Source organism: Macaca nemestrina, chromosome 20 (genome assembly GCF_043159975.1).
Source record: "Macaca nemestrina isolate mMacNem1 chromosome 20, mMacNem.hap1, whole genome shotgun sequence".
NCBI lineage: Eukaryota > Metazoa > Chordata > Mammalia > Primates > Cercopithecidae > Macaca > Macaca nemestrina.
In genome coordinates this window covers 51,953,645-52,025,733 of record NC_092144.1, presented here as the reverse complement: position 1 = coordinate 52,025,733, position 72,089 = coordinate 51,953,645, and the positions used below count along the sequence as shown (strand labels likewise).

At 41.8% G+C, this 72,089-nt stretch overlaps 1 protein-coding gene across 1 annotated transcript; it reads left to right on the top strand.

Moving 5' to 3' along the window:
- The first annotated feature begins 14,066 nt into the window (after positions 1 to 14,066).
- On the top strand, positions 14,067 to 71,335 carry LOC139360196 (pregnancy-specific beta-1-glycoprotein 5-like). The gene is given in 6 exon segments (XM_071086196.1): positions 14,067 to 14,260; positions 15,488 to 15,847; positions 24,502 to 24,780; positions 25,181 to 25,435; positions 70,997 to 71,063; positions 71,161 to 71,335. Coding segments are annotated over 6 exon segments (1,218 nt in total). The 5' UTR covers positions 14,067 to 14,178.
- Positions 71,336 to 72,089: the final 754 nt, after the last annotated feature.

Below are 72,089 nucleotides of genomic sequence, written 5' to 3'. Positions count from 1 at the left end.
ACGCCACAGAAATACAAAAGATCATTCAAAGGTACTATGAACACATTTATGTGCATAAACTAGAAAACCTAGAGGGGATGAATACATTCCTGGAAACATAAAACCCTCCTCGATTAAATCAGAAAGAATTAGAAACCCTGAACAGACCAACAAAAAGCAGCAAGATGGAAAAGACAATTTAAAAATTTACAACAAAACAAATTCCAGGACCAGAAAGATTCACAGCTGAATTCTACCAGACATTCAAAGAAGAGTTGGTACCAATTCATTTGACACTATTCCACATGCTAGAAAAAGATGGAATTCTCCCTAAGTCATTCTATGAAGCCAGTATCACCCTAATAACAAAACCAGAAAAGGAAATAACAAAGAAAACTACAAACCAATATCCCTGATGCACACAGATGCAGAAATTCTTTACAAAATACTAGCTAACTGAATCCAACAGCACATCAAAAACATAATCCACCATGATCAAGTAGGCTTCATATTAGGGATGCAGGAACGGTTCTACATACACAAGTCAATAAATGTGGTACAACACATAAACAGAATTTAAAAATCACATGATCCTCTCAATAGACACTGAAAAGGCACTTGACAACATGCAGCATCACTTTATGATTAAAACTCTCAGCAAAATTGGCACACAAACCCACAGCCAACATAATACTGAATGAGAAAAAGTTGAAAGCATTCACTCTCAGCAGGGGAACAACACAAGGATGGCCGCTCTCACCACTTTCATTCAACAGAGTACTGAAAGTCCTAGCCAAATCAATCAAACAAGGGAAATAAATAAAGGGCATCCAAATTGGTAAAGAGGAAGTAAAACAGTCGCTGTTTGCTGATAATATAATCGTATACCTAGAAGACGCTAAAGACCCCTCCAAGTGACCAAGCAGAGAATCAAATCAAGAACTGAACCCCTTTTACAACAGCAGTTTTAAAGAAATAATAACTAGGAATATATCTAAACAAGGAGGTGAAAGACCTCAAGAAAAACTACAACACACTGCTGAAAGAAATGATACATGATGCAAAATATGAAAATGCACCCCTTGCTCATCGATGAATAGAATCATTGTTGTGATGATGACCACACTGACAAAAGCAATCTACAAACTCAATTCAATTCCCATTAAAATGCCACCATCATTCTTCACAGAGCTAGAAAAAACAATTCAAAAATTCGTATGGAACCAAACAAGAGCCAACATACCCAAAGCAAGACTAAGCAAAAGAACAAATCTGATGGTGTCACATCACCTGACTTCAAACAATACTCTAAGTCCATAGTCACCAAAACAGCATGGTGCTGGTATAAAAATAGGCACATAGACCAATGGAACAGAATACAGATCCCAGAAATAAACCTAAATACTTACAGCCAACTTATCTTTGACAAAGCAAACAAACACATAAAATGGGTAAAGGACACCTTATCCAACAAACGGTGCTGAAATAATTGGCAAGCCGAATGTAGAATAAAACTGGATCCCCATCTCTCACTGTAGATAAAAATCAACTCAAGATAAATCAAGGACTTAAATCTAAGACCTGAAACTATAAAAATTCTAGAAAATGACATTGGAAAAACCATTCTGGATATTCGCTTAGGCAAAAAGTTCATGACCAAGAACCCAAAAGCAAATGCAACAAAAGCAAAAATAAATAGGTGAGACTAATTAAACTGAAGACCTTCTGCACAGCAAAGCAACAGTCAGCAGACTAAACATATAACCCACAGAGTGAAAGAAAATCTTCACAATCTATATATCTGAAAGATAACCATATCAAGAAACTCAAAACAAATTGGCAAACAATCCCATTAAAAAGTGGGCTAAGTACATGAATAAACAATTCTCAAAACAAGATAAACAAATGGCTAACAAACATATGAAAAAATGCTCAGTTTCACTAATGATCAGGGAAATGCAAACGAAAACCACAATGTGATACCATCTTACTCCTGCAAGAATGTTCATAATCAAAAAACGAAAAAATAATAGTTGTTGGCCAGGCATGATGGCTTACACCTGTAATCCCAACACTTTGGGAGGCCAAGTTGGGCAGATCACTAAGGTCCGGGGTTTGACACCAGCATGTACAACATGGTGAAACCCTATCTCTACTAAAAATGCAAAAAAATTGCCTAGGTGAGGTGGCACATGCCTGTAATCCCAGCTACTCCAGTGGCTGAGGCAGAAGAATGGCTTGAACCCGGGAGGCAGAAGTTACAGTGAGCCAAGATCATGCCACTGCACTCCAACCTGGGTGAAAGAGCAAGACTCCATCCATCTCAAAAATAAATAAATAAAAACAATAGATGTTGATATGGAAGCGGTGAAAAGGGAATATGTCTACACTGCTGGTGGGAATGTAAACTATAAATGAGTGGATAAAGAAATTGTGGTATATATATGATTGAATACTACTCAGCCATAAAAGGAAGGAATTAATGGCATTCGCAACAACCTGGAAGAAACTGGAGACTATTATTCTAAGTGAAGTAACTCAGGAATGAAAACCAAACACTGGATGTTCTCACTCATAAGTGGGAGCTAAGCTATGAGGATGCAAAGGCATAACAATGATACAATAGACTTAGGGAAAAGGGTGGCAAAGGGGTGAGGGATAAAAGACTACAAATTGAGTTCATTGTATACTGCTCGGGTGATGGGTGCACCAAAATCTCACAAATCACCACTAGAGAACTTACGTAATTAAATACCAAATCCACAAAAACCTATGAAAATAAAAGATTTTAAAATAAAATAAAATTATAAACATTTAAAAACATAGTTCCTAAAAAATTCTTCTAAAATGGAAAAAAAAAAAAAAAAGTTCCTGAAGGTCATGTATCAGAAACTCTATTATGTTACCTCTTAATGCATATATATGAGCCGACTTGCTCAACTTCTGAGAACTTATCGGGAAGCTGCTGATCACCTGTTGCAGGTGTTTTCTATCTATTGTAAGACTGTATTTCCCTGGCACTACCTGCAACCAATTACTACTTTAGAGAGAGACAGTTAACAACCACCTGACTTGACCATCACCTGGTGATGTTCACTTGACATCTCTAGTGTGGGGGAGTGGAAGGATCTCTCCTGCCCTGCACACATCTGACCAGCTACCTACTCTAACACTTTCAGATTTTCTTTCTTTTTATTTTATTTATTTTTTAAGACGGAGTCTCGCTCTATCACCCAGGCCAGAGTGCAGTGGTGCAAACTCAGCTCACTGCAGGCTCTGCCTCCCGAGTTCACACCATTCTCCTGCCTCAGCCTCCGGAGTAGCTGGGACTACAGGCGCCCGCCACCAAGCCCAGCTAATTGTTTGTATTTTTAGTAGAGAAGGGGTTTCACCATGTTACCCAGGATGGTTTCGATCTCCTGACCTCGTGATTCGCCCACCTCAGCCTCCCAAAGTGCTGGGATTACAGGCGTGAGCCATGTGCCCGGCTTCAGATTTCTTATTGTCAGATTTCAGGTAGGACAAACAGCTGATGTTTCTGGCTTTTGATTTTTTTTGATTTTTTTTTTTTTAACCAAAAGTCTCCCCCCAAATGAAACTAATAAGCCTTAACCAACATTATGGCTTAGCCAAGCATGTATGAGACATCTCCAAAGATGTGAAGGAGCAATTCAAAAACTCAAAAATCACACAAACACCAAAACAAATAAGGCTGGTCCCCTCATCAGAAATTAAATCCAGGATGCAGCAGTAAAAGCATAAAATTTTTAACTATTCGATGACAAGGTAAAGTGGCTTTTATTCTTATTTTCTCAGAGGATCTAAGGCAAGCAGTTTGAGCTTACAAAAAAAGCTTAACTTTGTTTTAGGTCAGATTTTTGCTCTGCAATTTACTCAAAAGAAATTTTAAAGCTAGCCATAACACTATTAGGTGTCTTTATTTGAAATTCAATCCTCTAATCAACCACTTGGAATAAGAGAGCTCTAAAATATTTTTTAACTTAGGGGTCTCAATTTAAAGAATCCATCTTCTGGCCATTGACTATTAGAATTTCCAGTGATGTATTGATTCTCAGTGACTCAATCCAACAGACTCTTCAGTGAAAAACCAATCCCAGTGATCTTTTCCCCCACCCCAACAAAATAAAATATGTACTCTCAGGAACAGCTTAGGATAGCAAAAGACTCTTCTTGCCACAGTCCTATCGAACCAACAAGACTTGGGGTGGCAAAAGTCCATGATGGATGGGACTTCTTATGACAAGCCCTTCTGGGAGCTTAACACATTTGGAAAACAAAAGAAAAAATAAAAAACCTCAGGCACTCAGGGGTGGTAAATCTCCTTCCCCTTTTTAGGCTCTTCTGTGTATAATAGGACCAGAATCGCCCTCACTAAAGCCCATAGCATTAAAGATTATACTGGGACCTGTTGCTCTTGCATATGAGGTCAGGAGATTGAGATCATCCTGGCTAACATGGTGAAACCCCGTCTCTACCAAAAATACAAAAAAAATTAGCCAGGCATGGTGGCGGGTGCTTGTAGTCCCAGCGACTCAGGGGGCTGAGGGAAGAGAATGGCGTGATCCCAGGAGACGGAGCTTGCAGTGAGCCGAGATCGCGCCACTGCACTCCAGCCTGGGTGACAGAGTGAAACTCTGTCTCAAAAAAAAAAAAAAAAAATTCCTCCCAATTCTTCCCAAACCTCTACGTCTATGTTACCTTCTTTCGGGAATCATGGGTTAAGTGATACAATTTGCATTAGGTCCCTTAATTGAGCCTGCAAAACCGAGGCTCCAGTGGCTTTAAGCAGCTGTTTGAATGCTTTTAGATACTGCTTCTGTTATGCTGATAACTGTTGTCCCGAGATAAAACCCTACCCTGAACAATTCCCTCGAACTTGGAGATCCCAAGTGGGCACCGATGACGTACTGACCTACTGACTGATTGGCTTACTGGCTTACCAACTGCACAGTCTTCACCTTCGTTTTCAAGGGTTCTGTCGCAATTATTTGCAGCTATACCTCAGACCTGCACACCAACATGCCAGGTCCTCACAAGGGGCACCTACTGACTGGGCCCGACCAGCAGACCCTGACCAAGCAATGGATGAACAAATACACTCATACACAAATATCCAGTGAAAGAGCAGGCTAGGTGGCCCTGTCACTCACTGGTACCAAGAAGGGTCCTGTAAAGAGTTAACAGCAGAGGCCCTGATCAGCCAGGGAAGTTCGCATTTATTTAGTACAGATTAAATGACAAAGGTCTTGAGTAAACACCACTACAAGGTAATTGACATTGCCAACCTCCTGGAGAGTAGTTCCCCCAGCATGTTAGGCCGGGCACGGTGGCTCAACCCTGTAATCCCAGCACTTTGGGAGGCCGAGATGGGTGGATCACGAGGTCAGGAGATCGAGACCATCCTGGCTAACACGGTGAAACCCCGTCTCTACTAAAAAATACAAAAAACTAGCTGGGCGCGGTGGCGGGCGACTGTAGTCCCAACTACTCGGGAGGCTGAGGCAGGAGAATGGAGTGAACTCAGGAGGCGGAGCTTGCAGTGAGCTGAGATCCCGCCACTGCACTCCAGCCTGGGCGGCAGAGCGAGACTCCGTCTCAAAAAAAAAAAAGATTAAATGTTGGTTTTAGGACCACCTGAGTAAACAAGATATTTAGATAAACTCCTCTACATTCCTGTGTATTTATGCCCTAAGCTTTTAAAATTATTCAGCTGCCTTCAGCCAAACCTTTTACTGAAGCTATGCAAACCCCCAGACTTCCAAGAAGGTTTGTGACTATTTCCTATAACTATCTTTATAATTTTTCTTCTAAAATATTTCCCACTACCTTGACTAAAGTCCCACAGTTGAGAAGACAGGGAAGGGCATCATATAAGAAAAAATTAGAACAAGTTTGGCCATAAGAAAGAAAAATGTTGGTCAGGTCTTTCAACACAGATTTTAAAAAAAAAAAGGAGATTAGGGCCATGCTATGAGGACACTGAATGGCAGACTATGTAATGGGAACTTCATCCCACAGATAAGAGAAGTCACTGGAAAGCTTTGAGAAGGTCACAAACATGACAAACAGGATTTCCAGGAAGATTACTCTGATCAGTATTAGGCAAGATAAGTTGGGAAATGATCTTCAACTTTGGACACTTAATAGAAATATCTAAAAGATCTATATTTCTTTTCTTTTCATGTTTAATTTTGAAATAATTTCAGACTTTCAAAATGTTCCAAAATTAGGCAAAGTCCTCATATGCTTTTCATTCAACTTCCCCAAATATTAACATTAAAGATAAGCACCTAATAATCAAAATCAATAAATGATTATTAACATTGTAAAATGAATGCCTGTAGAGACCTTATCCAAATACCCTTTATCTTCTGACTAATGTCCTTTTACTGGATCAGGATCCAATCTAATATCATGTATGGCTCTTCATTGTACTGTTCTCTCAGTCTGCTTTAATCTGGGAGAGTTAGGATTTACCTTTAAGAGCTTCACATTTTTGAAGAGTATTGGTTACTTATTTTGTAGAATGACTCTCAGTTTGGACTTTTCTAATATTTTCTCATGATTAAACTCAGGTTATACACTTTGTACAAGAATACCACAGGGATGATGCTGCACCTTCTCCATCCATTATATTACAAGGCCCTAAGATGTCATTATCTCTGATTACTGGGGATGTCAACTTTAATCACTGGGCTAAAGTTCCTCCACTGCAAAATGACCCTTTTCCTTGAAAGCATCTTTAAACAACCAATACCCGGACCACAGCACACATCAGCCAAATCAGATACACTAGCGGGATGGTACAGGCATTGGTAGGCTTTAAATGACCTACAAGTGACTCTAATCAGTATCCGGAATTGGAAACCTATGACTTACACAGTGAAGATTAGAATCCTGAAAATCAGCTAGGAGAATATTCCTAAGGCTTCTCTTTTAAGAAAAAAAATCTAATTCTAAACAAAAGCAAATACATCTGGATTTTGGCATGGACATATGGTAGAGAAATTGAGGAAAAATAGAAATCACCTGATGGGGAAACAGATAAGTGAGTAGACTCCAGTCCAATTAAAAAAAAAAAAAAAGCAGAATCAAGTGTGATGACACTTGCTTGTAATTCCAGCATTTTGGGAGTGAAAGTGGGCAGATCACTTGAGCCCAAAAGTTTCAGACCAGCCTGGGATTTCACCAGCCTGGGTGAAACCCCATCTCTACAGAAACAAACACAAAAAATGAGCTAGGCAGGCTGGCATGTGCTTGTGATTCCAGCTACTCAGGAGACTGAGACAGGAGGATCAATTGAGCTCAGAGGTTGAGGCTGCAGTCAATTAGGATCTTGCCACTGCACTTCAGCCTGGGTATGAGAGTGAGACCCTCTCTCTTTAAATTAAAAAAAAAAAAAAGTAAAGTAATGTTCTAAGGTCAGATGTAGTACAAAAACTGCATCTTATTCTGTGATGTTTAGATGCTATAATTAAAACAGAACATGGAGGTGTTTCTGTATGAATAGCTGAAAGAGTCTATACTTTTTATGCAGCTGCATCATATTCTGTTGTGTAGATATAAGGTAGCCTGTTTAATTAGCATTGTGCCGGTGAAAGTCTAGGTTGTTCCCAATATTTTGCTGTTAAACAAACAATACAGTGAATAACCCTGGTTACGTGTCATTTTTTATGACTGGGACTGTAATAAATTTTTCCCAGTAAAGTTTGGGAGGCAAAAATATATATTTTTTAAATTTTCACATGCATTAAGAAATTTTACTCTACAAGGTTTGTACAAATTTTTATGTTCCCAGAAAAGTAGGGGAGGGTAATATCACCTCAGCTGCTCTCACACAAAGGTCCTGAGTGACAGGACCTTCAGGGACACAGGCACAGGGCCATATCCCTGGTGCCCACACAAGGCAGGGGCATCTGGATCCTGAGAAGCTACAGGAAAGGTGAGGGTGCCCTCTAGAGGACAACCTGCTAAGGATCAGAAAGGGGCCAAGGAAGTCAAGAGATTACTTGACTTAAACTAAGGGCAAGTTCAAGTGGAGGGAATTAAGGTCCAAGGAGCAAGCTGAGGTGAGTAAGTGGTAGAGATTGATGGAAGGAGAAGGTAAAAAGCCATCTTGGCTATCTATGAATGGTAGCATAGGGATTTTTGTATATTTTCAAAATTGTATACTGTTGGATCATTTTTAAAATATAAATAAATCCCAAACTGGACCAAGTAACGACACTGCTGGAGTCTCACTTTTGGCCAGGAGAGCTGACAACATCCTGCTCCCCCTGGCCTGGACACTGTCTGACTCAGGGGCCTAAACCCTCTCTTATTATGGAGAAGAAGATGTTTTGAACATTCTCAACATTCACCCATTCACCTCACACACCCGTCATCCTCTCAAACCTCTTGCCCACTCCAGGATTTCATTATTAATTTACTGAGCTCTATTTCTGTCCCTCATCCATTCCAATATGTGGTGGGTCCAGGTGGTGGCTTCTGCCCATGATTTGTTAAAAAAAAAAAAAAAAAAAAAAAAAAAAAAAAGACTCTCAAAATTACTTTCCCTGACATCTCCTTAAACTGACCTCTACCTGCAGCCCCATGATCATTACCAGCAGCATTTGGACACTTTTTCTGGTAGTCAGATGCTTTCCATCTCTTATGAGGGTTCATTAGGAAATGTTACCCTCTCCACCCTGCATAAAGATTTCCCAGTAGAAATGAACACAGAGATACTGCCTGTGTGTTCCCAAAGGAAATGGTTTCTATAAGAATGAGTGAAAGCTGCAATTACACAAAAGACCAACTAAAACATACTTTACGTAGATGATTCTCACCATTCCTTTAAGAGATACATTGTAAAACATGACATTAATAATTATTCTAGAAGAATAAAGCATGCATACTGTTTTCTTAAATTAATTTTAATAAGGTGGCTCCTCCCATGTGCCCAGGCTGGGTCTCTGAACAAAATTCTCCATCTTCAGTGGCAATGCCTGAGAGGATGACATGGACTTAGGCCTGATATGCAGCCATTCCTGTCTACCTTGCCCCTGCTGCACGACAGTACCAGCCCAGGACCCAAGTCTCCTGCTGAAGAGCTGAGAGAGAAAATGGAATATCCAAAGCCTCTAACCTTTTTCCAGTCCACTGCAATGGGTACCAGTGCAGTCCATTTGCACCTGAGGACACCCACCTGCTGGTCTTTGGCTTCTAAGAGTCAGACCTCCCTGGCTTCTCTGGGTCCCAGCTGCTTTCACTCTGCTGAGCCCTGCTCTTTCCCATGGGGGTCACTCCCCTGCCACGCATGTCCTCCAGCTCCAGTTGACAGGTCAGCCAACCCAGAACCAAGAGAAAGAACAAAGATTTCAATATCTAGTATGTCCAGCAGAGATGCAACCTGTACAAAAAAATAAAGAAGTAGAGATGCACACACCATCCCTGACAACATTGAGTCCCAAAACAATGTCTTCTGTGCCCCTCATTAAGGAGCTCACTGTCCCTCACCACATGGGTAAGCGCTTCCAGGATCTCTCAATTCCTCAACGGGAGGCAACACACATTTTAACAGAGTACCTCAGCAAAGGAAGTGGTGACAATTTACCTACTTTGATAAAGTTCCTGAAAACATCCCTACACTGCAAAATTTCCCTACGAAGGAAGACAGAAAAGACTTTCCAATTTCAAAACATGGGCCTCCTACTTTTCAAAAAAGTACCCTTGAAATAGCCAAAACAATTTTGCCAAAATAAATTGCAGAACTTGAACTTTCTTATTTGAACTCTCACAAGACATTACAACTGTTAAAAACAGTGGCTGCTGGCATAAGAATACAAATAGTGACCAAAGGGATAGAATCGAGAGTCCAGAAATAAACCCTCACCCTTATAGCTCATTGCTCTCACATAAGGGTGTCAAGATAATTTAATGGAGCAACAATCATCCTCTCAAATAACGGTGCACAAACAACTAGATAACCACGTGCAAAACAATAAACTTAAAGAACTATGCTTCCAACCATATCAAACAATTATCTAAAAATGGATCAGTGAGTTAATTATAAGATCTATAACCATAAAAACATCTTAGAAAAAGACATAGGGGTAAAACTTAATGACCTCAAATGTGCAATGGATTCTCAGGTATGACCCAAATGCATGAGAAACAAAAAGGAAAAATAGATAAATTGGGCTAAAGATGCAAGCCTTTTGTGCATCAAAGGACATTATCAAGAAAATAAAAAGACCAAACACAGAATGAGACATAACAGTTGCAAATCACATAGACAATGGTTTCATGCCCAGAATATATAAAGAACTGCTACAACTCAACAACAAAAAGACAAACCACCCAATTTATATAAATGGGCAAAGGACTCAAATGAACATTTCTTCAAAGAAGATATGCAAATCATCAAGAGGGACATGAAAAGAAACTCAACATCATTAGTCATCAGGAAAATACAAAGTCAAAGCCACAATGAGATCCCACACTACACCTACAAATATGGCTAACACTCTTTTAAAACAAGTGAAAGCCTTATGTAGAATTTGGAATCCTCATACATTGCTGGTGAGATTATAAAAATGTACAGCCACTAGGAGAAACAGTTGTGCTGTTCCTCAAGAAGCTAATCATAGAATTCTCATGTGAAACAGCATACGTTCCTAGGTATATACCCAAAGAATTGAATCCAGGGACTCAAACAGGTACTCGCATGGGAATGTTGATTGCAGCATTACTCACAAAAGATAGAATGTAAAACAATCCAAGTGTTCATCAACACATGAATAAACAAATGTGGTGACACATACAATGGAATGTTTATCTACCATAAAGAGGAATGAGGCTCTGACATCCGCTGGAACATGCATGGACTTTGGAAATCTTATGCTAAGTGAAATATGTCAGAAACAAAATAAAATATATGTATAATTCCATTTATATGAAACATCAAGAATAGGCAAATTCAGAGAGACAGAGCAGAGATGATCAATGTTTAGGATGGAAAATACAGGGAGTTATTATTGTTTAAAAGATACAAAGTTTCAGTTTAAAATGATAAAAATTTTCTAGGAAAAATAGTGGTGATGGTAACTGAACACTGTGTATGTGGTTAATTCCACTTGATTGCACATTTGAAAGTGGTTAAAACAGCACATTATTCACAGAACTGTGAAAAAAAAGATTTCTATTATTTAATTCACCCAGGCTAATGTGTCTGTTTTGGCAGCTGAAGTCCATGAATACATCATCTAACCCAGTGTTTTCAATGAAATGTATCAGGTTTTCAATCAAGTTAGCTGGAAACTCCTGTCCCCAGAATAACCAGAGGTCCCAAAACAAGAGCTCCAGCAGGGGTTCAACCAGCAAGGATCCCATAGGGCAGCCTTGATGTCAGGCCCTGGATGGCATGTGAGGCTATAGTTATACAACCACGGCGTGAAAGTGTAAGTGTTTTTACTACTTACAGACACTGGGGAGCACTCGGCACACCTGGAGACCACAGATACAGAGGTCAGTGAGCCCAGGCAGGGAGGAGAGAAGAGCCTGGTAAGCCGATGGCTTTAGTAAGTCCAGGTGTTATCTGACAGGTTTCCAGCAGGGAGCTTTAATGGATGTGTTTAAAGCAAGCAGCAAACACTGGGACCAGGAGATCATGCTGTGACTGAGAAGTGGTCACTTTAAATGTAAGGGCAAATATCGGATTTATCAGTTTAAAGAAAGCAGCTGGAGAGAGGGGAGCCCAGCACACCAAGCAGAAGAGATGCCTCTAAGATTTTATCTCTGGCCACCAACTAGAGCCGCTTGAACCAGATAGAGTATTGAAAACTGCCAGGGTGACCAAGGCCTGCCTCTGATGTGAGGCAAATAAATTTACACCATAAAAAATGAATGCCAAGGCAGCATGACACTATAAGCACTCATGACATCCAGGGACACCAGCAGGGTGTGGTACTGTGCCCTGGAGTCAGAATCCTGGGTTCTGGTCCCTGGGCATGAGAAAATGAAAATGACTTGTCCCTGCTCCCGTGGCATTGATCCTCCCGCCCTGCTGCTCCCTCTTCTGCTCCCAAGCCCATGTGCAGTGCTCAGCCCCAGACATCACTGTCCCAAGGGAATACACAGTGCCGCCTACTGCACACAAACACAAACCCACAGAAGGTGACAAAAATCTGCGTTTGGGACTCCCGATTGTGAAAGAGGGAGAACAGTGAACATAGAGCTACAGAGACTGGGACTCATGGGGCTGGAAGGTGATGGACCTGTAACATAACATATGTGTGACCTCGTGTGAAATGTGCAGATCCTTGTGGAATAAAACACACAGCCTGGCCTGGGACTAGGGCCACCCACACTTCCCTTCCAGTCCACCAGTGGGCGGCAGAGTCCCTCCAGCCTGGAGCCTTCCCAGGGGATGCCGACCTCCCTCATCTGAAACGATAGCCGAGAAGGGTCCACCCTCACCAGGGTCACCTCGGCTCAAGTCCTCAACGTCCTCCGTGCTCCCCACACGGACTCTGTCAGCTCCTCCCTGACCTGGCGGCCGCCAAGCTGACACCACTCCCTCTGCCGGCAGCTCCTGCCCCACACACCTGCTCCTTCCCTGGGATCAGCTAAAAAGACATCTCCCAGGGCAGCCATGGTGCACGCGACGCCACATTGGGCGCTTTCCCCTCATTACCTCCCTCCATCCTCATCAACTCTTTCTGTCACTGCTCCCTAAATGTCCGCCCATGCTCCATCTGTCCTGTTCTCTGGGGCATCCCAGGCCAAGCCTAGTGCTGACACAGACCAGTGCCTGCCTGAGAGCCCACAGCCTCCCTGGGAATCAGTCAGGCACCCTATGACCTGTCTGCCCGCTGCCCCCCGGGGGGCTCAGAGCGCGTGTGATGGTCACACACAGGCACCATCCAGGATGTGGCCACCTATCCCCGCCTGTCCCTTGGGAAGACAGACCTCTCCAGTGTGCCTGCCGGGAGAAGGGGGTAGTAATGCTCTTTGCTCCCAGAACACAACTCACCCCCATGTGCCCTCTCAGGTGTGAGCAATGTCCCTCCAGACAGGCTTTCTGGCAACTGCCTGTTCCTCTTCTACAGAGAGTAGCTTGGCCAGGTCAAAACCCTCAGGACAGACCCCTGGGTATGTCAGCACATGGAGGACTGAGCCCATCACGACCACGGAGTAAGTCGGGATGAATCACTGCAGCTCTGAACCCCTGCTCTGTCCCAGGCTCCTGTTCCTGCATCTCAACAAGCCATGTTCCACAGGGTTCCTGGGTAACTCCCCACTTCCTCCTGCACCACCATGGGGAAGGTGTGGTGTCCACAGGACAATCAGATGGGCAGAGAAGAGAGGACACCAAAGATGGTCAGGAAGAAAGGAGAAACCCTGAGCCCCAGCTCAGCTACCAGACTCCAGGGAGCAATAGTGACTGAGAACGGTCCCTTTGACTATGGGACTCACAGCCCCCACTGAGCAACCAGCACAGGCCTCTCCTCCCAAGGGGCACGAGAGATTCACCCTGCACACCTCCAGGAAGGACACTTTCCTCTGGGACACCCAGGTCCTGAATATCCATCCTTGGAAGCTGCAGTCAAGCTAGACACAATTAGAGAAAGGAAGGGTTCCTGTCACCAGGTGACACACAACTCACCCACAGCACAATGGGGTGTCCCTGTGACAGGAACCTGGTGCAGCTCCAACCTCCTGCACTGAAGGGGAGAGTCAGATGGGGATGAAAGAGGGCAAAGGGCATGAATGTGCACCCCAAACCAGAGCCACTGGGACAGCAGGAGGCTGAGGCCCAGGACTGTACTTGCCCAACCTACAGGGTATGTGTGTGACTGTGTGTGTCTGTGTGCATCTCTTTTGTGTGTGCGTTTGTGTTTCTGCACATAGTGTGTATCGAGGTTTGGTGACAGAATCACTGCTGAAAAAGGCAGAGGCCTCCACAATTCCCAGGGACCTGACACACAGACAAAAGGAAAAAGAGAAGGAGGGACAAGGAGGCTGGACAGAGAGGGGAGGGGACAGAGGGGTGTCCTGGGCACAGACCCCACCCATGAGCCTGAGAAGTGCTCCTGCCCCGGGAAGAGGTTCAGCACAGAAAGAGGAAGGACAGCACAACTGGCAGCCGTGCTCAGAAAGTTTCTGGATCCCAGGATCATCTCCACAGAGGAGAACATGCAGGCAGCACAGGCCATGGGGCCCCTCTCAGCCCCTCCCTACACACTACACATCACCTGGAAGGAGCTTCTACTCACAGGTGAGGAGAGAACTTCCTGGGAGAGGACAGGAGGAGGAAGCAGGATGATTGGATGGGATTTCCTGGACAGGATGCGGTTCTAAAAAATAAAAGAAGTCAGCACTTTGGGAGGCTGAGGTGGGTGGATCATGAGGTCAGGAGATCAAGACCAGTCTGGTCAACATAGTGAAGTCTCCTTTCTACTAAAACTACAAAAAATTAACCAGGTGTGGTGGTGTGCTCCTGTAATCCTAGCTACTCGGGAGGCTGAGGCAGGAGAATTGCATGAACCTGGGAGGCAGAGGTTGCAGTGAGCCGAAATGGCGCCACTGCATGCCAGCCTGGGCGACAGTACGAGACTCTGTCTCAAAAAGAAAAAAAAAAAAATACAGGAAAGAAGGCTCTGTTGGAGCCTGGATAGGGGAATATATACCAGAGAGGGACACGGGTCAAAACAGGAAAATCACATTGCACTGGAATTGGTAAGAAGTAGGAAAATCTCAAGTGTTCTTTTTTGCTGGTTAATCATCACTGGACACCACATTTTAAAAAATGATAATAATAACTATTGTCAGATAACACTTTAAATTAAAATATAAACAGGGCATGAAACACTGTCCTCAGCAAAAAACATCAACAATTGGAGAAAGACAAATAAAAAAACCCTGGGCAGGGAGGACCCGGGGAACTCTCACATGTACAGGAATCTACAGCCTCTCCAAGGCACTGGTGTGCAACCAAGATCAAAAGTCCCTGTCCTTATGGAACTCATGCTGTCATGGGGAGGAAGACAGACATGCAAAGAGATCTAGAATGTGAGGTCAGGTGTTGACAAGAGCTCTGAAGGGAGCAGAGCAGGGAAAGGCCAGAAAGGGAAGACCCAGGGTATCCAAAGGAAGTGTCAGGAAAGAAGTCTAAGGATGCCCTGATGCGAGCAAGACCTGAAGGCAGTGTGGAGAGAGCTGTGCAGACCCCTGGGGAAGAGGATTCCAAACAGAAAAATGCCAAGGTCGGAAGTGTTGAAGGAATGGGGGTCGTGCTGCTGACCTTGACCCAGTAGGACAGTAGGACACACACACACACACTCACAAACACACACACACAAAAGGTGAATGTGTGTGTTTGTGAGTGTGTGTGTGTGTGTTTTCAAGGCTGATGACTGAAGAGATCCTCTCAGGACGCAGGGCCCCATCTTTTCACCCCAATACATAGGTCTCAATATTGACTGATGCTCTCTCCACCTCCTAGCATCACTTTTAATCTTCTGGAACCCGACCACCACTGCCCAAGTCACGATTGAAGCCCAGCCAGCCAAAGTTTCTGAGGGGAAGGATGTTCTTCTACTTGTCCACAATTTGCCCCAGAATCTTGCTGCCTGCATCTGGTACAAAGGGCAAATAATGGACCTCCAACATTACATTACAGCATATGTAATAGATGCTGAAACAATTATATTTGGGCCTGCATACAGTGGACGAGAAACAGTATATTCCAATGCATCCCTGCTGATCCAGAATGTCACCCAGAAGGACACAGGATCCTACACCATACAAATCATACAGCGAGGTGATAAGACTAAAGGAGTAACTGGACATTTCACCTTATATGGTGAGTGATTCCACATGATCCCTGGGTGTTGGGGGCGTGGGGATCACTTCTACTTTGCACACACAGGATGGTCAGGCCTGGACTGTGCCTGTGTCCCTCTCTGCATTATGTCCCATGTTTGGGTTTTGGCATTTAGTGCAGGACACACACAGAGGAGACAAATTACAACAGATCAGAATTCCTTTCCTGCCTCCAGACCCTGCAGACACTTGCTGCACAGGAAGGACAGTCTGATGGGGTGGGGGTGCTCAGCAGGAGGAGATCAGCCTCAGCCAAGCACCTCATGCCCTCTTCATAAACTTGACAATGAGAAAGACCCTGGAGAAGTGAGTAGGGCTTTGCCAAAGAGGACCCCTGAGATACTCTCAGAGAAGCTCAGCCCAAGAAGCCTCAACCTCAGACCCCTGTCCCTAAATCCTTACTCCAGATAAAGCTGAGGAGCCTGTGCCATGGCTGGGTTGTGGCAGGGCTTACTGGGACCAAGGATTTACCAGCTGTCTGAGGACTGTGTCTCCTGGAGCTGCTCACCAGCCAGGGCTCAGCCCTCAGAGCCTCATCTGGGCAAGGACAGAGTTTTCTTCACCTGACACTCAGAGTGGAGAGGACAGAAAAACAAGCTTTGTAGACCATTAGCCAACTGCCTTGTGAGACTTAGGACACTCCATAGAAACTCTAATATCCCCAGAAGCAGAAACAGAAGACAGAAAATGTACCTGGCAGCAGTTTGTCCACAGGGATCTGACCTAAAGGTGCTCTCTCATGGAAGTGAATAATAATAAATGCTGTTTGTGTGAACACCTCCACTGTGCCAAGCATTAGGTCGCGTGACTGTGAATAATTTTCAGTTTATTCACAGATAGTATGAAAAGCCACAGTCCATTTGCCATTTAGCTTATTTGACTGAGTGAAAACTGAGGCACAGGAAGGCACAGTCACTGAACCAGAGTCACACAAACACAAAAGGCAGATCAGGGTCACATGAAGTCTGTCTGCAGCCACAGGCCCATCCTCTCCTCCACCAGAAGTGACGAATCGTTGGGTTCCAAGGACCCCATAGTCATTTATTGGTTCAAATCCTCTCTTCTTAGGCATCCAAACATCAGAGGAGTGAGAGCAAATGGTCAGCTGATTAGTCTGTTCTCCAGAACTAAATCACCTGCCTCAACTGTCAGAGTCAGTGCAAAAAATGTCCAGGCCTCCCCCGCATATCTTAACCCCTATCACTGAACCTGAAATCCTGTGTTTCTCAAAGTGCCCATGTCACTGGTATGACAGGATAAAAGAGAGGACCTTGTTTTCATTCCCCACTCACACCCCGCACCAGCACAGGCCCAGTGAGAGACACACACTCAGGAGCTCTCACATAACAAATGAAGGAATTGAATAAAGAAAGGAATGACCCATAACCTCTTTAGAGACTGGATCTTGGATGCAGAAACCTAGGAAGTTCTAGTCACACCTGTCCCTTCTCCTTCAGAGGCTGACACCCATGTTTCATCCCCCCCACTACCTCTTGCCCCTAAAGCCACCCCACCTCATGTGTAACTCTGAATCTCCTTGGCGTCTGGAGGGTTTTTGAGGGCTCCCTGATCTTGGACGGTGGAACTGGGGGCACCTGATCCCTGGGGTTTCTGAAGTCACTGTGGCCCCTGCTGTTCACTGCCACACTGTCTCTGCCTCTCTCTGCTTCTCTGTGTCCCTCATCTTGCCCCATTTCATTCTACCTGGCAAGCCCTGTCCTGCACAGCTTCTTCCTCCACCCCTAGGCCTTCCCCAGACAATCCCTCTAACTAGGCTGACGGTTCTGTTCCCTTCCTGCTAACACTGTTGCCTGGCCCACCTCCCAGGAAATGGGGGAGGCATAGAAATCACCTGGAGTTGTCACTCCTGCCAGGCTTCATCTCGAGCCAATGACCCGAGGTCACTAAGAGAATAAGCTTCCACTGTATCCCCACCCAGGGCTCTGTCCCTTTGTGAGGCTGTTCTGTGGACAAGACCATGGGACAGGGATAAGCAGCTCCTCCATCCACTCTTATAATTCCCAGACAAGTTCTTCTGGTCTCCTGCACAAACCAAACCAATTTATCCTGATGATGATTTGCAGTAAAGAAAGATTTTAATGACTCCAAGTCTGCCAAACAGGAGGACAGAGGTTTATTATTACTCAAATCATCCTCCCTAGTGGATCAGGGGTTAGAGATTTTCAAGGATAGTTTCAGGGGCACAGAACTGAAAAATGGCTACTGCTGATTGTTTGGGGATGGAATCATGAGGGCAGAGGGAAATGATTTGCTTGTGCTTGAATCTGCCTCTAGGCGGGGACCAGGTGACTGACTGAGCCATTAGTCATGGGTATGGATGAGGTCAGCCGGTTGCCAGAATGCAAGGAATGAGAAACATCTCAAAAGACCAATCTCAGGTTCTACAATAGTGATGTTACCTATAGAAGCAATCAGTTACAAATTTTGTAAAATCTGGCCAAATGACATTTGAGCAGTAAGGGATTATAGAAACTGTGCCTACATTTTAGCAGAACTCAGTTCCCTCCTATAATCTTACTCTCATGGTCTTTCACCAGTTTTACAAAGGCAATCCCTGGGCAAAGTAAGGGTATTAGTTTTATGGAGGAACTATTATCATTCTTGCTTCAAAGTTAAGCCACAAATTAAATTCCTCCCATGGTTAGCCTGGCCTATGTCCAGGAATGAGTGAGGACAGCCAGCCTGAGACTAGATGCCAGATGGAGTCAGCCATGCTAGTTTGCTGTCACTGTTGTAATCTTTGCACTGACTCACCAGGGTGTCAGAGGCTGGACAGGTCTGCAGTCTCCAAAGCCCATGGGCTGATTTCACCCATTTCACTCGTGACTCCATCCTCAACCTACTGTTGAGCTCACATTCTCCAGTCACTTCCTAAAGATTTCTGGTTTCCTGTCAGGCATATAACGACCTTGAAATTTGTCACTTGGTTTTAGCAGTAAGTAAAAACCTGAACAAACTGAAAAGTCAACAACTTGTTAAAATCTCTCAGAGATGGCCAGGCACAGTGGCTCACACCTGTAATCCCAGCAGTTTGGGAGGCTGAGGTGGGTGGATAATGAGGTGAGGAGATCGAGACCATCCTGGCTAACACGATGAAACCCCATATCTACTAAAAATACAACAAATTAGCCAGGCGTGGAGGTGGGCAACCGTAGTCCCAGCTACTCGGGAGGCTGAGGCAGGAGAATGGCATGAAACTGGGAGGCAGAGCTTGCTTGAGCCAAGATCGTGCCACTGCACTCCAGCCTGGGCAACAGAGCGAGACTCTGTCTCAGGAAAAAAAAAAAAAAAAGTGCTGTTAGAGAAATGAAAAATGTTTTTGATGCTTACTGGTAGACTGCACACCGCTGAGGAAAGAATCCCTGGCTTGAGGATGTGTGAATAGAAACTTCCAAAACTGAAACAGGAAAGTTCAAAAAGAGTAGGGGGAGAAATGTGGAACAACACATTCAACTTCATATTTAATACTTTGTATTGACAATAGCAATTTCTAAATGTTGTAGTTGTGGGACAACGCCAAGGATGTAATATACATGTAATGGAAATACTGGTGGATGCCGGGAGTTGTTGGAAGTGGCCAGGTGGGTGTTATCTGATGGTTTCACTGCCTGTGCCACACACAATTGTTTCCTCATGATGATGCCATTTTCATAAGGTGGGGTTCTTCGTGTGGGGGACACATGAGCCATTGGCATCTCACTTAGACTCTTCCTAATTCACACAAACTGAAACTCTAGTTGTATTTCCTGAGGTTAAGAGAAAATGAAGAAAGCATTTCACATACCTGCTTTGGGCTCCTCCCCATTTTTCCTAACTCTACACAGAAATTAGAAACAAGGAGTTCTTTCTATATTTACTAACATAACACACATCCCTTCTTTTAATTCGGCATCATTCCTCCCTTTATGTAATAGACACACTGGCCAGTTCTGTCCTTTTAACGGGACTCTCTCTACTTAAGGACTTGCTAATTTCAAATCACCTTTGGCATCTTTCTTTGAGCCTAATGTGATCCTGCTGGAATTCACCCCACACCTAAACCTTAATTGGGTATCAAGAGAAATACTGCTACCGGAAATTGATCTTAGATGTTTGGACTATCAGTAAAAAATTTCCACTTATGACAACATTTTAATGTTTCCCCCAAATATTTTTTTGTTTTGTTACTAGAATCAGACCATGAGGTCTAAACTCCTGACAACTTTTTATGGGAAAATTGCTGTATTACAAACTGAATATCCCAAATCCAGAATCCAATATCTGAAATGCTCCAAAATCCAACACTTCTGACCACTGATGTGGTGCTAAAAAGAAGTGCTCACAGGAGCAATTTGGATTTTAAATTTTTCAGATTTGGGATGCTAAACCAGTACATCTACTGCAAATATTCCAAAATAAAAAAAGTTAGAAATCCAAAACACTTCGCTTTAAGCTTTTTGCATAAAGAACACTTTATCTGTATGAACTATAGGCATGAAGCTCTACAGAAGGTCTCTAGAATCTCCTCATCCTGCATAACTGAAACCGCACACACATGGAACAATGCCCTATTCCCACGATCCCAGCTACTGGAAACTACTATTCTACTCTCTGATTCACTCTGGAATCCACTGAGATGAGGTACATAGAGTAGACAAACTCATAGAATCAGAGAGTAGAATGTCTAATGAGAGAAAGTATCTGCAACACTTCTTCCCAAATATTGGTCTAATAGCCACCAAATACATAGGGTCCATGAGGGCCAGACTTCCATCATCAGTTCATGTTTGCCCTTTCCACCAGTTAGTTCTGCACTTGCAAATATCCACATGTATTTCTAGAAACATCCACATGGTCCTCATCTGCCCTCTACAGGGGGAAGGGAACATCATGGACCCAGAACAGGGAATATGGTCTTGGTCCAAAGCTATCAGCTCTTGCCTGTTGCCTTCACTCTTCATTCCTTGGACTCTGCTCTATCTTTAGAGGTCACTGGCTCAAGTCAGTCACTATGAGACAGCTGGGAAAACTGCAACACCTTTTGGCTCCACTGCCTGATCACTGAACAGACCTCCAGGCTTGACTGTGGTCTCCCCTGTGCTATTTCTGCTGAAGTGCTGAGTCCCAAGCCAGGCTTCCCAGTACCCAAAGGGTTTAAGGACAATGGGAAGTTCCATCATCCATCTCTAGGATGTCCTTGGAAAGGGAAGCTGCAGAGAAAACATACCTTGGGGGACAAAGTAAGACTGAAACTAAGAAGATTCCAGTACTGCATGCTCCAGGTGAGGACCACAGGGTGGGTCAGGCAGGCAGTTGGAGAGGGAGGGACTCAGAGAGGCACCAGGAGCTGTGACTGCTGGTCCTGTGTCTTTCCATGACCTAATACTGCTGCTCAATTCACACCTGAGAAAGTCTGTGCTTCTCCCACATAAAGCAGGCAGCCTCACAATCTCTGAGCCCTCAGATTGCCATGCATCTCTCTTGTAACACATACACCTACCATGGGTTTTTAAGGACTTGTGTGGGCTGAGAGGTGGGAAATGCCAACACTGATTGAAAAATGTCTTAGGAGGAATCAAATGTGCCACACAAGGCAATCTTCTCTCTGTTATCTCCACAGTGGAGACTCCCAAGCCATCCATCTCCAGCAGTAATTTACACCCCAGGGAGGCCGTGGAGACTGTGATCTTATCCTGTGATCCTGACACTCAGGACGTAAGCTACCGGTGGTGGATAAATGGTCAGAGCCTCCCTATCAGTCGCAAGTTGCAGCTGTCCAAAACCAACAGGACCCTCGTTATATTTGGTGTCACAAAGGATACTGCAGGACCCTATGAATGTGAAATGAAGAACCCAGTGAGTTCCAGCTGCAGTGACCCAGTCACCCTGAATCTCCTCCGTGAGTATCTTCTAATTCTCTGTGAGGCAGGCTGCCATCCCAAATACACATGGCCAGAGGCCAGGCCTCTCAGTCCTTCTCAGGTGCAAGTACAGAGACCTTTACCTCTGGACATCAAAGCTGGCCATGATTTTCTGCCCCAGGCAAAACAGAGTAGGCTTAGGCTTGAACAAAAATTGGAGAGAAAAGGCTACTCCTGTCATGGGAGACTCAGGCTCCACAGATTATGATGGGAGAAACAGGTAAATGTCTCAGGGTCCAGATCAGTGAACACAGCAGGGATTTGGCTAGAACTTCAGTGTTGTGACTTAGCTCACAGGGTCACTCTGGTCCTTCCACAGACCAGGATTTTCCCTTCCCTCTGACATCATCACCTGTGACTTTATTCTCTTTGTTCCAGATGGTCTGGATGCCCCCACCATTTCTTCTTCATACACCTATTACCATACAGGGGAGTCCCCAAGCTCTCCTGCCTCACAGACTCTCACCTACTGGCAGAGCATTGTTGACTGATCGATGGGAAGTTCCAGCAATCAGCACAAGTGTTCTTTATCTCCCAAGTCACTAAAACATATACAGGGGTCTATGTCTGTTTCATCCATAACTCAGTCACTGGTAGAAGAAATCTCATAATCAAGAGGATCATAGTCCCTGGTAGGTGGATCCCTGGAGCATTGGCAATATGTTTTCCAGTGAAGTCTATCTGGCTATCAGGAAAGAGCCACCTGCCCTCTGCAAAGAGAGAGGGAAAATCAAAAACACAGGACAGGGAATATGTTTCTGATCCAAAACACCAGCTTTCGCCTGTCCCCTTCACTCTTTCTAGATCATTCTTTAGACTATACACTAACAATGAACAATCTGAAAGGAAATTAAGAAAACAATTTCAACTCACATTAACAGCAAAAGGAATAAAATATTTTGGAATAAGTTTAACCAAAAGGTTGTGGGGTTATATCCTGAAAACTACAAAACATTACTGAAAGAAATTAAAGATGACATCAATATGTGGAAAAGCATTTCATTTTCACGGATTGGAAGAATCAATATTGTTAGGAAGACAATACTACCCAAAGTGAGCTGCAGATTCAACGCAACCCCTGCCAGAATCCCAGTAACATTTTTTGCAGAATTACAAAAATCTGTCCTAAATCTGACCTGACAGGCTCTTATTGATGACTGCCACAACAGAGACACTGAAAAAAAGATGCAACCATGAAAAGGTGGAAACTTTTTGATGACGTAGAAAATACCAATCAGCCTTTCTCACATCCCAAAGCCTTCAAAAATATACTAGTGCAGCATGGCCAGTATGGAACTGACCAAAAACTAATCACCAAGCTAGAAACGTGGTGAGAGAAAAAAAAAGGGGGGTGGAAGAATGTATTTGGATAATCACCTACCACTTTGGTGTACTAATCTGATGCTGAAAAGGAATGCTACCTGGAGCATTTTAGATTTTGAATCTTTCAGATTTGGGATGCTAAACCAGTAAGTATATGACAAATATTTCAGAATCAAAAAAAAAAATCAGAAACCCAAAACACATTTTTTCCTAAGTCTTATGCATAAGAAACACTCAATCTGTGTGAACTATAGGCATCGAGCTGTACAGCAGATCTCTAGAACCTCCCCATCTTGCATAACTGAAACTGCACACACATGAACAACTTCTGATTCTCCCCAATCCCAGCTCCTGGAAACCAGCAGTCTCTTCTCAGATTCACTCTGGAATCCACTAACATGAGGTCCCTCGAGTAGTCAAACCCATGGAATCGGAGAGTAGAGTGTCCAGTGAAAGAAAATATTTGCAAAATTTCCCCCCACATTTGTCTCATATCCATCAAACACACATGGTCCAATGAGGACCAGATTTCCAGCAGTTCATTCCCACCCTTTCCACCACTCAGTTCTGCATTTGCAAATGTCCACATGTATTTCTGGAAAGATCCACATAGTCCTCACCTGCCCTTTGCAGAAGGAGAGGAAACTTAAAGAACTCAGAACAGGGAACATGGTTCTGCTCCAAAGCCACCAGCTCTTCCCTGTCCCCTTCACTCTTTCTAGATCATTCCTTGCACTCTGCTCTATCTTTGGAGGTCACTGGAACAAGTAAGTCATCATGAAACACTTGCAGAAAACTGCTCCACCTTGTGCCTCCACTGCCTGATGACTGAACTGACCTCCAGGCTTGACTCTGGTCTCCCCTATTTTATTTCTGCTGAAACATCCAGTCCCAGGCCAGGCTGCTCAGTATCTTCAGGGTTTCAGGACAATGGGAAGTCCCATTATTACTCATCTCTAAAATGTCTTTGGAAATGGAAGCTGCAGAGAAATCACATCTAGGGGTCAAAGTAGGATGGAATTTGGAAGGGGCCTAGCAGTTGCACATTCCAGGTAAAGAACCCAAGGTGAGCCAGCCAGACAGCTGATTAAAGAGGGACTGGGAGGGGTACCAGGTGCTCTCACTCCCACTGACGTGTCTGTCCATGACCCAGCACGGCTGCTCAATTCACACTTGAGAAAGTCTATGCTTCCATAAGACAGAGCAGGCGGCCTCACAGTCTTTGAGCCCTTAGGTCATCATGCATCTATCTTGTGACACACGCACCAGCTATTGGTTTTCAAGGACTCGGGTGGGCTGAGAGGTGGGAGATGCCAACTCTGATTGAGGGATGCCTGTGGAAGAATCAAAGCTGCCACACGGGACAAACTTCTATCTGTTATCCACACAGCGGAGCTACCCAAGCCTTACATCACCAGCAACAACTTCAACCCCATGGAGAATGAGAATGTTGTAGCCTTAACCTGTGAACCTAAGACTCAGAACTACACCTACATGTGGTGAGTAAATGGTCAGAGCCTCCCGGTCAGTCCCAGGCTAAAGCAACCCGGTAAAAACAGGTTCCTCATTCTACCCAATGTCTCAAGAAATGACACAGGACCCTATGAATGTGAAATACGGGACCGAGTTGGTAGCATGCGCAGTGACCCCATCACCCTGGATGTCCTCTGTGAGTATCTTTGGTTCCTCTGTGGGCCAAGTCATCAGCTTAAATTCAAACAAACAGAGGCCAGGCATCTGAGTCTCTCTCAGGTCAAAGTACAGACACTTTCATTTCTGGACACCCGAGCTGGCCATGACTCCCTGCCCTGGGAAAACCTGGGCAGGCACAGCCTTAACCAAGGATATAAGGGGAGGGGATGCTCTTGTCATGGGAGACTTGGGATCTACAGTCTCTGATGGCAGAAACAGGTGAATACCTCAGGCCTCAGCTCAGTGAACACAGAAGGGGTTTGGCTGGGACCTGAGGGTGTGTCTTGGTTCAGAGGGACACTGTGTCCCTTTAAGAGACCAGGAGTATCCCCTTCCCTCGGATGACATCACCTGTGACTTTATTGTCTTTACTCCAGATGGTCCAGACTTCCCCAGGATTTTCCCTTCATTCACCTATTACCATTCAGGAGAAAACCTCTACTTGTACTGCTACGCGGACTCTAACCCACCGGCAGAGTATACTTGGACGATTAATGGGAAGTTTCTGCAATCAGGACAAATACTCTCTATCCCCCAAATTACTACAGAGCATAGCGGGCTCTATGGTTGCTGTGTTCGTAACTCCGTCACTGGCAGGGAACGTTCCACATTCAAGACGATCAAAGTCTCTGGTAAGTGGATCCCTGCATCATTGGCAATAGGGTTTTAGGTGGAGTCTATCTGGCCTTCAGAGAAGAGTCAGGAAAACATTTTTATTCCCAGTCTGTACCCCATGGGCAGAAGCAAATCCTAATTTCTCCTCCTGAACCCTCCCAATTTGTCTCTACAGACTCTCTGCTTGTTCTTCTGTTTTTCATGGCTGACCTTGTGTCCAGCCTAAGAATGGAAGGGAGGGGGCTTTGTCAGCCCTGAGCCCTATGTGGTGGAAGAGGCTTCACAGAGGGACAAGGAGAGTCCTCAAGATCAAGTTGCTTCTTGCTGTCAGCAACACATCCCTTTCCGCTACGTCTTTGTTTTCTTTTACCTACTCCATGAGCTACAACGAACATCTGAGGCTATGAAACAAGCTCACATTTTTCCCCTAAATGAGAGGAGGAAGCCCCTTGGATGAGAGAGGGGCAGCTCCAACCACTCCCTGATCTGCTCCAGGGTTCTCCGGTGACTGGCCCTGCCTGACTCCACCTGGTGTGGGACCAGCTTGTGTGAAGAAAGAGTCCTGGTGGCCTGTCCTGAATTCGGCTAAATTGAGCTGCCAGTTGAAGTGAAGCCTAGGCTGCAGGGAAATAAGAAGAGAGGGAGCCTCAGGGCAGACCCTTGAGCTGTGTCCTGGTTCTGAAGTCACCGGCTGTATGAGGCTGTGGGCACAGCAAGTGGGACACAGCACAGAGGACAGTGAGTGATGCGCACTTGGAGAAATAGTGAGAATCACCTCTCAGGCTCTGCATGGCAGGAAAGGGGCAATGCCAAAAAGTGTGTATTTATAGAGAGGGTAAGACTGCCAGACACTTTATATATGTCTAATATATCATTAACTATTTCTAATTGTGTAATTTAGTGCTGTATAATAATCACACTATCTATTTCCAGATCTTTTTCCTTTTACCATATTAAACTTCTTTACCCGATAAACAGTAACTCTCACTCCTTCTCCCCCTAACCCCTAGCACCCATCATTCTACTTTCTGTCTCTATGTAACTGGCTATTCTATCTTTCATATATAGAATTATATAATAATTATCCTTTTGTGTCTGGCTTATTTCAGTTAGCATAACGTCTTCAAGGTTCATCCATTTTGCCTGATGTATTGGAATTTTATTCCTTGTTAAGGTTGAATAACATTTTGATGTATAGATATACCTCATTTGCCTACCCACTTATCTTTCAATGGACTTCTCCATTGTTTCCTTTTTTGGCTATTGTGAGTAATGCTTCTCTGAACATCAATGTGCAAATCTTTCTTCAAATTTCTTTCAATTCTATAGGGAGTATGTCCAGAAGTGGAATTGCTGGATCAAATGGTAATTTATTGTTTAATTTTTTGAGAAACAGCCATACCACCTTTTACAGTGGCTATAACAGTTCCCATTCCCGTCAGCAATGCACTAGAGCTCCAATTTTTCCATCTATTTGAAAACATTTGATGTTTTGTGTTGCTGTCATTGTTGTTGTTTATCAAAGCCATCCTAAAGTGTCTGAGGTGGTGTCACATTGTGGTTTTGATTTGCATATCTCTAAGTATTCATGACATTGAGGAACTTTGCATGGGCTTATTGGATATTTGTATATCTTCCTTGGAGAAAACCCTATTTTAATCCTTTGTTCATTTTTTAATTGGGTTTTTGGATGTTTGCTGTTGTTGACTTGTAGTTTTTCATGTATTCTGAAAATTAATTTCTTATCACACTTTTAATTTGCAAATGTTTTTCTCATTTCATGGGTTGCCTTTTTACTCTCTTGATAATGTTCTTTGATATATGAAAGGTTTTGATTTTTATGAAGTCCAATTTATAAATTTTATTTGTTGCCTGTGCTTTTGATGTTACAACCAAAAAATCATTGTGAAATCAAATATCATGAAGCTTTTCTCCTATGTTTTCTTCTAAGAGTTGTGTAGTTCTGCTCTTACATTTAGATCTTTGATTTATTGTGGGTTAATTTTTGTATATGATGTTAGGTAAAGGTTCCACTTATTCTTGACCTTAGATATCCACCTTTCCCAATATCATTTGCTGAGAACACTGTCCTTTCAACATTGAATGATCTTGGCACACTCGATGAAAATCATTTGGCCATATATGCAAATATTTCTATCTGGGCTCTCTGTTCTGTTTCATTAATTTCTATGTCCTCCTTTATGCCAGTACCACACTGTATTGATTACTGGGACTTTGTAGTAAATGCTGAAATCAGGAAGTGTGAGTTCTCCAGCTTCATTCTTCCTCTTCAAAGTTGTTTGTCTATTTAGAGTCATGAGATTCAATATAAATTTTAGGACCGATTTTTCTTTTTCTGCAAAAATGTCACTGAGTTTCTGATAGGAATTGTATTGAATCTGCAGCTCACTTTGCGTAGCATTGTCCTTCTTACAATATTGAACCTTCTAATTCATGAAACAAAGTGTCTTTCAATTTATTGATGTCATCTTTAAGCAATATTTTATGGATTTCAGGTATAATCATGTCACCTCTTTGGATAAACTTATTCCTAACTCTTTTATTCTTTTTGATATTAATACAAATTAAATTTTTTAAAATTTCCCTTTAGATTGTTCATGGGTAACGTATTGAAATACAATTGATGTTTGTTGATTTTGTATTGTGCAACATTACTGAATTCATTTATTAATTCGAATAGGGTTGTTCCATCTTTAGGATTTTCTACATATGAATTCAAGTTATCTGTGAACAGAAATAATTTTACTCCTTTCTTTCAATTTGAGTATCTTTTTTTAAATTCTTGCCTAATTTTTCTGACTAGACCTTTCAATACTACATTGAATAGAAATGTCAAAAGCAGCATTCTTGTCTTGTTCCTGCTCATACAGGGAAAGCTTTCAGTCTTTGTCTGTTGAGTATGATGTTAGCATTGGGTTTTTCACATATTGACTTTATGTTGAGGTCATTTCCTTGCATTCTTAGTTAGAATGTTTTCATTATGAAAAAATATGGAATTTCATCAAATGCTTTTATTGATTAATTCTTATTACCGATTATAGTTCGCATCATGTTTTTGTGTTTTTCTAGGAATTTGTCTATTTCATCTAGGTTATCAAATTTTTTGACATACAATTATTTACAGTACTTTCATAACCATTATTTTATTATAATTGCTAGTAATCACTTCATTTTATTTTTTCTTTTCACTTGTTTTTTATCTTTTTATTTTTTTCTTTGGAGAGAGAGAGACAGGCTCTCACTCTGTAGGCCAGCCCAGGCTGAAATACAGTGGTGTGATTAGGGATCACTGCAGCCTCAACCTCCTGGGCTTAAGCAATTCTCCTTCTTCAGTCTCCCAAGATACTCGGGTTACACATGCATGCCACAATGCCCAGCTAATGGGCTTTTAACTTTTTTTTGTAGAGAGAGGGTCTCCCCGGGTTACCTATGCTGGTCCAAACACCTGGCCTCAAGAAATCCTCCCACTGTGACCTCCCAAAGTGCTAGGATTAAAATATGACCCACCATGCTCAGACTCCATTTTCATATCTGATTTTAGTAATTTTAATCTTCTCTCTTTTTTTCTTAGTCAGTCTAGTTAATGGTCATCAATTTTGTTGATTTCATTTTGAAGAATCAACTTTCATTTCATTAATTACTATATTCTTTTTCTACTCTCCATTTTATTTTATTTACTCTAATCCTTATTGTTACCTTCATTCACTGTGCTTGGGTTTAGTTTGTTCTTCTATCATATCACGAGGTATTAAAGTAGGTTGCTGATCTGAGATCTTTCTTCCTTTTTTAAAGTAACAGTTTACAGTTATAAATTTCTTGCACAAGACTCTTAACTTCTCTGAACCTCTGGTTCCTCACCTGAAAATTGCAATGAGAGAGTTTGCTTCATACCATTCTTTTAAAGGTTTAATGTAGTCAATGAAACAAGATGCCACACACAGAGTAACCAATGTCACCTGCTATATTAATACCATCGTCATTAGCTTTGAGGTCAAATAGTCCTAGAATCAAATGTCAGATACACCTATTACTAGCCATATGACACCAGGAAAGTTTTTACACTACTCTAAGCCTCTGTCTTTTCATTGGCAAGATGGAAATAATGTCTACCTGACAGGGTTACTGTGTGAATTAAATGAGGTACAGGTAAAGTATTTAGCACAGGTCCTGGCACATAGGACGTGCCCCTCAACAGTACCTATTTCCATATACATATAGAAAAAGAGGTACCACGTAAAACACTAGGACATGGTGACTGACTACTTGTGGGAGAGAAAGGGAAAAAGCTAAGTACAAAGAATCAAGCCTGGTGTGTTAGTTTTTACCAACTGAGATGCATCCAGGATGGGATTAGACATTTAAGATAATTTATCAGGGAAGACACCTCTGAGGGAATGTGGGGCAGGCATGAAGGTAGTATGGGAGAACCCACAGACCACTATGCAAAGCTGACTCCTGTGAAAATGAAAGAAAAAGAATTTTTAGGTATCAATTCAGTTCTAAGAGAGTTTTTGCAAGGCTGATAGGGAGTCTTCCAATCAGTCACCCATGAAAGTTAAAGAGAGCCTCAGAGAAATAGGCTTGCTTTCACGCCCTTGCTGGGAACCTGTGGGAAGGAAGCTTTCTGTGCAAGGGAGGTGGTGAACTTGAAATACACTGACCTGGGCCTTCTGTCAATCAGGTCCCTGCCACGGAGACCTGGCAGGGTCTCATTCATGGCTGTCACACAGAGACACTGAGAAAAAGATGCAACCATGAAAAGGTGGAAAGGTGGAAAGTTCTAATGACATAGAAAATAGCAATCAGCCTTTCTCACATCTGAAAGCTTTCTGAAATATCTGAGTGCAGTAGAGAATTGACAGAGGACTGATCACCAACCTAGAAACAAGGTGAGAGGGTAAAAAACTGCAAGAATATAACCATCTCCCATCAATTTTCCAACAGAAATAATGCATTCCTTGAAGAAACAATTATAGAGTACCTCATGTTACATGCATGTTCCTGAGCCACTTCCCTGTAAAATAACATCATCTCCATTCCTTTTCATTTCTTTCCATGACAGCTCCTTCAGGAAGAGGACATATTCCTGGCCTTAATCCCATATATCAGCCGTGATGTCATTTCTGTATTTCGGGAAGTCTGGCAGGTATGATGGCCTTTTCTCCTGTCCTGTTTCCTGCAGGGCTGACTGCCATGCTTGGGAGCAGGAAAAGACTTATTGGCCTGTATCTGGGACTGGATCTCCTCCTTCTTACACTAAACTCCTGCTTCTCAGCACTAATTCCTGCAGTTCCCTTTCTCCCTGGCCTTTATGCTCCCTCTACCCCAATGTCTTTTAGACATAATTATCTCCAGCCTCTGCTCATTTGTTTCTCAGATTCACATGAGAAACACAATTCCACATTGTGAAACCCTCTTCATTATTTTTAACATCTCTCAATAGTGTAGTTCTATCCATTCCCATAAAGCTCAACCACTTCTCAAAGTGTTGCTTGACTTCTTGTCTCCAGACTTTGAAACCTTCCTTGCATATGACTTCCTCATTACCTTTCTAAAATCTAGTTAATTCACTTAATCAAGAATCCCCAAGGTTTTACTCTAGCCTATTTGGTAAGTTCACAGTTCTCTATTTACTAATCCTTCTCATTTCCTTTACCTCTATTTCCTAGTATAATTCCTCCAGCCTAATTAGAACTGTCCTCCTACACATCACTGTCGCTTCACCCATATATACATAAAATTCTTAGTCCCAATGCAATGCCTAAAAACAGGGTGAACTCCCCTCCACCATCTGCACTACAGACTTAACCACACCCTTCACCACAAACAATCTCCAACCTGGTGGAGAACAAAGACTTTATGAATAGCCTGTGAACCTGAGAGTCAGGACACAACCTATGTGAGGTTGAGACCTTTTCCTGGTGACCAATTCATGTGTTCAAAAAAGATACAGAAATGAAGTAGGCAAGGTCCCTACCCCAGGTGACATAAAGCCTAAGACAGGAAATGAGACCTGAAAATAATCATAATACCAAAATAGAAAAAAAGTGAAGGCCACAAGAAATCAGAGAAATCTGATGGGAAATATAGCTACACATTGGAATCACTGGAAAACATTTTTAAAAGTGGATGCTCAAGCCCCACTCATGAGTTCCAGTTTAAAGGTCTGGCGAGGGACCCAGGGACTGGTAATTTCTAAGTCTTCCCTGACACTACAAACATGTAACGAGGATGGAGAACTCTTGTTGTAATAGGTAGAACTTAAAACTAAATCAATGATTTTCAGCTAGAAGTACTGGTATTACCTAAGGACCTTTTTCAACATACATAAGACTACACTTTTTTGGCCCTAATTATTAACGGGCTACACCAAGAAATCAGTAATCCAGTTGGGAAACAGAAGCTGAATGGAAAAGCCACCTTATTTGATATGTTAAAATATATATAAAGCATTTTTAAATGAGTGATAAGTGATGCTAAACCTTCTCTAAATAATATTTATGGGAATGTTAATAATATGAGTATTCTAGGCTGGGCGCGGTGGCGCACACCTGTAATCCCATCACTTTGGGAGGCTGAGGCGGGCAGATCATGAGGTCAGGAGATCGAGACCATCCTGGCTAACACGGTGAAACCCCATCTCTACTAAAAATACAAAAACAAACTGAGTCGGGCGTGGTGGCAGGCGCCTGTACTCCCAGCTACTCGAGAGGCTGAGGCAGGAGAATGGCATGAACCCGGTAGGTGGAGCTTCCAGTGAGCCGAGATCGTGCCACTGCTCTCCAGCCTGGGAAGCAAGCAAGACTCTGTCTCAAAAAAAATAAATAAATACGTTTTAAAAAATGAGTATTCTAAAAACTATATGAAATTTCTGGAAATCGAATATGTTATCAGTAATAGTGTCATATGCCACAGAAGTAACTAGATTTCTATGTGAGCTGTGTCTTTACCATAATAAACCTAATGAAAATCAAATTAGATTTTTAACCACAGTGATTTTAAATATTTGTCATTCCCAGACAGTTGGTTTGACTCTTCCTCGAAGTATTTACAATCAGCTACAGTCCAAAATTGCTTTTTCTTCAAGGAGATATATGGAAAAGACTCTGACAACGACTCTTGAATGCAAGTTTCTGATAATTTCAAGATCATACCACTGGACTCTCTGAGAGCTGTTGAAATTTTAATGAACAGGCTGATACCTTCATGAAATTCAAGACAAAGAAGAAAAAAAAACTCAATTTCATTGGACTAAATAATTAAAAGGATAATGTTTTCATAAGTTTTTATTTGAAAATGTGCTGATTCTTTGAATGTTTTATTCTCCAGATTTATGAACTTTCTCTTTTAAGCTATTTATACTTTACAGCAATTTGGTAAAGTACAATTTTGTAAACAAAAATTGAAATATTTGCTTTGGCTCCCTATCTGAGTGCCCCAGAATTGGGAAACTATTCATGAGTATTCATATGCTTATGGTAATAAAGTTATTTGCACAAGTTCAGTAAGAATCTACTCTCTTTATAACAGGACACATTTGAAAACATTGCTTATATTACCAAGGTTTTGACTGGGATGCTCCATTTGAGAATATACATAGAATAAACCCATAAGGAATGCAGGCAAATTCTGAAGTTGGCCTTGGTTTGGCTTCCTAGTCTCAAGAGGTTTTTGAAAGTTTAATCTAAGAGTCTTATAAAACTTCTAGCAAAGCAAAGTTTAAAAAGATCCTTTATGGTCCATTGATACTCTTGCTGCACTTAGGTAAAAAATCTAGGCAAGTTCGGTGGGACTCAACCTATTTTGCAAATAAATTCATCCTACTGCAATTACCTTTGGTAAAAATAGAGACCCCTATATAGAGAAAAATTATGTTGGAAAGAAAAACTGTAGTACACCTGTTACCAGACTGAACCACTGTTCATTATCTTTGAGTATTTTTAATCCACTGGTAGACTGGACTGTACCCTGAATTCTTTTAGTTCTTCCAATTCAATTTTCTCCAATGAAATCATTAAGAACAAGAACAGCTCTGTTTCTGAAGCCATATAATCTGGAGGTGGACAACTCAATGTAAATTTCATGGGAAAACCCTCATGTCTGAGGAGTGGGCCACTCAGAGCTCACCAAATATTCAAGACCATAACTTAGAGAAACTTAAACTGCAAACCACGACAACAAGTTGATGACTTTACATTGTGGACAGCTTTTCTCAAGATGTCAGAACAAGATTATCAATCATGATGAGACTCTTACCTCTCTTAATTTGTCCTTGCTTATGCCTGTCTCCTTTGCTTCCCAGAATAATGCTGTACTTAGGATTTCACAAGAAGTAGCTTCTGAGAGTAACTTAACAGTGTCAGATATATCACATCAACCAAGCTTTTTTTTTATTTTTAAGATGGAGTTTCTCTCTTGTTGCCCATGCTGGAGCGCAATGGCACAATCTTGGCTCACCACAACCTCCGCCTCCTGGGTTCAAGTGATTCTCCTTCTTCAGCCTCCCTAGTAGCTGGGATTACAGGCATGCGCCACCACACTTGGCTAATATTGTAATTTTAGTAGACGGGGTTTCTCCATGTTGGTCAGGCTGGTTTTGAACGCCCAACCTCAGGTGATCCGCACGCCTCGGCCTCCTAAGGTGCTGGGATTACAGGCATGAGCCACTACACCTGGTCCAAACATTTTCACATAACAAGAGATCCTTTAGTCCACCCCAAAGCTGACGTTAGCAGCATCTTTAACACAACTTTTTTCTCAAATGTATCGAGTTTTTTTTAGGCTTCCACTTCTATACTTGCCTATTCTTCTCACTCTCTGTTTTAATTTAACATAGACATGCAATACTAGAAAATAGAATTGCTCTCTACCAGCTTAACAGGGGGGAGCCTGTGCAGTTTCTGACACTTCTTGTTGCACATGGATAAATACATCGGGTTCTAATAGAGACTCAGTTGTAAAAATCAACAAATGTGCTGCCTGGTTAAAATGACTAGACTCTTCTGGCTTCTTCTTTATTCTGTTGTAGTTGGTTTGCATCTTGCTTAAGGTGCATACTCCAAACTCTTGATATCTTCGTCCTGATAGTCATACTGGTAGTCTCCCTCATGTGGTGCAATCTACGAACATTTTTACTTCTGTGCAAATATTTGTGATCAGCCATCCTTCAAATATCAAATTGTTTCTCTTGGGCTGGAATTCAAAAACTCAAAGAAATGTGTGGTTTATGGGCCAGAGGCAGTGGCTCACATCTGTAATCCCAACACTTTGGGAGGAAAAGGCAGGCAGATCACAAGGTCAGGAGTCCGAGAACAGCCTGGTCAATATAGTGAAACCTTGTCTCTACTAAAATTACAAAAATTAGCCTAGTGTGGTGCTGCACACCTGTAGTCCTGTAGGGAGACCCCCTGAAACCATTGCTATGGAATAAAAGATGAAATGCTCCTGATTATTGTAAATACAAAATTGCATGCAGGATTGTGTAAAGACAATGCCAGGCTGCCACAATGAACCAACAGTGCGTGATTGGCTTCCCCATGCAGAGAGCCTATTAATGAATGTGTACTCAGGGAGATTTCACACCACCAAGATTCCTATCCCAGAAAAGCAGATGGTCATAGCTCTGGGAATGGAATGCAACCCTGTGGAGAGCCTATAAATGGACACATGAGGGGCGCCTGTTCATATGGATGAGATAGGGTTATAAATGCCCTTATCTTGCCACGGCTCTTCTAGGTCTCTTTAGAGTTAAGGCATACTCCCTTCTGATAATTTTTTGGTTTCGCCAGTTGTCTAGCTTCACTTCCTGTTTCTACTGATTGTTTGCAACCAGCTTTGACTGCAACTGTCACTGCTGATTAATATCTTGCTAATCATAGGTTATGGATAGACTGTGTTTCTGTTTTAAGGCTCTGTTAGAAAATGCTGATGCACACATCATGTTGTAAATTCTTATCTCTGTATACTCTACTTCTGCATGCCGATGTTATGTTAAAGAATTACTTCATCCCAATGTGACCATCTCATTTCAGAATCAAACCCCCCTAAATCCCTCACTAACCTACCCCTGCCCTCACTAAACTTAATAATAAATGCTGGTATATCCAGTGCGTTGGCGGCACCACAGGACCAAAACGTAATCACCACCCCTGGACTCAGCTTTCACTATCTTGTGTGTGTCTTTTACTTCTTGACCTGCCTATCCACCTGGGAACAAAGAAAGAGCCCTGTTGCATTGTGGGCTGCTGGCCAGATCCTGCAATATAATCCCAGCTACTTGGGATGCTGAGGCAGGAGAATTGCTTGAACCAGGGAGGCAGAGGTTGCAGTGAGCTAAGATCGTGCCACTGCACTTCAGCCTCAGCGACAGAGCGAGACTCCATCAAAAAAAAAAAAAAAAAGAAGAGGGGGTGGTGTCAAGATGGTCAATAGGAACACCACCAGCCTCCAGCTCCCAGCATGAGCAGCACAGAAGATAGGTGATTTCTGCATTTTCAACTGAGCTACCAGGTTCATCTCACTGGGTTGTCTCAGACAGTGGGTGTAAGACAGTGGGTGCAGCCCAATGAATGAGAGCCGAAGCAGAGTGAGGCACTACCTCACCCAGGAAGCACAAGGGGGATGGGAATTCCCTTTCCTAGCAAAGGGAAACCGTGACACACAACACCTGGAAAATTGGGTCACTCCCACCCAATACTGTGCTTTACCAAGAGTCTCAACAAATGGCACACCAGGAGATTATATCCCGTGCCTGGCTTGGAGGGTCCCACACCCAGGGAGCCTCGCTCATTGTGAGCACAGCAGTCTGATATCTAACTGCAAGGCAGCAGCAAGGCTGGGGGAGGGGCGCCACCATTGCTGAGGTTTAAGGAGGTAAACAAAGCAGCCAGGAAGCTTGAAGTGGGTGGAGCCCACCGCCACTCAAGGAGGCCTGCCTGCCTCTGTAGACTCCACCTCTGGGGACAGGGCATAGCCAAACAAAAGGCAGCAGAAACCTCTGCAGATGTAAATGTCCCTGTCTGACAGATTTGGAGACAGTAGTGGTTCTCCCAGCGTGGAATTTTTTTCAAAGAATGGACAGACTGCCTGCTCAAGTGGGTCCCTGACCCTGAGTAGCCTAACTTGGAGATATCCCCCACTAGGGGCAGAGTGACACTACACACCTCACACGGCCAGGTACACCTCTGAGATGAAGCTTCCAAAGGAACGATCAGACAGCAACATTGGCTGTTCAGCAATATTCACTCTTCTGCAGCCTCCACTGCTGATACCCAGGCATACAGTGTCTGGAGTGGACCTCAAGCAAACTCCAACAGACCTGCAGCTGAGGGTCCTGACTGTTAGAAGGAAAACTAACAAACAGAAAGGACATCCACACTAAAATCCCATCTGTAGGTCACCATCATCAAAGTCCAAAGGTAGATAAAAGCACAAAGATGGGCAAAAAGCAGTGCAGAAAAGCTGAAAATTCTAAAAATCAGAGCACCTCTCAACCTCCAACGGAATGCAGCTCCTCACCAGCAACGGAGCAAAGCTGGATGGAGAATGATTTTGACAAGTTGAGAGAAGAAGGCTTCAGACAATCAAATTTCTCCTAGCTAATGGAAGAAGTGCGAATCCAGCGCCAAGAAACTAAAAACCTTGAAAAAATCCTTGACAAATGACTAACTAGAATAACCAAAGTAGACAAGCCCTTAAATGACCTGATAGAGAAGAAAACCATGACACGAGAACTATGTGACAAATGCACAAGTTTCAGTCACCGACTCGATCAACTGGAAGAAAAGGTATCAGTGATTGAAGATCAAATAAATGAAATGAAGCAAGAGAAGTTTAGAGAAAAAAGAGTAAAAAGAAATCAACAAAGCCTCCAAGAAATATGGGACTATGTGAAAAGACAAAATCTATGTATGATTGGTGTATGTGAAAGTGACGGGAAGAATGGAACCATGATGGAAAACACTCTGCAGGATATTATCCATGAGAACATCCCCAACCTAGCAAGGCAGGCCAACATTCAAATTCAGGAAATACAGAGAATGCCAAAAAGATACTCCTCGAGAAGAGCAACTCCAAGACACATAATTGTCAGATTAACAAAAGTTGAAATATAGGAAAAAATATTAAGGGCAGACAGAGAGAAAGGATGGGTTACTCACAAAGGGAAGCCCATCAGACTAAGAGCGGATCTCTCAGCAGAAACACTACAAGTCAGAAGAGAGTATGGGCCAATATTCAACATTCTTAAAGAAAAGAATTTTAAACCCAGAATTTCATATCCAGCCAAACTAAGCTTCATAAGTGAAGGAGAAATAAAACCCTTACAGACAAGCAAATGCTGAGAGATTTTGTTACCACCAGGCCTGCCCTACAAGAGCTCCTGAAGGTAGCACTAAACATGGAAAGGAACAACCGGTACCAGCCACTGCAAAAACATGCCAAAATGTAAAGATCATCGATGCTAGAAAGAAACTGCATCAACTAACGAGCAAAATAACTAGCTAAGATCATAATGACAGGATCAAGATCACAAATTACAATATGAACCTTAAGGTAAGTGGACTAAATGGTCCAATTAAAAGAAACAGACTGGGAAATTGGATAAGGAGTCAAGACTCATCAGCACGCTATATTCAGGAGACCCATCTCACGTGCAGAGACACACATAGGCTCAAAATAAAGGGATGGAGGAAAATGTACCCAGCAAATGGAAAACAAAAAAGGCAGGGGTTGTAGTCCTAGTCTCTGATAAAACAGACTTTAAACCACCAAAGATCAAAAGACACAAAGAAGGCCATTACATAATGGTAAAGGGATCAATTAAAGAAGGAGAGCTAGCTATCCTAAATATATATGCACCCAATACAGGAGCACCCAGATTCATAAAGCAAGCCCTTGGAGACTTAAAAGAGACTTAGACTTCCACACAATAATAATGGGAGACTTTAACACTCCATTGTCAACATTAGACAGATCAACTAGACAGAAAGTTAACAAGGATATCCAAGAATTGAATTCAGCTCTGCACCAAGCGGACCTAATAGACATCTACAGAACTCTCCACCCCAAATCAACAGAATATACAGTCTTCACAGCACCACATCGCTCTTATTCCAAAATTGACCACAGAGTTGGAAGTAAAGCACTCCTCAGCAAATACAAAAGAACAGAAATTATAACAAACTGTCTCTCAGACCACAGTGCAATCAAACTAGAACTCAGGATTAAGAAACTCAATGAAAACGCACAACTACATGGAAACTGAACAACCTGCTCCTGAATGATTACTGGGTACATAACGAAATGAAGGCAGAAATAAAGATGTTCCTAGAAACCAATGAAAACAAAGTCACTACATACCAGAATCTCTGGGACACATTTAAAGCAGTGTGTAAAGAGAAATGTATAGCACTAAATGCCCACAAGAGAAAGCAGAAAACATAGAAAATTGACACCCTAACATCACATCACAATTAAAAGAACTAGAGAAACAAGAGCAAACACATTCAAAAGCTAGCAGAAGGCTAGAAATAACTAAGATCAGAGCAGAACTGAAGGAGATAGAGACACAAAAACCCTCCAAAAAAATCTATGAATCCAGGAGCTGGTTTTTTGAATAGATCAACAAAATTGATAGACCGCTAGCAAGACTAATAAAGAAGAAAAGAGAGAAGAATCAAATAGAACCAACAAAAATTGATAAAAGGCATATAAACACCGACCCCACAGAAATACAAACTACCATCAGAGAATACTATCAACACCTCTACGCAAATAAACCAGAAAACCTAGAAGAAATGGATAATTTCCTGGACACTTACACTCTCACAAGACTAAACCAGGAAGAAGTTGAATCCCTGAATAGACCAATAACAGGCTCTGAAATTGAGGCAATAATTCATAGCTTACCAACCAAAAAAAAGTCCAGGACAAGACGGATTCACAGCCGAATTCTGCCGGAGGTACAAGGAGGAGCTGGTACCATTCCTTCTGAAACTATTCCAATCAATAGAAAAAGAGGGAATCCTCCCTAACTCATTTTATGAGGCCAACATCATCCTTATACCAAAGCCTGGCAGAGACATAACAAAAACAGAGAATTTTAGACCAATACCACTGATGAACATCGATGGAAAAATCCTCAACAACATACTGGCAAACAAAATCCAGCAGCACATAAAAAAGCTTATTCACCATGATCAAGTGGGCTTCATCCCTGGGATGCAAGCTGGTTCAACATACGCAAATTAATAAATGTAATCCAGCATATAAACAGAACTAAAGACAAACACCACATGATTATCTCAATAGATGCAGAAAAAGCCTTTGACAAAATTCAACAGCCCTTCATGCTAAAAACTCTCAATAAATTCGGGATTGATGGAATGTATCTCAAAATAATAGGAGCTATTTATGACAAACCCACAGATAATATCATACTGAATGGGCAAAAACTAGAAGCATTCCCATTGAAAACTGGAACAAGACAGGGATGCCCTCTCTCACCACTCCTATTCAACATAGTGTTGGAAGATCCGGCCAGGGCAATCAGTCAAGAGAAAAAAATAAAGGGTATTCAATTAGGAGAAGAAGATGTCAAATTGTCCCTGTTTGCAGATGACATGATTGTATATTTAGAAAACTCCGACATCTCAGCACAAAATCTACTTAAGCTGATAAGCAACTTCAGCAGAGTACAAAATTAATATGCCAAAATCACAAGCATTCCTGTACACCAATAACAGACAAACAGAGAGCCAAAACATGAATGAACTCCCATTCAGAATTGCTTCAAAGAGAATAAAATACCTAGGAATCGAACTTACAAGGGATGTGAAGGACCCCTTCAAGGAGAACTACAAACCACTGCTCAATGAAATAAAAGAGGACACAAACAAACAGAAGAAAATTTCATGCTCACGAATAGGAAGAATCAATAATATGAAAATGGCCATAGTGCCCAAGGTAATTTATAGATTCAACGCCATCCCTATTAAGCTACTAATGACTTTCTTCACAGAATTGGAAAAAAATACGTTAAAGTTCATAGGGAACCAAAAAAGAGCCCAGGATGCCAAGACTATCTTTAGCCAAAAGAAGAAAACTGCAGGCATCACGCTACCTGACTTCAAACTATACTACAAGGCTACTGTAACCAAAACAGCATGGTACTGGTACCAAAACAGAGATATAGACCAATGGAACAGAACAGAGTCCTCAGAAATAATACCACACATCTACAACCATCTGATCTTTGACAAACCTGACAAAAACAAAAAATGGGGAAAGGATTCCCTATTTAATAAATGGTGCTGGGAAAACTGGCTAGCCATAAGTAGAAAGCTGAAACTGGATCCCTTCCTTACAGCTTATACAAAAATTAATCCAAGATGGATTAAAGACTTAAATGTTAGACATAAAACCATAAAAACCCTAGAAGAAAACCTAGGCAATACCATTCAGGACATAGGCATGGGCAAGGATTTCATGTCTAAAACACCAAAAGCAAAGGGAACAAAAGCCAAAATGGACAAATGGGATCTAATTAAACTAAAGAGCTTATGCACAGCTACAGAAACTACCATCAGAGTCAACAGGCAACCTACAGAATGGGAGAACATTTTTGCAAACCACTCATCTGACAAAGGGCTAATATCCAGAAAAGAACTCAAACAGATTCACAAGAAAAAAAAACCCCATCGAAAACTGGGCAAGGATATGAACAGACACTTCTCAAAAGAAGACATTTATACAGCCAACAGACACATGAAAAAATGTTCATCATCACTAGCCATCAGAGAAATGCAAATCAAAACCATAATGAGATACCATCTCATGCCAGTTAGAATGGTGATCATAAAAAAGACAGGAAACAACAGGTGCTGGAGAGGATGTGGAGAAATAGGAACACTTTCACACTGTTGGTGGGACTGTAAACTAGTTCAACCATTGTGGAAGACAGCGTGGCGATTCCTCAAGAATCTAGAACTAGAAATACCATTTGACCCAGCCATCCCATTACTGGGTATATACCAAAAGGATTCTAAATCATGCTGCTATAAAGACACATGCACACGTATGTTTATTACGGCACTATTCACAATAGCAAAGACTTGGAATCAACCCAAATGTCCATCATTGACAGACTGGATTAAGAAAATGTGGCACATATACACCATGGAATACTATGCAGTCATAAAAAAGGATGAGTGCATGTCCTTTGTAGGGACATGGATGCAACTGGAAACCATCATTCTCAGCAAACTATCACAAGAACAGAAAACCAAAAACAGCATGTTCTCACTCATAGGTGGGAATTGAACAATGAGAACACTTGGACACAGGAAGGGGAACATCACACACCAAGGTTGTTGTGGGGTGGTGGAAGGGGAGAGGGATAGCATGACGAGACACACTTAATGTAAATGATGAGTTAATGGGTGCAGCACACCAATATGGCACATGTATACAAATGTAACAAATCTTCACATTGTGCATATCTGCCCTAGAACATAAAGTATAAAAAAAAATTTTTTAAGACAAAGAAAATTAAAAAAAAAAGAAAAGGAAAGAATTGATAGAAGCCCAAAATTACAGTTATTGAGACTAAAGCTAATGCTTTAAGTTTTGTTCATATTCTCACCTAAGTGAGAGTACAGACACTCCAAAATAGAGCCATACATGACAAATGTTATATACTATCACTGAAATTTTAAGGAAGCAGATAGCTCTCAAAACAGATCATATTTCTCTGTAAGAAGTCGATTCCAGTCTACCTGAGTGAGCATAATAACTATGCAACAGGCACATCCTAAGTGCTTTTCATGTAGCTACAGTCATGACAAAAATCCTAAGTGTCACCATCACCATTTTTACAGATTAAGAAAAAAAGAACTGTGGCGGAGAAGTATGTGCCCACTGTCATCTAACTCCATAATTTAACCTCATCCTCCACTTCATCTGGTAAGAGGACATGCTAAGATTTACAAGGTCTCCTGAATGACATCCACCTTCAAAAATAATTTTTGTCCCATTTACTTTCAGGATTTGACAGCCAGCATTTTGTTTTCTGTCTCATCCTTCACTTATGCACCTGTTCCCTAACACTACACTCACAACTGCACAGTCCTGCATAAAAGCTAGCTTTTAGAAACCTCAATCTTTTTGGAAAAAAGAAAGGCCAGGTTCCAAGTCTCACAAAAAGTCTTTTTCTATTCTATTGTCAACTGTTTGCATGGCCATTCTCTGGACATAACCAAGTACACTAGAAACAGAAAGTGTAATGAGAAGAAAGTAGGAGGGTGAGTTTCTAGAAAGACACACAGGGAAAAGATTCCAAATCCAGAAAAATTCATAAAATGCATCCAGGGAGTGTGACTTTGAGCAATGACAGCCCCACCTGCCACGTTCCACGGCTCTTGGCCTCCTAATTCCTTCTCAACCTGCCCTTCCTGGTCTTGCTTTCTTAGACCAACACAAACAACCTGGGAGCTGGGGTCAAATCAGAGCACATAGCACTGAGTGGTAGGGTTGGGAAAGGCATAAAAGGAAAAAGAGTGTTTGACTCATGAAGATATGACTCACCGAGGTACACATCACCTAGGCAGGCAATAGATTACTGAAGGGCTTTGCAGGACTCATGGTTGTTTTCCAGAATGAAAGACTGAGGCAAGAGTCTTGACCAATTGAGTTTTATTGAGCCAGAGCTTGACGGTGCAACCTGGGAAAATATGAGTTGCAAAAAACCTCTGTGGCTTGTGTTCTCTCTGAAGAGGTTTCTGGAGGCTTAGTATTTATACATTTAATTAAAGGAGAGAAGGCAGGTAGGAGGAGATGGAGTGGGCAGAAAAACAATAGATCTAATCTTGTTTTTCTTCTGTACCTCAGAAAATAAATATTATCAGAAAGAGAGTAAAAGTACTCTAGTTTTAGAAGCTAGATTTTGATTGCTCACCTAAAGTTATAATCGACATGTTTTTCTTTTAAAAACAAATATACATCTTGAAAGGTTTTGAAGCCAAAAAAAAAACAACTTGTTCAGGCAGTCATCCGGAGATGCCAGAGATCTTTGGCTTTTCTGTTTACCCCGTTCTTTTTCTCTTCTTTCTTTCTTTTTTTTTTTTTTTTAAGAGACATAATCTTGCTCTGTCACGTAGACTAGAGTGTATTCACTTAAGCCTTGAACTCCTGGGCTGAAGCTGTCCTCCCACCTTAGCCTTCCCAGTGTCTGAGACTACAGGCATGCACTGCTGCACCTGGCTAATTTGATTTATTTTGTTTAGTAAGGACATGGTCTCCCTTTTTTCTTTAGGCTGGTCTTAAACTCCTGGTTTCAAGTGATCCTCCTGCCTTGCACTCTCAAACGGCTGGGATTGCAGGCCTGTGCCAGCACACCTGGCCCCACAATTCTTCAAAGGCTCTCAGAGAAAGCATTGTAGAAGACCCCTGTGGCTGTATGTTTCATCTGATCCTACCTGACTAGGAAGGCTCATTCTTAAGAAGTCACATCCCACGGAAAAGGGCATGAAGACAAATCAGAAAAGGGCAAAGGGAAATCACAGCAACAAAGGGATAGTATAATCCTGGAACCTTAATAAGTCACACAAATGCTGCTTCAATGAGAGGAATTTGTTTGGCAAACATCGCTCTAACATTTTCAGTTGTATGTTGGTTCACCTGTAATGTCTGCAGCAGTCTACAGACTAGGTTTTCTAGAGTTTCTGAAGCATCTTCCAATTGCCATGGCAATCTGACACAATTCTCTGAATTGCAGTCTGAATCCAGTGTTCACGTGTATGTTTTGTGTTGTCTACTCATCAGCAGGCATAAAGGTTGTTTATATATAAGTTGCTATGATTTCTCCAGAAGTTTACATAATTTGTCTAGTTTCAGCTTGCAACATTTAATCTGCCCATCTGACAAAAGGGTAATATCCAGAATCTACAAGAAACTTACATTTACAAGAAAAAAACAAACAAACAACCCGACCAAAAAGTGGGCAAAGCACATGAACAGACACTTCTCAAGATAAGACATTTATGTGACCAACAAACATATGAAAAAAAGCTCATTATTACTGCTCATTAGGGACATGCAAATCAAAACCACAATGTGATACCATCTCACGCCAGTTAGAATGTTGGTCAAGAAACAACAGATGCTGGAGGAAGCTCAGGAAACAACAGATGCTGGAGACAATGTGGGGAAATAGGAATGCTTTTACACTGTTGGTGGGAGTGTAAATTAGTTCAACCTTTGTGGAAGGCAGTGTGGCGATTCCTCAAGGATCTAGAATAAGAAATAACATTTGACCCAGTAATCCCATTACTGGGTATATACCCAAAGGATTATAGATCATTCTACTATAAAGACACATGCACAGATATGTTTATTGTGGCACTATTCACAATAGCAAAGACTTGGAACCAACCCAAATGCCTATCAATGACAGACTATATAAAGATAATGTGGTACATCTACACCATGGAATTCGATGCAGCCATAATAAACGATGAGTTCATGTCCTTTTCAGGGACATGGATGAAGCTGGAAATTACCATTCTCAGCAAATTAAAACAGGAATAGAAAACCAAACACTGCATGTTCTCATTCATAAGTGGGAGTTGGACAATGAGAACACATGGACAGAGGGAAGGGAACATCATACACTGGGGCCTGTTGGGGTGTGGGGGGCTAGGGGAGGGATAGCATTAGGAGAAATATCTAATGTAGATGATGGGTTAATGGGTGCAACAAAACACCATGGCACGTGTATACCTATGTAACAAACCTGCAGGTTCTGCACATGTATCCCAGAACTTAAAAGTGTAATTTTTAAAAAATGATACAAAATTGAAAAGCACAGCTTAAATTAATAATATGCCAAAATGGAAGAAAATTCTGAAACCATTAGTTTTGAAAATTCTGGCCAGGAAAAAATGTATGATTCAGTCCAAATTGTAGGAAAATAACAAAATTTTTTTTTAAATGAACACATCTAAAATTTAATAACTGTTGTTCTGCTGTTTTCCTCTGAAAAATAATTTCCCCCCTCCTGTTCCCCATTTTATGAAATAGAAATCATTTGGGACAAATGAATTTCCAAAATAAGTTTTAGTCTTACACCTGGATTGTTTATATAAAGTGCAGCAAGAATATAGATTCAAGGCCTCTATGAATACATATGTTTTATATATATGAATATATATATATATTCTACCATGTAGAATGGTGCTAAAATATATTAATGGCCACAAATCTGTACAAGTCTGCAGCAGCCTCAATTCTTTATTTTCAAAAGAAAGAATTCAACTAAGTGTCATAAGACAGAAGAAGAGACTGAGGCAAGTTTTACACCAAGATTGAAAGTTTATTTAACGGCGTTAGAGCAGAAATTAAAGAAAGTAAAGTACACTGAAAACAGGGCCAAACAGGTGATGAGATTTCACGTGTGTGGTTTGACCTTTGAATTAGGGTTTTGAATGTTGGCATAATTCTGGGGTCTACATCTCTTCTCCCCTGATTCTTCCCTTAAAGTGGGCTGTCTGCATGTGAAGTGGCCCACTAGCACTTAAGAAGGGACCCTGTGTAGTGTGTTTCCTGGAGTACAGTTGGAAAACAGAGACCAAAATAAAAGTTATATATGTAAATAAAATTGGTCTAGTTATAAAATCCAGTTATAAATTTCTATCATTTTTGTGATACCTTGGCATCTATTTTTAATCTTCCTTGAACACACCCAAATTCCTTTTCTCTCTCTCTCTCTCTCTCTCTCTCTCTCTCTCTCTCTTTCTCTCTGCTTTCAGATGTTAATTTACTACCTACTTTCTCTAAAACTCAGCCAGGGCTTCCTCAGATAAATGCTAACTTTTTCTATTTACAAAAGCACCATTTAAATCCAACTGTTTTATTTAATAGTGAGTTTTATGGGTTCCATGCAGAAAGTTTTAAAATCAAATATCTAAAGTATTTCTGTCTCCCTCTATCTTTATGTGCACATGTATATGTTCTATGTGGTATCACATATATGTATATGTCAGTACCTATGTTTATATATTGTTTATACATGGTATCAAATTAATATAAAAATAAATGAGTACTCATCAATTAAGAAAATAATCTCAAATGCTTTTCAACACATGTGATATTAGTAATCTTCAATAATAGAAGAATGCCTCAAATGAGCATGCATACCTATCTGCAGCCTCCTTAAAAAAATTATCAGCCAAGAATTTTATATTCAGCAAAACTAAAGCTCATAAATAAAGGAATGATAACAGTCATTTTCAGACAAACAAATGCTGAGAGAATTTGCCACTACCAAGCCAGCACTACAATAACTGCTAAAAGGAGCTCCAAACATTGAAACAAATCCTGGAAACACATCAACACAGAACCTCTTTAAGCATGAATCTCACAGGACCTAAAAAACAAAAATACAATCAATAAATGAATGAAACCAAGGTATTCAGGCAGCAAATATCAGGATGAATGGAACAGGACCTCAGTTTCAATATTAACATTGAATGTAAGTGGTCTAAAAGCAGCACTTAAAAGATACAGAATTGCAGAATTGATAATAATGCACCAAGCAAGTATCTGCTGCCCTCAAGAGACTCCAATAACCATAAAGGGTTGTATAAACTTAAGGTAAAAGCATAGGAAAAGATACCCCATGCAAATGGCCACAAAAGTGAGCAAGAGTAACTATTCTTCTTTCAGAAAAAACTAACTTTAAAGAAACAGCAGTTAAAAAAGACAAAGAGGGACATTATATAACAATAAAAGGACTTGTCCAACAGAAAAATAGCACAGTCCTAAATACATATGCACCTAACACTGCAGCTCCAAAATTTATATAACTATTACTACTAGACCTAAGAATTGAGATAGACAGTAACACAATAATAGTGAGGGACTTCAGTACTCCACTGACAGCACTAGACAGGTCATCAAGACAGAAAGTCAAGACAGAAACAATGGATTTAAACTATGCCCTAGAGCAAATCGACTTAAGAAATATTTACAGAATGTTCAACCCGATAACCCAGAATGTACATTCTATTCATCAGCACATGGAATTTTCTTCAAGATAGACCATATGATAGGCCACAAAACAAGTCTCAATAAATTTAAGAAAATTGAAATTCTGTGAAGTACTCTCTCAGACAGCAGTAGAATAAAACTGGAAATCAACTCCAGAAGGAACCTTCAAAACCATGAAAACACACAGAAATTAAATAACTTGCTCCTGAATGATCATTGGGTCAAATAAGAAATTAAGATGGAAATTTAAAAATTCTTTGAACTGAACAATAATGATGCATCCTATCAAAACATCTGGAATTATGCAAAGAGTGTGCTAAAAGTTCATAGCCTTAAATGCCTACATCAAAATGACTGAGAGAGCACAAATAGAAAATCTAAGGTTACATTTCTAGAAATTCAAGAAACAAGAACACACCAAACCCAAATCCAATAGAAGAACGAAATTAACCAAGATCAGAGCAGAATCAAATGAAGTTGAAACAAAATAATACCAAATAGAAATTAAATGTAAAGCTGGCTTTTTGGAAAAATAAATAAAATTGATAGACCTTAGGCAAGAACAACCAAGAAATGAAGAGAGAAGGGCCAAATAAGCTCATTTAGAAATGAAATGGGAGCTATTACCACCAACGCCACAGAAATACAAAACATCATTCACAGGTGCTACAAACACATTTATGTGCATAAACTAGAAAACCTAGAGTGGATGGATAAATTCCTGGAAATATAAACCCCTCCTAGATTAAATTAGAGAGAGTTAGAAACCCTGAACAGGCCAACAAAAAGCACCAAGATTGAAAGGATAATTTAAAAATTAACAACAAAACAAAACAAATTCCAGGACTATTCCACATGCTAGAGAAAGATGGAATTCTCCCTAAATCATTCTATGAAGCCAGTATCACCCTAATATCAAACCCAGAAAAGGATATAACAAAGAAAACTACAGATCAATATCCCTGATGCACACAGATGCAGAAATTCTTTACAAAATACTAGCTAACTGAATCCAACAGCACATCAAAAACATAATCCACCATGATCAAGTAGGTTTCATAATAGGGATGCAGGAATGGTTCTACATACACTAGTCAATAAATCTGGTACACCACATAAACAGAATTTTAAAATCACAAGATCCTCTCAATAGACACTGAAAAGGTACTTGACAACATCCAGCATCGTTTATTATTAAAACTCTCAGAAAAATTGACACAAAAACCCACAGCCAACATAATACTGAATGAGAAAAAGTTGAAAGCATCACTCTCAGCAGGGGAACAAGACAAGGATAGCCGCTCTCAACACTTTTATTCAACAGAGTACTGAAAGTCCTAGCCAAATCAATCAAACAAGGGAAGTAAAAAAAAGGGCATCCAAATTGGTAAAGAGGAAGTAAAACAGTCGCTCTTTGCTGATAATATAATCGTATACCTAGAAGACCCTAAAGACCCCTCCAAGTGACCAAGCAGAGAATCAAATCAAGAATTGAACAACTTTTATGACAGCAGTTTTGAAGAAATAATAACTAGGAATATATCTAAACAAGGAGGTGAAAGACCTCAAGAAAAACTACAAAACACTGCTGAAAGAAATGATACATGATGCAAAATATGAAAATGCACCCCTTGCTCATCGATGAATTGAATCATTGTTGTGAAAATGACCACACTGACAAAAGCAATCTACAAATTCAATGCAATACCCATTAAAATGCCACCATCATTCTTCACAGAACTAGAGAAAACAATTCAAAAATTCGTATGGAACCAAACAAGACCCAGCATACCCAAAGCAAGACTAAGCAAAAGAACAAATCTGATGGTGTCACATCACCTGACTTCAAACAATACTCTAAGTCCATAGTCACCAAAACAGCATGGTGCTGGTATAAAAATAGGCACATAGACCAATAGAACAGAATACAGATCCCAGAAATAAACCTAAATACTTACAGCCAACTTATCTTTGACAAAGCAAACAAAAATATAAATTGGGTAAAGAACACCTTATTCAACAAATGGTGCTGAAACAATTGGCAAGGCAAATGTATGAGAATCAAATTAGATCCCCATTTTTCACCTTACACAAAAATCAACTCAAGATGAATCAAGGACTTAAATCTAAGACCTGAAACTATAAAAATTCTAGAAGATGACATTGGAACAATCCTTCTGGACTTTGGCTTATGCAAAATATTCATGACCAAGAACCCAAAAGCAAATGCAACAAAAGCAAAAATAAATAGGTGAGACTAATTAAACTGAAAAGTTTCTGAACAACAAAGCAACACTCAGCAGACTAAACATATAACCCACAGAGTGAAAGGAAATCTTCATAATCTATACATCTGAAAGATAACCAACATCCAGAAACTACAAGAAACTCAAAACAAATGGACAAACAACAACCCCGATAAAAAGTGGGCTAAGTACATGAATAAACAATTCTCAAAACAAGATAAACAAATCGCTAACAAACATATGAAAAAATGCTCAGTTTCACTAATGATCAGGGAAATGCAAATCAAAACCACAATGTGATACCATCTTACTCCTGCAAGAATGTCCACGTTCAAAAAATGAAAAAATAATACATGTTGGCCAGGCACGATGGCTTACACTTGTAATCCCAACACTTTGGGAGGCCAAGATGGGCGAATCACTTAAGGTCAAGGGTGTGAAACCAGCGTGTAAAACATGGTGAAATTCTGTCTCTACTACAAATACAAAAAAATTACCTAGGTGAGGTGGCACATGCCTGTAATCCCAGCTACTCCAGAGGCTGAGGCAGAAGAATGGCTTGAACCTGGGAGGCAGAAATTACAGTGAGCCAAGTTCATGCCACTGCACTCCAACCTGGGTGAAAGAGCAAGACTCTATCCATCTCAAAAATAAATAAATAAAAATAATAGATGTTGATGTGGAAGTAGTGAAAAGGAAAAACATCTACCCTGCTGGTGAGAATGTAAACTATAAATGAGTGGATAAAGAAATTGTGGTATATATATGATTGAATACTACTCAGCCATAAAAGGAAGGAATTAATGGCATTCGCAGCAACCTGGAAGAAACTGGAGACTATTATTCTAAGTGAAGTAACCCAGGAATGAAAACAAAACACTGTATGTTCTCATTCATCAGTGGGAGCTAAGCTATGAGGATGCAAAGGCATAACAATGATACAATAGACTTAGGAAAAAGGGTGGGAAAGGGGTGAAGGATAAAAGACTACAAACTGAGTTCAGTGTATACGGCTCGGGTGATGGGTGCACCAAAATCTCACAAATCACCACAGAAGAACTTATGTAATTAAATATCAAATCCCCAAAAACCTATGGAAATAAAAGATTTAAAAATAAATCAAATAAAATGATAAGACTTTAAAAACATAGTTCCTGAAAAATTCTTCTAAAATGTAAAAAAAAATTAAAAAACAAAAGGTCCTGAACGTCATATACCAGAAACTCTATTATGTTGCCTCTTAATGCATATATTTGAACCCACTGGCTCAACTTCTGAGAACTTATCGGGAAGCTGCTGATCACCTGTGTCAGGTGTTTTCTATCTATTGTGAGACTATATCTCCCTGGCACTACCTGCAACCAATTATTTCTTTAGAGAGATGTTAACAACCACCTGACTTGACCATCACCTGGTGATGACCACTAGACATTTCTAGTGTGGGGAGGTGTAAGGATCTCTCCTGCCTGGCTCATATCTGACCAGCTACCTACTGTAACACTTTCAGGTTTTCCTTTTCTTTGTTGTTTTCTTAGACAGAGCCTCGCTCTATCACCCAGGCTGGAGTGTAGTGGCGCGATCTCAGCTCACTGCAACATCCGCCTCCTGAGTTCACACCATTTTTCTGCCTCAGCTTCCAGAGTAGCCGGGACTACAGGCGCCCGCCACCATGCCTGGCTAATTTTTTGTATTTTTAGTAGAGGGGGGTTTCACCGTGTTAGCCAGGATGGTCTAGATCTCCTGATCCAGCCTGCCTCGGCCTCCCAAAGTGCTGGGATTACAGGCGTGAGCCACTGTGCCCGGCCTCAGATTTCTTATTGTCAGATTTTAGGTAGGAAAAACAGCTGATGTTTCTGGCCTTTGATTTTTTTTTTTTAACCAAAAGTATCCTCCCAAATGAAACTATTAAGCATTAACCACGATTATGGCTTAGCTAAGCATGTATGAGACATCTCCAAAGAGGTGAAGGAGCAACTCAAAAACTCAAAAATCACACAAATATCAAAACAAATAAGGCTGCTTCCCTCATCCGAAATGAAATCGAGGATGCAGCAGTAAAAGCATAAAATTTTTAACTATTCAATGACAAGGTAAATTGGCTTTTATTCTTATTTTCTCAGAGGATCTAAGGCAAGCAGTTTGAGCTTACAAAAAAAGTTTAACTTTGTTTTACATCAGATTGTTGCTCTGTAATTTAGTCAAAAGAAATTTTAAGGCTAGCCATAACACTATTAGGTGTCTTTCCTTGACATTCAATCGTCTGATCAACCGTTTGGAATAAGAGAGCTCTAAAATATTTTTTAACTTAGAAGTCTCAATTTAAAGAATCCATCTTCTGGCCAAGGACTATTAGAATTTCCAGTGGTGTATTGATTCTAAGTGACTCAATCCAACAGCCTCTTCAGTGAAAAAACAATCCCAGTGATCTTTTCCTCCACCCCAACAAAATAAAATATGTACTCTCAGGAATAGGCTTAGGAAAGCAAAAGACTCTTGTTGCCACAGCCCTATTCAAGCAACAAGACTTGGGATGACAAAAGTACATGATGGATGGGACTTCTTATGACAAGTCCTCCTGGGAGCTTCTGACTTGGTAACAAATCAATCCCTCAAGGATATGTGACAAGGTGAGATAAAACTTTGTCCAGTACCTCCCTTTATGAACAACACTGAAGGAAAGAGGTAAAGGAAAAGACTATTTCTGGGAGGAAATGGATTAAGCAATCAAAATATTCATACCCCAGCATCACTTAAAAGTACACCAGAATTACTACACCAAGACTAGACCAACACAAATCTTCTCCCATTAATCAAAATTTGGTGGAGGAAACAGTGATTTTTACCATCCAATTGGAAAGAATGCACAGAGAGAAGCCAGGAAACTTGAGACTAATACATTTTTATCCTTTAGCTGGCTGATTATTTTTCTGCATTTCTGTATGTCCAAAATGATGTTATGGCAGCAAAACAGGTTTTAGTGGTAATACAGGTCATGGGAGAAAGAAAGGAAGTTCAGTTAGCAAAGCTGGTCTTGTGTCAGTGAAACCATGCAGGTAGCAGCCCTCAGAGAAAATCAATGCTAAATTTTTTTACCTTTAAGGTATCAGATTCAGTCCATTTCTGCCAGATCCAGATAAGGGAAGACATGCCTGCATTAATAATGATTCTCTATTATGTAGATCTTTTTCCACAAAAGGTAACTGTGCAGGGCCATTTCTATTTGCTGGCCCTCTGGGAGACACAACAAAATTTGTCAAAGAAATATGTCGTGGGTTAAAAATATTTTTATTTTCTTCAACTAACAGGTGTTTCTAGAGGTGGAATTGGATGTTCTCCAGTTACAGAACTTTAGCCAATTTAAAGGCCTGTTTCACCAAAATGTAGAGCTCCTGATAGATTTGGATTTGACCAAGTGAAAGGGTTTTGGACATTAGACAGGGTGAAGAGTTGGTCAAATCCAAAGGAAGAATGATAAAACCCAAAACCACAAATAGCGATTGCACTATTTACATACTGTTAAACACTGTAAGCATAAGGAGAGGTTAGAATGAAGTAGTAAAAGCCTTATCCTGCAGCTACCAAATTCTAAAAAAAAACCCCAAACCAGCTCCTCAGTTGAGCAGGAAGCTAGCTGTAGTCTGCTCTCCATTGTCACAGGAGCAGGAAACTCATGTTCCTTTTAGGAAGTGAGCAAGGCTCCATGAGGAGAGGAGTTCCATGAAAAAACAAAACTCAGATCTCAAACAAAAAAAAAAATCTGAGAAAGCAGGGACCTCAAGAGAAAGTAGGATCCAATTCCCTGAAAGTCACACGATTGGTCAGAACTAAAGCTCTATAGTTGGTACTGAGCATGAACAATAGAAGAAGCCCTGCAGGTCAAAGGTTCTAAACTCCATTAAGAGGACCCCTTCATGGTTGGCAAAATGTAAATTAAATTGAGTGCCCAATTCAAGTTTCTGAATCAAATGAAGTTTATTGGACGAGAGCTTGAGGGCATACCCTGGAAAAACACAAGTTGTAGAAACCCTCTGTGGCTTGTTATGTCTTTGAGGAGGTTTTCAGGAGGCCTGGCATTTATACATGTTCTTAAAGCAGGGAAGACAGGTAGGAAGAGACAAGTAGGGGGAAGAATATTTGGTCTCATCTTGTCTTTATTCTGTATGTAGAAAGAAAAAGCATTATCAGTGTAAAATCTAACAGACTTTAGTTTTAGGAGCGAGACGGATTGCACACCTAAAGTTAAAAAAGCTGGGACCTTGTTTTATGGAGAATATACATCTTAAGATGAAGATGAAAATGAAGAGGAAAAAACCTGCTATGCACCGGGAACCTTTATGTTTGCACTTCATATAATGCTCACAACGACCCTTTAATCAGTTACTATTATCCCTCTATCCCAAAACATCAATGAACTTGTCCCTTATCTCACAGCCCATTAAAGGTGGAACCAGGACTCAGACTCACATATTTCTGAATCTAAAACTCATGCTTCCAGCAAAAGAAACAATCAACAGAGTGAATAGACAAGCTGAAAAGTGAGAGAGAATATTTAGAAACTATGTATTTCACAAAGGTCTGATATCCAGCATCTATATGAAACTTAAATAAACTAACAAGAAAAAAACAGTAAAAAGTGGGCAAAGGACATGGAGAGACACTTTTTAAAACAAGTTATACATGTGGCCAAGAGCACATAAAAAAGCTCAGTATCACTGATCATTAGAGAAACATAAATCAAAACCACAATAAGACACTATCTCACACCAATCAGAATGACTAGTATCAAAAAATAAAAGATAACATGCTGGCAAAGCTGCAGAGAAAAAGGAATGCTTATACACTGTTTGTGGCAGTGTCAATTCGTTCAACCATTGTGAAAAGCAGTGTGACAATTCCTCAGAGCTAAAAACAGAACTACCATTTGACCCAGCAATCTCATTATTGGTTATATACCCAGAGGATATAAACCATTCTACCATAAAGACACATGCACACAAATTTTCATTGCAGCATTATTTGCTATAGAAAAGACATGGAATCAACCTAAATGCCAATCAATGGAACCTGAATTTTTTTAATGTGGTACATACACGCCATGGAACACTATGCGTCCATAAAAAAAAGAATGAGATCTTGTCTATTACAGGAACATAAATGAAGCTAGAGGATAATTTCCTTAGCAAACTAATGCAGACTAGAAAATGAAATATTGCATGTATAAGTGGGCACTAAATAATGAGAACACATGGACACGATGGGAGCAACACACACCAGGGCCTACTTCAGGGTGGAGGGTGGGAGGCAAAACAACAGAAGAAAAAAATAATTATTGAGTGTTAGGCTTAGTACCTAATTGATGATATAATCTGTACATCAAACCCCCGTGACACCGGTTTACCTACATAACAGACCTTCACCTGTACCCTAAAACTAAAATAAGCATTTTTTAAAGCCACAATGAATTTCAAACATCAACAGTTTAATCTCTAATCCTTCTCCAATCAAGATTTTAAGATTTGTTTTGAAAAGAAAACTTTTAATGAGCAGAATGAAGTAGTTTCTTTTTTCTAAAAGAATAATAAACTAAAACTCATATTTCACTCTACACAATTGTACCTACCAGAATTCAAAGAAAGGAAAGTTGGCTGCCTCTAACAGAAATAACCATGCAGACATCAATGAAGAGACAAGGTCTGAAATGGGCCTTAGGACAAAAACAATTAAGGAGCTTGATTGTCTGAGTCCCACCGGCAGACCCTGAGCCAGTGACGGAAAAACAAATATACTCAGACACAAATATCCAGTGAAAGAGCGGGCTGGGCTGCCAAGCCACTCACCAATACCAAGAAAGTTCAGGAAAATAGTTAGCAGCAGTGACCCCAATCAGCCAGCTAAGTTTGCATTTATTTAGTACAGATTAAAAGACAAACATCTTGAGTAAACACCGCTGGAGGGTAATTGATATTACCGACCTCCCGAGTAGAGAGCAATCATGCACCTGCAGATAATCAAAGGTTGTTTTTAAGACCACCTGAGTAAACTCCACTACAATCCTATGTAGCTACACCTTTGAAGATAATTCACCTGCCTTCAGCCAAATATTTTACTGAAGCTATGCAAACCCCCCGCCTTCCAAGAAGGTTTGTGACTATTTGCTATAACTATCTTTATAATTTTTCCTCTAAAATCTTTCCCACCACCCTGACTGAACTCCCACATCGCCCCCTTTTCTGTTTTTTGTATCAGGCTTTGTTCATTGAAGAGCACAGCTGTGTGCAGCAATAGGTCTGTCAGTTGAGATGGTCATTGCTCTTATTCTGGCTTTGCATCCTAGAATTAGCAAATCACATGAGACAAACATAATTAGCAACATACTTTTCCAATCAAGGAGTGACCTGTAGTGTTACTTGCCATCTCAGTTCACTGTATGCCATTACTGAGAAACCCCCTTGGTGGTAAGCTTATCCTTTCTAGCCAAACAGTGCCATCCTTTGAGGCTGCGAAGGGAGTGTCTGCCCACGTGACAGGGCGAAAGAAAGGCGGATCTAAGATATGAGCCCAATAGAGTGTAGCAGGTACAGGTTGCAGACAAAGCGAGAGCATAAAAACGATCAATACCCTACACGAGTTGCAATGTACAACAGAGAGCATAGCCAGGAACAAATAATCTGGAGTAAACGGTGTCTGTGTCCAGAGCAGGATTTATTCAGCCTCCTGAGTTGTCTTCTTCAGCATCCCCCAAGTAATGTCTGGGGCTTGTGTCCTCTGTGGACGCCATATCTTCCTGGGCTGCGGGTCCTGTAGGGTCTCTCCTAGGCTGGCTCAAGCTTTTCATCCTTTGATGAGGACGTAGTCTCCAGGCTGGTGCTGGTGTACTGGAAATTCTAGGCGTGGTGCCTGTGCTAAGAGATCCTTTATAATCTTTGTTAAAGAGCAGGTTAGTGCTTGAAGAAAAACCTGTTGTGCTTTATTTTAATGTCCAGTTTACAGAAAAACTGGAGGATACTTCTTTAGCCAATATGTTTACACACAGAATTTCTTTTACAATTAATGTTTTAAAACTCATTTACACCTTCAAAATAAAAATTATACATTTCTTGCATAAATTCCTTTTTATAATATTTTTCACGGCTTTCACAATCTTTGACATGCCTTAACTTTCTAACTTTGTTTTATAACCTTCCTTACTAAAGGTGCATTCTTATGACTTTCTTAATATTTCTTTCTCTTCTTCCTACTTTATCACTCTATGTCTTACTTTATGTGTCTCTTTCTCATCTGTCTCTTCTAGTCTTTCTCTTTTTTTTTTAATTTATTTATTATTATTATACTTTAAGTTGTAGGGTACATGTGCATAACGTGCAGGTTTGTTACATATGTATACTTGTGCCATGTTGCTGTGCTGCACCCATCAACTCGTCATTTACATCAGGTATAACTCCCAATGCAATCCCTCCCCCCACCCCCCTCCCCATGATAGGCCCCTGTGTGTGATGTTCCCCTTCCTGAGTCCAAGTGATCTCATTGTTCAGTTCCCACCTATGAGTGAGAACATGTGGTGTTTGGTTTTCTGTTCTTGTGATAGTTTGCTAAGAATGATGGTTTCCAGCTGCATCCATGTCCCTACAAAGGACACAAACTCATCCTTTTTGATGGCTGCATAGTATTCCATGGTGTATATCTGCCACATTTTCTTAATCCAATCTGTCACTGATGGACATTTGGGTTGATTCCAAGTCTTTGCTATTGTGAATAGTGCTGCAATAAACATACGTGTGCATGTGTCTTTATAGCAGCATAATTTATAATCCTTTGGGTATATACCCAGTAATGGGATGGCTGGGTCATATGGTACATCTAGTTCTACATCCTTGAGGAATCGCCATACTGTTTTCCATAATGGTTGAACTAGTTTACAATCCCACCAACAGTGTAAAAGTGTTCCTATTTCTCCACATCCTCTCCAGCACCTGTTGTTTCCTGACTTTTTAATGATCGCCATTCTAACTGGTGTGAGATGGTATCTCATTGTGGTTTTGATTTGCATTTCTCTGATGGCCAGTGATGATGAGCATTTTTTCATGTGTCTGTTGGCTGTATGAATGTCTTCTTTTGAGAAATGTCTGTTCATATCCTTTGCCCACTTTTTGATGGGGTTGTTTGTTTTTTTCTTGTAAATTTGTTTGAGTTCTTTGTAGGTTCTGGATATTAGCCCTTTGTCAGATGAGTAGATTGCAAAAATGTTCTCCCATTCTGTAGGTTGCCTGTTCACTCTGATGGTAGTTTCTTTTGCTGTGCAGAAGCTCTTTAGTTTAATGAGATCCCATTTATCAATTTTGGCTTTTGCTGCCGTTGCTTTTGGTGTTTTAGACATGAAGTCTTTGCCCATGCCTATATCCTGAATGGTACTACCTAGGTTTTCCTCTAGGATTTTTATGGTATTAGGTCTAACATTTAAGTCTCTAATCCATCTTGAATTAATTTTCGTATAAGGAGTAAGGAAAGGATCCAGTTTCAGCTTTCTACTTACGGCTAACCAATTTTCCCAGCACCATTTATTAAATAGGGAATCCTTTCCCCATTTCTTGTTTCTCTCAGGTTTGTCAAAGATCAGATGGCTGTACATGTGTGGTATTATTTCTGAGGACTCTGTTCTGTTCCATTGGTCTATATCTCTGTTTTGGTACCAGTACCATGCTGTTTTGGTTACTGTAGCCTTGTAGTATAGTTTGAAGTCAGGTAGCGTGATGCCTCCAGCTTTGTTCTTTTGACTTAGGATTGTCTTGGAGATGCGGGCTCTTTTTTGGTTCCATATGAACTTTAAAGCAGTTTTTTCCAATTCTGTGAAGAAACTCATTGGTAGCTTGATGGGGATGGCATTGAATCTATAAATTACCTTGGGCAGTATGGCCATTTTCACGATATTGATTCTTCCTATCCATGAGCATGGTATGTTCTTCCATTTGTTTGTGTCCTCTTTTATTTCACTGAGCAGTGGTTTGTAGTTCTCCTTGAAGAGGTCCTTTACATCCCTTGTAAGTTGGATTCCTAGGTATTTTATTCTCTTTGAAGCAATTGTGAATGGAAGTTCATTCCTGATTTGGCTCTCTGTTTGTCTGTTACTGGTGTATAAGAATGCTTGTGATTTTTGCACATTCATTTTGTATCCTGAGACTTTGCTGAAGTTGCTTATCAGCTTAAGGAGATTTTGGGCTGAGACAATGGGGTTTTCTAAATATACAATCATGTCATCTGCAAACAGGGACAGTTTGACTTCTTCTTTTCCTAACTGAATACCCTTGATTTCTTTCTCTTGCCTAATTGCCCTAGCCAGAACTTCCAACACTATGTTGAATAGGAGTGGTGAGAGAGGGCATCCCTGTCTTGTGCCAGTTTTCAAAGGGAATTTTTCCAGTTTTTGCCCATTCAGTATGATATTGGCTGTGGGTTTGTCATAAATAGCTCCTATTATTTTGAGGTACGTTCCATCAATACCGAATTTATTGAGCGTTTTTAGCATGAAGGGCTGTTGAATTTTGTCAAAAGCCTTTTCTGCATCTATTGAGATAATCATGTGGTTCTTGTCTTTGGTTCTGTTTATATGCTGGATTATGTTTATTGATTTGCGAATGTTGAACCAGCCTTGCATCCCAGGGATGAAGCCCACTTGATTATGGTGGATAAGCTTTTTGATGTGTTGCTGAATCCGGTTTGCCAGTATTTTATTGAGGATTTTTGCATCGATGTTCATCAGGGATATTGGTCTAAAATTCTCTTTTTTTCTTGTGTCTCTGCCAGGCTTTGGTATCAGGATGATGTTGGCCTCATAAAATGAGTTAGGGAGGATTCCCTCTTTTTCTATTGATTGGAATAGCTTCAGAAGGAATGGTACCAACACCTCCTTGTATCTCTGGTAGAATTCAGCTGTGAATCCATCTGGTCCTGGACTTTTTTTGGTTGGTAGGCTATTAATTATTGCCTAAATTTCAGAGCCTGCTATTGGTCTATTCAGGGATTCAACTTCTTCCTGGTTTAGTCTTGGAAGAGTGTAAGTGTCCAGGAAATTATCCATTTCTTCTAGATTTTCCAGTTTATTTGCGTAGAGGTGTTGATAGTATTCTCTGATGGTAGTTTGTATTTCTGTGGGGTTGGTGGTGATATCCCCTTTATCATTTTTAATTGCGTCGATTTGATTCTTCTCTCTTTTCTTTATTAGTCTTGCTAGTGGTCTGTCAATTTTGTTGATCTTTTCAAAAAACCAACTCCTGGATTCATTGATTTTTTGGAGAGTTTTTTGTGTCTCTATCTCCTTCAGTTCTGCTCTGATCTTAGTTATTTCTAGCCTTCTGCTAGGTTTCGAATGTGTTTGCTCTTGCTTCTCTAGTTCTTTTAATTGTGATGTTAGAGTGTCAATTTTAGATCTTTCCTGCTTTCTCTTGTGGGCATTTAGTGCTATAAATTTCCCTCTACACACTGCTTTAAATGTGTCCCAGAGATTCTGGTATGTTGTATCTTTGTTCTCATTGGTTTCAAAGAACATCTTTATTTCTGCCTTCATTTCGTTATGTACCCAGTAGTCATTCAGGAGCAGGTTGTTCAGTTTCCATGTAGTTGAGCGGTTTTGATTGAGTTTCTTAGTCCTGAGTTCTAGTTTGATTGCACTGTGGTCTGAGAGACAGTTTGTTATAATTTCTGTTCTTTTGTATTTGCTGAGGAGTGCTTTACTTCCAATTCCGTGGTCGATTTTGGAGTAAGTACGATGTGGTGCTGAGAAGAATGTATATTCTGTTGATTTGGGGTGGAGAGTTCTATAGATGTCTATTAGGTCTGCTTGCTGCAGAGATGAGTTCAATTCCTGGATATCCTTGTTAACTTTCTGTCTCGTTGATCTGTCTAATGTTGACAGTGGAGTGTTGAAGTCTCCCATTATTATTGTATGGGAGTCTAAGTCTCTTTGTAAGTCTCTAAGGACTTGCTTTATGAATCTGGGTGCTCCTGTATTGGGTGCATATATATTTAGGATAGTTAGCTCTTCCTGTTGAATTGATCCCTTAACCATTATGTAATGGCCTTCTTTGTCTCTTTTGATCTTTGATGGTTTAAAGTCTGTTTTATCAGAGACTAGTATTGCAACCCCCGCTTTTTTTTGTTCTCCATTTGCTTGGTAAATCTTCCTCCATCCCTTTATTTTGAGCCTATGTATGTCTCTGCGTGTGAGATGGGTCTCCTGAATACAGCAGACTGATGGGTCTTGACTCTTTATCCAGTTTGCCTTTCTGTGTCTTTTAATTGGAGCATTTAGTCCATTTACATTTAAGGTTAAGATTGTTATGTGTGAACTTGATCCTGCCATTATGATATTAACTGGTTATTTTGCTCGTTAGTTGATGCAGTTTCTTCATAGCCTCGATGGTCTTTACATTTTGGCATGTTTTTGCAATGGCTGGTACCGGTTGTTCCTTTCCATGTTTAGTGCTTCCTTCAGGGTCTCTTGTAAGGCAGGTCTAGTGGTGACAAAATCTCTAAGCATTTGCTTATCTGTAAAGGATTTTATTTCTCCTTCACTTATGAAACTTAGTTTGGCTGGATATGAAATTCTGGGTTTAAAATTCTTTTCTTTAAGAATGTTGAATATTGGCCCCCACTCTCTTCTGGCTTGGAGAGTTTCTGCCGAGAGATCTGCTGTTAGTCTGATGGGCTTCCCTTTGTGGGTAACCCGACCTTTCTCTCTGGCTGCCCTTAAGATTTTTTCCTTCATTTCAACTTTGGTGAATCTGGCAATTATGTGTCTTGGAGTTGCTCTTCTCGAGGAGTATCTTTGTGGCATTCTCTGTATTTCCTGGATTTGAATGTTGGCCTGCCCTACTAGGTTGGGGAAGTTCTCCTGGATGATATCCTGAAGAGTGTTTTCCAACTTGGTTCCATTTACCCCCTCACTTTCAGGCACCCCAATCAGACGTAGATTTGGTCTTTTTACATAATCCCATACTTCTTGCAGGCTTTGTTCATTTCTTTTTCTTCTTTTTTCTTTTGGTTTCTCTTCTCGCTTCATTTCATTCATTTGATCCTCAATCGCAGATACTCTTTCTTCCAGTTGATCGAGTCGGTTACTGAAGCTTGTGCATTTGTCACCTATTTCTCGTGTCATGGTTTTCATCTCTTTCATTTCGTTTAGGACCTTCTCTGCATTAATTACTCTAGCCATCAATTCTTCCACTTTTTTTTCAAGATTTTTAGTTTCTTTGCGCTGGGTACGTAATTCCTCCTTTAGCTCTGAGAAATTTGATGGACTGAAGCCTTCTTCTCTCATCTCGTCAAAGTCATTCTCCGTCCAGCTTTGATCCGTTGCTGGCGATGAGCTGCGCTCCTTTGCCGAGGGAGATGCGCTCTTATTTTTTGAATTTCCAGCTTTTCTGCCCTGCTTTTTCCCCATCTTTGTGGTTTTATCTGCCTCTGGTCTTTGATGATGGTGATGTACTGATGGGGTTTTGGTGTAGGTGTCCTTCCTGTTTGATAGTTTTCCTTCTAACAGTCAGGACCCTCAGCTGTAGGTCTGTTGGAGATTGCTTGAGGTCCACTCCAGATCCTGTTTGCCTGGGTATCAGCAGCAGAAGCTGCAGAAGATAGAATATTTCTGAACAGTGAGTGTACCTGTCTGATTCTTGCTTTGGAAGCTTCCTCTCAGGGGTGTACTCCACCCTGTGAGGTGTGGGGTGTCAGACTGCCCCTAGTAGGGGATGTCTCCCAGTTAGGCTACTCAGGGGTCAGGGACCCACTTGAGCAGGGAGTCTGTCCCTTCTCAGATCTCAACCTCCGTGTTGGGAGATCCACTGCTCTCTTCAAAGCTGTCAGACAGAGTCATTTGCGTCTGCAGAGGTTTCGGCTGTGTTTGTTATTGCCCTGTCCCCAGAGGTGGAGTCTACAGAGACAGGCAGGTTTCCTTGAGCTGCTGTGAGCTCCACCCACTTCGAGCTTCCCAGCAGCTTTGTTTACCTACTTAAGCCTCAGCAATGGCGGGCGCCCCTCCCCCAGCCTCACTGCTGCCTTGCCGGTAGATCACAGACTGCTGTGCTAGCAATGAGGGAGGCTCCGTGGGTGTGGGACCCTCCCGGCCAGGTGTGGGATATGATCTCCTGGTGTGCCTGTTTGCTTAAAGCGCAGTATTGGGGTGGGAGTTACCCAATTTTCCAGGTGTTGTGTGTCTCAGTTCCCCTGGCTAGGAAAAGGGATTCCCTTCCCCCTTGCGCTTCCCAGGTGAGGCAATGCCTCGCCCTGCTTCAGCTCTCGCTGGTCGGGCTGCAGCAGCTGACCAGCACCGATCGTCCGGCACTCCCCAGTGAGATGAACCCAGTACCTCAGTTGAAAATGCAGAAATCACCGGTCTTCTGTGTCGCTCGCGCTGGGAGTTGGAGACTGGAGCTGTTCCTATTCGGCCATCTTGCTCCGCCCCCCCTCTAGTCTTTCTCTTAATCATTCTTTCCCTTTTAGAGGCAAAACTGCTTCGAATTGCTTTTTACTTAAAGGAATCCTGATGATACAAGGATCATAACCTAACAACGGATTGCATCGTCTGTGGCCCAAATACATGACTTTACTTATTAACTGGATATAGGGAGATAGTGTTTTTGTCCTGGTATGTGAGTAAAAATTCATTTCTAGAAAGCACAGTCCCAGGGTCATCGGTCCTGTTAACATTGTAGAGGAGTGTTTGGTGGGAAAAACAGACAACTGAACAGAACAGAGCAGAGCTATGCCATCTAGTTGCCTGTGAAAAATGGCTTGTTCTATTTCCTCAATCTCCCTTTTTGCTGCAGGGGTTAAATATCTGAGAGAATCTAAGGTTGTATTGCCCTTTAAGATAGAAAACAGGTTTTGCAACTGATAAGTCGTTATGCCCAAGACAGGGCAAAGTCAGTTTAAATCGCCCAGAAATTTCTGATAATCATTTGAGGTATGTAAGTTGCTAGTATTTAATTAAACGTTTTGAGGTCTTACTGACGGGGAAGTTAGTATGTACCCCAGATATTTCCAAGGAGAGGACATTTGTACTTCTTCAGGTGCTATGATTAAACCTCTTAACTGTTTTTTGTTTGTTTCTTTGTTTTTGTTTTTGAGACGGAGTCTTGCTCTCTCACCAGGCTGCAGTGCAGTGGTATGATCTTGGCTCATCGCAACCTCTGCCTCCCGGGTTCAAGTGATTCCCCTGCTTCAGCACCCCGAGTAGCTGAAACTAGAGGTGCATGCCACCATGCCCGGCTAATTTTTGTATTTTAGTAGAGGCAGGATTTCACCATGTTGACCAGGATGGTCTCCATCTCCTGACCTCGTGATCCGCCTCAGCCTCCTAAAGTGCTGGAATTTCAGGCGTGAGCCACCGTGCCTGGCCAACTGTGTATTTTTTATGACGGAGGCATAGAAACTTAAAAGTGCTGGTTCTCTTGGGTCTGCCAGTAATATATCATCCATAAAATAAATAATCTTGCAATTAGAAAATTATTTTCTACTGGGGAGCAAAGCCTGATCTACGTGTTACTAACACATGGTAGGACTATTCAGCATTCCCTGAGGAAGCACTTTCCAATGAAATCAGCAAGCTGATCTTTCATTATTAATAGCTGGTAATATAAACACAAATTTTTGTCTGTTCTGTTCTATGAGAGGAATAGTATAAAAACTGTCTTTTAAGTCAATCACAATTAGAGGCCAATCTTGAGGAATCGCCATGGGGGAAGGGGTCCCATAGGCTGTAGATTAACATTAATAGCACGGAAGTCATGCAAAAGTTTCCATTTGCCAGACTTTTGGGAATGACGAAATGGGTGAATTCCAAGGGCTGTTAGATGGTTCTATATGACCAGCTTTTAATTGTTCCCCAACTAATTCATGGGCTCTTTGTAATTTCTCCCCCTTCAGAGGTCACTGTTCTACCCAAATAAGATTTTGAGAGAGCCACATCAGGGGTAGTGGAGGAAAAACAGTGGCAATGACTATAATTTAAATATAACTTAAATTTTAACAGAGAATTATAATTTGGGGTGTTCCTTGTATACAAGGAACACATGAGATTTTACCATGGGCCCCCTGGGAGCAGCAGGGCAGCGAGGCAGGTCCTGGGCAGGGGTCCCACTGTGCTTGCATAGGCAGCGTTTTTTGTCTGCACCCATCCCTCCTCCCACCGCTGGGCGGAGGCTGCCTGCCTGGATGGACCTTGTCAGCTTGGGCACTGCTGGTTTTTCTCCCACTGAGCCTTTTCTTACGCCCGCCACCTGGTTGGCTGCACAGCTTCGGCTTCTAATGCCTTTTCTTATCTCTTTATAAACATACACCTGGTTGCCTTTTTGATTTTGCATCACTGGGCAGGCTAAAACCTCCCCTTCCAATGCCGCTTGCTTAAGACAGGGTCCCATAGCTGTAGTGTATGCCTTGTCTTTTTTCTTATTTATTGGAGGAGGGGGCTCAGGCAAAACCTCCCTTTCGTCTTTGTTATTTTGGCCAGGTAATAGTGGGCCTGAGGGACTCAGGGGTGGTAAAGTAGGTGATGGTTCTTTCTCCTTCCCCTTTTTAGGCTCTTCTGTGTATAATGGGACCAGAGTCACCCTCACTAAAGCCCATAGCATTAAAGATTATACTGGGACCCGTTGCTCTTGCGCATGAGGTGAGGGGATCGAGACCATCCTGGCTAACACGGTGAAACCCCATCTCTACTGAAAATACAAAAAAATTAGCTAGGTGTGGTGGCAGGTGCCGGTAGTCCCAGCAACTCAGGGAGCTGAGGGAAGAGATTGGTGTGAACCCAGGAAACGGAGCTTGCAGTGAGCCGAGATCGCGCCACTGCACTCCAGCCTGGGTGACAGAGCGAGATTCTGTCTCAAAAAAAAGAAAGAAAGAAAGAAAGAAAACAACAACAACAACAAAAAGATTTCTTCCCACTTGATCCCAAAGCTCTAAGTCTAGCTTACCTTCTTTCAGGAACCATGGGTTAAGTGATACAATTTGCATTAGGTCCCTTAATTGAGCCTGCAAAACCGAGGCTCCAGTGGCTTTAAGCAGCTGTTTGAATGCTTTTAGATACTGCTTCTGTTGTGCTGATAAGTGTTGTCCCGAGATAAAACCCTACCCTGAACAATTCCCTCGAACTTGGAGATCCCAAGCGGGCACCGATGACCTACTGACCTACTGACTTATCGACTTACTGGCTTACCAACCGCACAGTCTTCACCTTCATTTTCGAGGGTTCTGTCGTGATTATTTGCAGCTATACCTCAGACCTGGGCACCAACTTGCCAGGTCCTCACACGGGGCACCAACTGCATGGGTCCGACTGGCAGACACTGACCCAGCAATGGATGAACAAATACACTCAGACACAAATATCCAGTGAAAGAGCAGGCTAGGTGGCCGAGTCACTCCCCAATACCAAGAAGGGTCCAGTAAAGAGTTAACAGCAGCAGCCTTGATCAGCCAGTGAAGTTTGCATTTATTTAGTACAGATTAAGTGACAAAAATCTTGAGTAAACACAATTAGAAGGTAATTGACATTGCTGACTTCCAGGAGAGTAGTTCTCCCAGCAGAAGATTAAATGTTGGTTTTAGGACGGCCTGAGTAAACAAGCTATTTAGATAAACACCTCTACATTCCTGTATATCTATGCCCTAAGCTTTTAAGATAATTCAGCTGCCTTCAGCCAAACATTTTACTGAAGCCATGCAAATCCCCAGACTTCCAGGAAGGTTTGTGACTATTTCCTATAACTATCTTTACAATTTTTCTTCTAAAATATTTCCCACAACCTTGACTGAAGTGCCACAGCTGAGAAGACAGGGAAGGGCATTATATAAGCAAGAAAAAATTAGAACAAATTTGGCCATAAGAAAGTAAAATGGCCCCGGAGCAAGATGGCCAAATAGGAACAGCTCCAGCCTCCAGCTCCCAGCACAAGTGACACAAAAGACAGGTGATTTCTGCATTTTCAACTGAGGTACTGGGTTCATCTCACTGGGGAGTTTCAGGCAATCGGTGCTGGTCAGTTGGTGCAGCCCGACCAGTAAGGGCTGAAGAAGTTTGAGGCATCACCTCACCTGGGAAGTGCTAGGGAGAAGGGAATCCCTTTAGAAACTGAGACACACAACACCTGAAAAATCAGGTAACTCCCACCCTAATACTGTATTTTACCAAGGGTCTTAGCAAACGGCACACCAGGAGATTATATCCCATCTGGTGGGAGGGTCCCACGCCCATGGAGCCTCCCTCATTGCTAGCACAGAAGTCTGAGATCTAACTGCAAGTCAGCAGCGAGGCTGGGGGAGGAGCACCCGCCATTGCTGAAACTTAAGTAGGTAAACAAAGCCTCTGGGAAGCTTGAACTGCGTGGAGCCCACCGCAGCTCAAGGAGGCCTGCCTGTCTCTGTAGACTTCACCTCTGCAGACAGGGCATAGCTTAAAAAAAAGGCAGCAGAAACATCTGCAGATGTTAATGACCCTGTCTGACAGCTTTGAAGAGAGCAGTGGCTCTTCCAGCACAGAGGTTGAGATCTGAGAACGGACAAACTGCCTGCTCAAGTGGGTCCCTTGTTATGCCTAGACCGTTTATTCCCTGAAGAAGACCACCAGAGTCCAGAGTCAAAGCTAAGCAGCAAGGATCTTTATTACAGGTTCGAACCCGGAACTCTCCCTCACTCGTAGAACGAGACGGGCAGAAGAGCTCCCCCACCGAGTCCTGAACAGCGTTATATAGTCTAAGGAGAGTGGGCATAGAATCATTATACAGATTAGATGTATGATTGGCTGGAGTTTGAACAAAGCGATTTGGCAAACTATGATTGGTTCCCGCCATTTCTGATATTTCAGTTCAACCTTTGAGGTGGAAGAGCAGTTTTACACAAAGGCAGTTAATTATATTGCGTCAGGTTGCACAACCAGTTTATGGCTATCTTACTTAAACACACACCTAGTTTATGGCTATCTTACTTAAACACATCTTGTCACCTGGCCTCAGAAAGAAAAACAGGTACTTAAGGAACTTACGAAACCTCTGGTACGTGCAGAGATTAGAAAGCAGAACAAAGGGTTTAGCAATAGGGTGTATCGGGGGGAGGGGTACGCATTTTTGTGTCTTTGTGTCCTTTCATTTCCCCCTCTCATAAGTAACTGGACATCTAATCTTGGATTTTTGAAGTTTTACAATGCAACTTCACTTTCTGGGTGTAGGAGAGGCTGGTGATGGCTACGGAGGACCATGAGTTGAATTGTATCAAACCTCTCTCTGACAAATTGTAAAATTTTATTTATTACACAGGGGCCTATGGTGAACAGAAGTAATAAGGACATTAGGGGGCCTAAAAGGGCGGCCAGAATGGAAAACATTGAAGAGTTCTACCAATTGTTAGCAGCTGTAGCAAATTGCTGCCTTTTCATTTCTAAGCTTAGTTTATGCAGACATTGGACTCTCTCTTCAACTAACCCTGATTCATTAATATAGAAACAGCATTCCTCTTTGAGGAACATACAGGTTCCTCTTTTTTCTGTGGTGAGCAGATCTAGGGCTCTTCTATTCTGTAAAGTTACCTGGGCCAGGGAAGTGAGTTGTCTCTGGAGGGATGCAAGTGACTCGGCTGATGCTTCCATTGCCATGGAAAACTGTTGAAGTAACTTATCGTTTTCTATCATGGAGTGTTGTAACGCCCCTCCTGCTAGCCCCGCCGTGACAACAGAGGTGGTTAAGGATATTCCGGCAATTAGTGGTAGAAAAACTGCCCGTCTATGTCGCGTAGTTTCAGTTGGGGCAGTCCCTGCCTAGCCTATAAACTCTGCCGGGGTCAGCAGGGTCAGTCGGGGAACTAGTGTAACGGGGATACACAACTGTCTATCAGAGATGCTTTTGGACAGAGTTTTTAGCAGGGTCATATTACAACAGAAGAACACACCAGGGGGAGCACGTATGGGGCTATTAGGGTATGTAGCCGTCTGGTTGCAGAGGCTGCTACTAAATGCTGAATAACAGTAGGGGTATTTTTCCTTGTAAGGGTCACGATACAGGGCTACATCGGGTATTGCAACTGTTGATGAATTAGAGTCTGGCATATAGTTTGTAGGGGGGGAGGACAGGGGAACAGCGGTTAATGGTGGTCTTCTTAGGGTGGCACACATAAAGCAAGAGGACAGGTCGCCTAAGCCGGTGAGGTTGGTGACTGCTAGCCTTTCCTGTAGTAGGGTTAGCCAAGAGAAGGGCTGCAAGTCCTGTGATAGCTTAGTTTCTTGTCTGTGGATCTGTGTATGGATTAAGGGTTGAATCTGGACTAGACTTCGCCACAAATATAAGTGGCTACTGGGCCAGGTACTAGTTGATGAATAGTACATGCCTCCGTGTTGCGGGGTTGTCTACCAAGAGTCCTACGGGTCTCTAATTATCTAAGTATAGGTGACTGGAGACTCAGTTTGGTAAAAATACCACCTTTGTTGTTCTGTCCAGTATCGGACAGAGTGCATCGTACAGTAGCTGTATGGGCAACCTGCACTCTGGTGCCACCAATAATTTTTACAATTATATTCAGTCTGATCATACTTAAAACAGATCATGGGTATTGCTGGTTGGGCGATCTGGAACTTAGTGAAATTGAGGTAAACTATAGTATTACACCTGGAGGGGGGGTAGTCTGCGCTAGCTAGCAGTTTACCTGCCTGGGGGGTTTCCCTGGGGTGAGTTTTGTTCTCATAGAGCCAGAACCTCCAGACATAGGGATTAGATGGTGCAGCAGTGAGGAGAGTCAGATGCATAAGGCATAAAATCATAGGTAAGCTAGACATGGTTACGGCTATGGGGATGACGGCTCAGGGTTAGCTTTAAGGGATTGTTCTTAGCTTTGTCTACAGTCCATGTAACCGGTGCTCTAGACGGCACGAGAAGGTCGGATGCTGGGTCCACTGGTTTGACGTGTGTGTAGTGGATTCATGAAGCGATGCTTTCTACCTTGAGAGTGGTGGGAGTAGTCAGGAGTACTTGCAGTGGTCCTTTCCACCTGGGTTGAAGAGTTTCTTGCCGGTGGCGCTTGACTAGGACCTAGTCTCCTGGCTGGAACGGATGGGGCGTCGGCGGAGGTCCTGCTTCGTACAGTTCTCGTAGTCTGGGCTAAATTTCCTGGTGAATTTTCTGTAAGGCTTGTAAGGAGAACAAGAGCTCAGAGACATTTTCAGTCTCAGGTTTGAGTAAGTCATCTTTTAGACTGGGGACCAGGGGTGGGGGTCTGCCATACATGATTTCATATGGTGTGAGGCCTAGTCTGTAAGGGGTATTTCAGGCCTGGAACAGAGAGTAGGGGAGAAGTACTACCTAATTAGTGCCAGTCTCCATGGTCAATTTAGTTAAGGTCTCCTTTAGAGTCCGATTCATCCTTTCTACCTGTCCTGAGCTTTGGGGCCTATAAGCACAATGTAATTTCTAATTTGCCCTAAGAATGGAAGCCAAATCCTGACTTACCTTAGCAACGAAGGCTGGTCTGTCTGACCTTATTTGGACAGGAAAGCCATACCTGGAGAGGATTTCTTCCAAAATTTTCTTTGCTACAACCTGAGCAGTTTCTCTCTTAGTTGGGAACGCTTCTGTCCATCCTGAAAAAGTATCTACAAAGACAAGTAAGTACTGATACCTATATTTTCCAGGCTTTATCTCAGTAAAGTCTATTTCCTAATAGATGCCAGGCCTAGTTCCTCTACTCTTAATTCCTGCGGCGGTCTGGGTTTGGGGGCAAGTGTTGTTCAGTTGGCAGGCTTTGTAATTTGTTGTGACATCGCTGGCCAGTTCAGCTATGCGCCTGATTCTGAACTTGGCGTGCCTGATTAAGTCTATCATTCGCCGGGCACCCAGGTGGGTTGTCCGGTGGATATGTTCTAACACCTACCGTCCTAATTTTTCTGGTAGGATGGTCTGGTCATTTATATCAGTCCACCACCTATTTTGAACCTGTTTTAGGGGAAGCATGTCTATCCATTCGCGATCCTGTTTCGTATAGTTGGGAAAATATGGCAAATTTCACAGGCCAGGATCAGGGAGCTGGAGTGCGAGGAGCTGACTGGGAGATTTTGCTATGCTCCTTGCGGTTTGGTCAGCTAAGAAGTTGCCTCGAGGATTTGGCGTAGTTGGTTTCTGATGCCCACGGCAATGTACGATAGCCAATTTCTTTGGTTTCTACAAAGCAGCTAATAAAGCTAGGATCTCTTGCTTGTTTTTTATTTCTTTGCCTTCAGCTGTTAATAGTCCTCTCTCTCTGTAGATGGCCTCATGTATGTGCGCAGTAGCGAAAGCATAGCAGCTATCCGTGTTTTTTCTCTGCCCTTAGGGTGAGGGCCTGTGTGAGTGCTATCAGTTCGGCTCTTTGGGCCGATGTCCTTGGAGGCAAGGGTTCCGCCCAGATTACCTCAGTCTCTGATGTTACAGCCACTCCTGCATACCGCTGGCCTTGGTGGACGTAGCTGCTGCCATCAGTGAACCAGATGAGTTCTGTGTCTGGGAGCGGACGATCTTGCAGGTCCTCCTGCACCTCATGTATCTGAGCCAGTATCTCAGTGCATTCATGGGACGGGGCGTCCAAATCTGGATTTGGCAGCAGTGAAGCAGGGTTTAAAGAGGCTGGGGGCAGAAAAGTTATTCTGAGGGGGTTTAACAGCAGTCCTTGATAGTGGGTGAGCCGAGCGTTACTTATCCATCAGTCCGGCGGCTGCCGGAGGACGCCTTCAATGGCATGCGGAGTTATAATGCACAACTCTTGCCTTATGATAAGTTTATCAGCGTCCTGGACCATTAGGGCGGTCGCCGCGATTATCCAGAGGCAGGGTGGCCAGTCAGCAGCCACTGAATCTAATTTTGTGACAAATAGGCAACTGGCCTCTGCCAGGGGCCTAGGTACTGTGTTAACACGGCTTTTGCAACACCTTTACTTTCATCCACGTATAAGTGGAAGGGCTTGGAGATATCAGGGAGCCTTAGCGCGGGGGCTGATAACAAGGCAGTTTTGATTTGTTGAAAGGCCAGCTCAGCCTCTTCCGTCCAATTGAAGGGCTGCTGTTCCTTTGTTGCCTGCTATAGGGGCTTGGCTAACTCAGCAAATCCGGGTATCTATAACATACAGAACCTTGCCGACCCCAGGAATTCTCTTACTTGCCGTGTCGACTGGGGTCTAGGGATGCGTAGGACTGTTTCCTTTCGGGCTTTGGTTAGCCAGCGTTGCCCCTTTTTTAATAGGTACCCCAGATAAGTTACCTCCGACTTGCAGATCTGAGCCTTTGTTGCTGAGGCTCAGTAGCCTAGCTCCTCCAGAGTCTTCAAGAGGTCCTGAGTCCCTTGAACACAAGTTTCCGGGGACCTGG